General features: G+C 39.8%; 4 protein-coding genes and 2 pseudogenes across 4 annotated transcripts; 4 read left to right on the top strand and 2 right to left on the bottom strand.

Moving 5' to 3' along the window:
• Nucleotides 1-7,317: 7,317 nt before the first annotated feature.
• LOC130860809 (ubiquilin-3-like) lies at nucleotides 7,318-8,877 on the top strand. The gene has a single exon (XM_057749374.1). It carries the CDS (start codon nucleotides 7,318-7,320, stop codon nucleotides 8,875-8,877), a length of 1,560 nt encoding a protein of 519 aa, XP_057605357.1.
• Nucleotides 8,878-14,090: 5,213 nt separating this feature from the next.
• On the bottom strand, nucleotides 14,091-15,047 carry LOC130861510 (olfactory receptor 52D1). Its single transcript, XM_057750448.1, has one exon. It carries the CDS (start codon nucleotides 15,045-15,047, stop codon nucleotides 14,091-14,093), a length of 957 nt encoding a protein of 318 aa, XP_057606431.1.
• Nucleotides 15,048-21,848: 6,801 nt separating this feature from the next.
• Nucleotides 21,849-28,512, bottom strand: LOC130860810 (olfactory receptor 52D1-like). The gene is made up of 3 exons (XM_057749375.1): nucleotides 28,436-28,512; nucleotides 25,370-25,443; nucleotides 21,849-22,768 (listed from the first exon to the last, which is right to left on the bottom strand). Exons 1-3 carry the CDS (start codon nucleotides 28,510-28,512, stop codon nucleotides 21,849-21,851), a joined length of 1,071 nt encoding a protein of 356 aa, XP_057605358.1.
• A 2,233-nt stretch (nucleotides 28,513-30,745) lies between these two features.
• LOC130860811 (olfactory receptor 51I2-like) lies at nucleotides 30,746-31,691 on the top strand (annotated as a pseudogene).
• Nucleotides 31,692-39,963: 8,272 nt separating this feature from the next.
• Nucleotides 39,964-40,908, top strand: LOC130861571 (olfactory receptor 51I2-like). Its single transcript, XM_057750585.1, has one exon. It carries the CDS (start codon nucleotides 39,964-39,966, stop codon nucleotides 40,906-40,908), a length of 945 nt encoding a protein of 314 aa, XP_057606568.1.
• An 11,419-nt stretch (nucleotides 40,909-52,327) lies between these two features.
• Nucleotides 52,328-53,108, top strand: LOC130860813 (olfactory receptor 51I2-like; annotated as a pseudogene).
• Nucleotides 53,109-58,353: the final 5,245 nt, after the last annotated feature.

The following is a 58,353-nucleotide window of genomic DNA, read 5'->3' on the forward strand; positions in this document are numbered from 1 at the left end:
GAGAAAAATGCTTATAAAGCGCAACCCACAGTACCTGGCACAGAGCCAATACTTGTTAGATATTGAGTATTACATCTTTTGGTTTGGGACTTCAAAGGGGAGGAAGACAATTCACATGGAGATGGAAAGACAAATGTATGGTAAGTGTTTTCTTGACAGTGCTGAGACAATGTGACATGGGGTTTTGATCAAATAGGACTTGCTAAGTTTCCCCCAGTTCACCACACTTAGTTCACACTATACTTTAGTTATTTATGCTGATAGTTCTTCTTCCTGGAACAGGCCATTTATCTAAATTATTTTGGGCAATTGAGGAGGAGGTAGCAAGGAAAACTTCCTGAATCTTATGTCTCTTAAAAATAATTAGCCTAAACTCCTCCTCATGTTAAAGAGACATATTTTGGCGTGGCAAATTTTGTTCTCCTATAGGATGAACCTGGAGCTGGCATGGATTAGAATCCTTTGTTGTCATGATAAGGGGAAAAATACACAACAACAGAAGAACTCGACTTTCTCTCCGCAAACCTGTTTCTCCCCATCTCCCCTGTATTAACTAACCTTTCAACCAAGACAGTTAATGTCAGAACAGAATCTCAAACCTGACATTTCCTCAAGTTCTATTTGCTCTTCGAATAAAATTATCATTCATCCGAACACAGGAATCACCCTCAGTTCCTCTCTTTTTACATCTAAGTTATCCGCCAGTACTATGGGCTTTTTCTTCGAAGTATATACTGAATCTGATCACCTCAATACTTTCAATACTGCAAGAGCCTTCTTGCTGGTTTCCCTACTTCTTTTCTTGGTCCATTTTTCACTAATTCCCACAGTAGTGTTTTGGGCTGTTTTCAATCTATCCATCACTAATGTTGTGGCTGGACCTGGCCTGTGGTTCTTATTATGATTGCAAGACACCCTCAGCGATAACCATCAGGGAATTTTGAAAGAGACAAGGTATCTTATCTACAAGTCCTGGAAGTCAATGGCACACTTGGGGCCACAGGTAGAGGGAGAGCAAATAGGGCTGGGGCTTTTCTTTTATCAGGGTCAAGGGTGCACACCTAGGAGTTCAAGGGTGCACACCTAGGAATTCACGGGTTCACTCTTTATTGGTGGATTTAAAACTTAAAAACAGAAATTTAAATTGTGGGAAGGGAAAAAAATAAATGTCTCAAACAGTCAGTTATGGAAATCAGCCATGACCTCTAAAACAAAGGAAATATCAGAGGGGGTGCATCCTGGCTGTTTATGTAGTCCTGTGGCTAGCAATGTGTTTTTTGGGAGATAGCCATCTTTGAAGTGGATGTCTCTTTGATTTGGATGCCTGGGCAATCAAAGCCCAACTCAAGCACTTACATTACAAAAAAAAAAAGAAAAAAGGAAAAAACAACTCTCAGGGCTTAGACTACTAGTAGCCAATGTGATCTTTTAAAAATATAAATCGATTAACCTTACCTCTTTACCTAAAGCCATCAAAGATTTTCCTATTATACTTGAATTAAACCTAAATGCCTTCCCAAGACTAAAATGCCCTAATAATTTGGCCCATGACTGTCTCCCTGAACCCCATCCCTTGAGCACCCTGCTCCAGTCACAGCAGCCCTCTTGTATTCCTGCCCCTGTCTGCTTTTAAATTGATGTCCCCATTTCCAGGGAACTCTTGCTTTGGCTAACTCACATCTCTTCTTAAATCCTCTCTTGAGTGATGGTCTCCCTGTTTAGACCCCAAAACTGTTCACTGTCAATTTTCCTCTTTAGCCTGTGTTTCTTCTTTGCTTTTCCCTTTGCTTGAAATTATACTGATTACTCTGTTGGCTTCGTGAAGGCAGGGCTTTGTGGTCTAGAACATCTCCTATCTCTGGGACATAGGACAGGACCTGGCATAGAGAGGATGTTCAATTAAGATTAACTGAGTAAATAAATGAATCCTCAATTCCTCCCATTTGTTAACCTTGCACAACCCATCTTATCAGAAAGTTTTATAAGTTCAATCTCCAAAACATGTTTTCAGTTGTCCACTTCTTGTCATCTGCCCTAGTAGCGAACCCTAGTCTAAGACAACACAGTCTCTCACCTGAATCACTGCAGGGGTCTTTTCCTTGACTCAGCTGCCACCCCAGCCATCCTCTCATTCATGCTCCACTCAGATGAGAATAAAATCCACACTTGCAACAAAGCCCTGTTGAATCTTGCACTCACCTCTCTTTCCCACATCACCTTGGGAGATTCAATGTCTTATACAGTTCAGCATTAGGGTCTGAAAGCCAGGAACCTGTATTTATCCAAAGGTCCTTTCTATAAATCTTCTTAAAGAGGAAGCATTTTTGCAAAGGCATCAGAGTGAAACCATAACTGTCTATAATAATGAAAGACTTAGGAAGGCACGTTTAAATCTGATTACAATGCAACTGACAAAGTAACTTGGTTATTGCTGTGACATACAACACTTTTAGATAATAACTAGAATTATGACATAATATTTTATCAGGACATATCAAATTTTAGGAACTCCATATAATCTCTAGAATACCTGTCTCATTTGCCATATAATATAACCTAAGAAGATTTATTACTTATTTGACAATACTTCCCATGTAATTCAACATACCAAGTGAAACTGATTAGTTAATATCTCTCTTGGGGGTGTTTTAGGGGCCCCTTGAAGCATCCCAAAGTTAGCTAGAGGTCAAAGGAACTTCTTTATAACTTGATTTGGGAAGTTTTGTCAAAAAACCAAAAGTGTTTGGAACAGTCAGGTAGGATCACAGGTCGCTGTGAATCAATAGTTATTCACTTAGCCGAGGTAACAATAAAAGATTTTGAAGGCAACTAAAGAACAGATCACTTAAAAAGGTAAAGAACCTTGAAGTCTGTTATCAAAGGCAGTTCAAAATCTTAAGAAGCCTTGTCTTCTTAACAGAGAGAAAAGACAAACTCAAGTTTTGCACCAGCTTACTTTTAAAATAAGTAAAAGTATTCACTCAAACTTATTTTAAACTTACTCAATTAAACTTATTTTAAATTTAGTCAATCCTGACCATGTACAAAACTCTTGTTTTTGGTGCCCATAAACCTTCCATCATTTAACTTATTTTAGCACAATTCTAACTTTCGAATATCTGGAGAGATTAATTTTAGACAGACATTCCTTGGGACTTCCCGGGTGGGACAGTGGTTAAGAATCTGCCTGCCAGTGATGGGGACAAGGGTTTGATCCCTGGCCCAGGAAGATCCCACATGCTGTGGCGCAACTAAGGCTGTGAGCCACAACTACTGAGCCCACGTGCCACAACTACTGAAGCCTGTGCGCCTAGAGCCCATGCTCTGCAACAAGAGAAGCCACCACAATGAGAAGCCTGAGCACCACACGAAGAGTAGCCCCCACTTGCCACACCTAGAGAAAGCCCGCATGAAGCACAAAGACCCAATGCAGCCAAATAACTAACTATATAAATCTTAAAAAAAAATTTAGACAGACATTCCTAAAATATAATTATTTTTTAAAAGTTCACCTAAAGCTTTTATCTCCTTTGCATTTTCTTTCTTTAAAAGTTTTGTCACATCAAGTTACTTTTCTTGCTGACAAATCTGCAACAGATATAACAAGATTTTATTTAGCTTATATTAAACCTAGACACAATAAAAACATTATACCTAATGTTGATGGTTCTTAAGACGTCTATATTAATTAGATCAACAAACATACCAGGTATTAATTTAACACTGAATATTTCCCAGTTCACATGAATCTGAAACTCATTTAGCTCAATTTCTCCTGTATTTAGAATTATTTGGTTTGTAAGCACTTACTTTCCTTTAAGCCAATTAAATAGAGCTCATTCACAAATCAACCCAGCAATGTTATCCAAAGACAAAGACACATACAAGGACATGAACAAACAGAGAGACATCATAGTTCTCATTTCAAAATTTCAACCTTGAGTCTGGAACAGCAATGTAAAACTCAACAGTTTACAAAAAGAGGTCAGATTAAAATTAGGTTTCTGGCAGATGGAACAAATCAAGCTCACTTGTCTAGATGGCTGAATTTTTACAGAAAAGACACTTAGTTTTATTTTTATTTATCCTTGACAAGTCAATTTCTAAATTACTTTACCTTCTTTTCAAAGTTTGCATTTTAAAAAGATGGTAGAGATGAGGATTCCTGAGAAGACTAGATAGGACATTTGCATCTCAAAGACACAGGCAAGTTTTTCATAGGATGACTTTGTTTCCCCTTAGTTTAATATTTACAAGCCTCTTAAGATAAACAGGGAAGGTTTTGCGAATAATATCTATTAGAAAGTCAATCAACTTGTTCCCCACTGTCAAAGTTACCTGGGGCTCCTGTGTGGAGTGCCTTGGCCTCTTACAGGATGTTGGTTCAAAGGAAATTGCCCTGCTGCAGAAGTGGCTCCAGGTCCAAATTGAGTGCCCTGTCTGCTCTTAGATGGTGATACTAAAGCAGGCTCCTGTGCTCCAGGGGTTAACATAGAAACTTCTATTTGATCCCCATGGGTAGGGTAAACGGGAGGCAATGACTACGGTGGGGGGCGGGGAGGCAGATGGAACAGCTGCCAGTGCGAACTCTTCTTTTGCAAAATACTTCTAACTGGGAGATTGTATAATAATTGAGTGAGCCATTCAGGGGCCATCCTCTTCTGATCTTAAATATTGGGTCCACACCCTATTACAATAGTACATCACGTCTTTCTTAGTCATAGGCTCACGGCGATGTTTCGCCCATTTATCTAATATACTCCCCAAAGGGCTCTCCTTCTGGATAGATGGAGTATTTGCCATTTTTATAAGTTTGATAAGACCAAAACATAGAAGACTCAGGCAAATTCCAACACAAAAAGCCCAAATTCTAGCATTGATGCACACAAAAGCAAAACAAGGCCAAGGCCAAAACCAATGAACTAGTTCCTGAATCAGGTAGACTTACCCTAGAAAACCAGAGAACTAGTTTCCAAATTGGGTAGACTTACCCTACAAAACAGACCAACTAGTTCCCAACGAACCAGCTCCAAATCAGGTAGAATCCAACAACAATTCCCCTCCTCCACCAGGGTACCCCAATCAAACAAGTTGGCTTATTCTGTAAAGAAAAAGTCCAAATTGAGAGGGGAATAGTTCCTGGCATGCATGCCAACGCTACTTACCCTACAAAATTGAGTCTGTAGACTCGCAACACAAAAGGATATGTTACCAAGTCCAAGCTCGCTCTGCTTGCCGCACAAAAGGCCAATGAATCGGAGACGAGGTGTTGAGGCAAGCAATATGACTTTATTCAGAAATCCGGCAGACCAAGAAGATGACAGACTAGTGTCTATCAAAAACCCATCTTGCCTGAGTTGGAATTCAGGCTTCTTTCATACTAAAAAGGGAAGGAGGTGTTGTTAGTTGTTGCAGACTTCTTGGTGCCAGAATCCTTTGTTCTTGCAACTGTCCATGTAGGTCAGGTCACGATGCTCCTGCAATCCTTCAACAAGGCAAATGTTATTCTCTGTTCTGCAACTCTATATGAATGGAAAAGTGTTACACCCTCAGAGGTCAGAGGCTCAAGAATGGGCTATCCTGTAGATTTCAGTCTATAAAGCAATATTCTAAATTTGTAGCAAAAAGCAATAGAATATACAGGTTAATGTAAAACAAACAGATCTAACATGGAGTCTGATTCAGCTCTTCCCTGTTACAGATACACAAAACCAAAGCAAGATCAAGACCAAAACAAACGAACAGGTTACCGAATTGGGTAGATGTATCCTACAAAATCGACTCACAGAAGTTGGTCAATTCCTTCCCTCAGCTGCCAAGCACTGGGGTAGCTGGAGCTGCTGCAGGGAAATTTTGAAGGGAAGATCCTCAGGACAGATGGTCCTGGCAGCTGCTAGGACCTTGCCCCAATGTTCCCTGTCAGGGGCTAGCAGCAAGGCTCCTGACGGGCTAAACCAAATTTATTACCAAGTTCAAGCTCAATCTGCTTGCCTCACGTCAGGCCAGTGAATCGGGAGATGAGGTGTTGAGGCAAGGAATATGACTTTATTCAGAAAGCCGGCAGACCAAGAAGATGGCAAACTAGTGTCTCCGAGGAATCATCTTATTGGGGTTTGAATTCTAGTTTCTTTTATAGCACAGAGAGGGGGAGGAGTTGAGGAAATAAAGGAAAAAGGCCATACGTTTTGCAAATATCTCCTGGAAGGGCCAGCCTTGGGGAGGGCGGGGATGTGTTGATTTCTTCTTTCTTGCAGCCATCCACAGGTAGACAGGGTCAGGATGTTGCCCTGAACAAAGGCACTTTGGTTTAACATTCAGGTGGAAGGGCATGGTTCCCCTAGGCAGGCCATTATATATAGACAGTACCCTTTCAGTGAACAAAAGCAATGGGAAACAAAGGTTAAAGTAAAAGTAACAGATCCAGTATGTCAGATTTGGCTCTTCCCTGTTACACTTTTACAGCTGAAATACGTTGCCTTCCAGGTGACAATTCTCCTCCTCAAATATACCTTAAAACAAATAATCGTTAAGTTGAAAAGATGTAAAATCAAACTATTACTTTCTCATTACTTTCTCTTGTCTTAGGTCTGACCCTCTGGGAGTTAAGATCATAATTTCTCTCTCTAGGAGCAACTTTGTTTCCAAGTTCTCAGAAAGCATGATGCTGTCTTCCTTAGAACCACGTAGATGGGTTACCCAGTCTGGTGAGCCTCAAAGAGGTAAGCTGCCTCAAGACCCCAGTGAGGTTGGTGGACTAATTATACATATCTTGATTCCATTCATATAGAAACAGCAACTTGAGGCCTGACTGGGCCATGGGTGTTATAAAGTAATTTAGTACAAGATAGGTGACTAGAATTAGCACTTCCTAAGCTGGTTCTTAGACTAGTACCTTTTCTGCTGAGCTATAATCATCTATTGAATTCAAGTGGTATGATTTTCAACTGTGAAATAGCTTGGTGCAAAACATGCTTTTAGACAGGAACATTAAAAATCTTTTTTTCTTCTGTTATTTAAATCAAATCTTAAAGAATGCCAACTTCAGGCAGAGAGCGCTGCCCTTCCCCCATTCAGATCTACCATTCAACTATGAGCTCATCACTGACATCATCTCCCCTAAGGCTGGCTCTGGAGAAGGGCAGCTGCCACCCCATGGGAGCCAGGTGGCTGAGGGCTACACTGGGAGGTGGTGTCCATAGGACTTGGGTGAGAGGAAATCAGGGGACACCTACTGGTCCCTGCACCCAGGTGTGCTAAGTGCTACATCTAGCCTTCCTCAGGTCCTCTGGGGGCCCTGAAGTCTGCTCTTGAGGAAATATGGCACAGGCTAGGGAAGAAGCAGGGGACAGTCGGCTGGTGTCTGGTCGGGAGCCACCATCACGCATCATCAGAGTGTCTGTCAGGACCCCGCAAGACTGCCAGGAATTTCTGCTGGCAGAAAATAGCAGCATCCACCACTTTAAGAAACAGATCTCCAAACGTCTTCACTGTAACACTGACAGACTGGTGCTCATCTTCTCTGGAAAGATCCTTCGGGATCAAGACATACTGAGACAGCGCGGCATCCTTGATGGCACTACAGTCCACCTGGTGGTGAGGACCCATGTGAAAGGAACTCCCCCCGGTCCCAGCACTCTGCCAGGCCCCACCAGCCACTGCGCTCATTGTTCTGAACCATTCATCTCGGAGAGTGCTAGGATGCTAGCCAGGCTGGGCCGGCTGGCCCGGAGCTTTCCTGAACTAGCTGACTTCCTTGGCCAATTGGCTCAACTCCTGATGGCTGTGCCGGAGTCCGTGGGGCAGCTCTTAGAAGACCCTGTGGTTCAAGGTCTGGCAAGTGAGAAACCAGCAAATGCCAGCCATGTTCCTGAATCCTCAAGGCCAGTACAGAAACCCGAGCCAGCTCTTAAGGTTCTGGAAACCTTGCAGAACCCTGCCCAGCAACAGGAGCTCCTGCAGGCAGACAAGCGGGAGCTGGAGGCCTTGAAGGTAGTGCTAGGTGGTGACGATGCTATGCGACCGGTCTGCTCTGATATCCAGCACCTCATGCTCTCCACTCTGGCCCCTTTGGTTGCCTCTAAAGGCCACAGTCCAGGTTCAGAGTCTTGCAGAGGAGTGGCTAATCCTCACAGCAGGGCTAACACCACCACCACAGTGCCCACAACCCTCTCACCTGCCAGGCCATTGGCACAGGAAGTCAGTGCAGGAGTAATTGCCCAGTCCAGAGGCGTGGTTTCAAACCAGGCCAATTCAGGGTGCAGGACTGGACTGTCAGACTTAAACGCAGGCCAGGATCTTTCCTCCCAGGAGAGTCAGCAGCCCATAGGCAAAGCCACTCCAGCCAGTCAGCTGAGACCGTCACCCTCTGCCTTGCGTAGAGCCTTACATGTCCTGCAGCAGAATCCATCTCTGCGACACCAGCTGGCAACAGGCAGCCCCCTGCGACATCATATACCACTCCTTCCCATACTCACCAACCCACAGGCACTGCAGGCATTGATACAGATAGGAAAGGGCCTGCAGATACTGTCCAGGGAGGTGCCTGGGTTGGGACCTTGTCTTTGGGGTCCAGATAGACCACATGGGGCTAGAAGAGCTTCTGAAGCTAGGGGTGGAGGACAGGGTCACAGAGCAGACCCTGTGCAAACTATCTTGGCCGTTCTTCAGCTCCTCCATGCTCTGGCCAATGCCTGCTCCCAGTCTACGCAGTCCTCAGTGTCCTCATCCCTCCTCACTGAAGGCCAATACCAGCAAGAACTGGAGCATCTGAAGGCCATGGGGTTTGCTAATCACGATGCCAATCTTCAGGCCCTCGTGGCCACAGGTGGAGACATCCATGCCGCTGTTGAGAGGCTGCTGGGAATCCCGGAGGCCTAGGTGCCTCCAGCAGATGCCGCAATGCACCACTCCATGGAGTGGAGGGAGGCAAAGGAAGGAGAAGGGGAAGGAGAGGAGGAGCTTATTTTGGGAATTCCTCCTGCTCAGATCATGTGCACACTTGTAGAGCCTCTCCTCACTGCCCAAGTCTGTTCTACACTAAAAAAGATTGCTTGGATCTTACTTGTGGTGTCAATTTGGGGGCACGTGGGCAAAGAGAATGTTGTTTGGGGGAGAGACTGATCATTATTTTATGGTCTTGGGTCTGGGCTTCACCTATTCTCTGAATGCTAATCTCAGAGTATTTTCCAAATTTGAACATGAGATAGGGAAATGCTGAATTCTTTTCAGTATCTCTACTCCTGCTTAATGGACAACCCAGTTTCCCACCAATACTACTATCATCACCACAAGCCATCCGATTACAGCTCCAGGGTGACTGAAGAAATCCTGGCTTTTGCTCACCCAGGAACCCATGAGTTTCTTCGCGGCCTCTGAAAGCCATCCACTCTTTAACCATCTTTCTCTGTCTTGAGGTCTAATCTCATGATGTTGCAGAAAAGATGCTTAACTTCCCTTTCAGTTAGGGCTTGTCCTTTGCTATCTGTCTATACCAGGATCCTGCTTTTAGGAGGTCAACCTTTGCTACTTCTGAAGCTCCATCCTCTCCTCCTATGCAGGCTTCTTTACATTGCAAAATGTTTGACTCTGCTGCCTTATCTGCTACAGAACCTTATCTTTCCTTTTGTCTCTGAATTTCTTCACAGTGTCTCCCTTTCCAGTGGTCATGTTTCACCATCCTATGCAGTCAGAGGCTTGTCCCCAGTACAGAGTGGAAGCTTTCTCAAAAGAGCTGCTCATTCTTAATCTCCCTAATTTTTTCTACAGAATTTGATGTATTGACCCTTCTTTAAGTTGCTTCTTTTAATATATTTTCTTATCCATTCTCTTATAAAGTGGTGCTTCCTAAGAGTATGTAATGCCAATTCTTTCTCTATTCATCCTTCAGAGAGTTTGGGCATTTTCTTGGCTCTGGCTCTTACTTCTGTGCTCGTGGTTCCTAAATCTCTGAGTCTATTTGTACTTTCCACAATCTTCTAGACTTCTGGCCAGGTGTCCCAAAGGAAGCTCTGCTTTAGCATGTCCAAGTATAGCACAGCATCTTCCCCTTCACCTCCATTCCTACTATAAATTCTGCGGATCCTATGTCTTGGTGAAAGTCATTAATACATTCTTAATCCACCCATTCTTTTCTGTAAACCTCTAATTCAGTGAGGTGACTCATAGTGTAAGTGGATGGAACATGCCCCAGAGGACCAGTGGCTATAAGTAACAATACAGCAGGATAAAAGCTATTAAGAGAGGGGGGCTACTATTTGAAGAGTTACTTTAGGGGAAACCAGGGATTAAAATTCAGAGCCAGCTTCAGGGGTCAATTGAGCCTGGCCTGAGAAATAACTGAATTTCATGCTTGCTGGGGGCTGGGGAGGATTGATGCCTCTGAGACAGACACTGTGACTTAACTGTGTTGTGATGCCCCATGAGCCTGAGACATGAAGGTTGTGGAGGTGAGGGACTGTGGATAACACATTTTTGGGACCTCACTTCCCAGCAGTGAGCCTGGTACACAGTTTACTCTTCATTTTCCTGTGGCCACCAGGGTGTTGGTCTGTATTTCTGAGATTCGTGATGCAAGTTTGGTCTCACAGCTGAGTGAGATTCCTGGGGAAGGAATGGGGGTGATGGGCAGGGCAGTATTCTGGGATCCCAGAGGAATGCTTCACCTTTCTCCATCACGCAGGCTCCAGTGGCCAGACACCTCAGTGGAGTAATAGACCTTAACAATAATGTTAGTAGTCTTCTTGGGAGCCAGACCCTACTACCTTCAGTCTGATAGCAGCTACTGGTTTCTACAAATTACTTTCCCCCTCTAGGAACTATTGTATTCTAGCTTTAGAATGATGAGGGTAAAAAAAAAAAAAAAAATTCCTAAGGAGTAGAGTTTGCAGCCAGGGCTGCAGAATCCTCCATCTATCTGTTATCTGTGGTATGTGCAAGTTGAACTTTGGTTAGCAACAGGAAACCCTGGAGAACAATCCTGTGCTATATCTACAGGACATCAGCCCAGAGTATTGGCTGTAGCTAGATCCCTGTGCCAAGTTATTAGAAACTGTGTGGTTCCTGCATCTCATATTATCTCTGTAGGCAGGACAAAGGGAGGTGAGATGCTCCTGGAAAAGCCAAAATTGAAGAAGAGAGTTAGGTGAGGGGTTTCTGCTAAAACAATTCCTTTCTGTAATACCAGTGTTGGAGTGGAATTAAAGGTTTAGGGAAGGAGGAAGGATGCTGGGCAGAATGGGTGTACTGAAACCCACAATGCTCACATGCACGTACATCAATCCGCAGAATAATACAGAAAGAAAAATGTGGTCACTGACACATATAGTAGAAGCATAAACTAAAGTTAGGCTAGATCACATGGAGGCTATCACACAGTCTTACCGTTATAATACTGTAGAAAATAAGCTTGATAGCCCTATGCATAAATTTTCAGTCAGACATAACGAAAGTTAGAGACACAGAGATAAATGATCTGTACTCCGCAGCAGCTATTGATTGGCTGTCTGCCAGTTGTAGATGTGTATCATGAAATCATACACAATTTCAATCACAGGCATACAGCCAGCACACAGACATCTATTCACACACAGAAATGTAAAGAGAAATGAAAATCACAAATTATGATAAAATGACGCTTCAGTTTTTCTTGTAGGAAATGAAACAAATTCTTGATTGTTTTGCTCAATATAATAAAGTGTTAGCTTTCACTGGGAGTAAAAATAAAATGAGAAATTCAGAAGTTATTCAATCCTAGGGTACTTGATAGAAACCCAGGGAGGTGGGAGAATAATACCAAAGCTAGCAACCATTCTGTAAGCATGAGGAGTCATTTACTTTTGAGCAAGTGTAGCTATTCTTTCGAAATTCCTGAAAGATATGGAATCTTATTTTCATTTTACACTAGAGAAACAGGCACCAAAGGGTTAAGTGACTTACCACACATGTGTGGTTGAAATTCTAAGCTGGTCTTCCTGATTCGAGTGTCCTCATTCTGTGCACTGCACAGAGGTTCAGATGAGAGTGTGGGATTCAGAGTGACTGTTAAGGGAACAAGATCTGGTCAGATTGGAAAGACTTGAATTTATTTTAATTTATTTTTTAAATTAATGAATTTTAATTTAATTTTTATTTTATATGGGAATATAGGTGATTTACAATGTTGTGTTAGCTTCAGGTGTACAGCAAAGTGATTCAATTATACATATACATATATCCATTCTTTTTCAGATTCTTTTCCCATATAGGTAATTACAGAATATTGAAATTCTGTAGAGTTCCCTGTGCTATACAGTAGATCCTTGTTGATTACCTATTTATATAAAGTAGTGTATATACATTAAACCAAACTCCTAATTTATTCCTCCCCTCAATGCTTCCCCTTTGGCAATGGTACGTTTGTTTTCAAAGTCTGTGAGTCTCTTTCCGTTTTGTAAATAAGTTCATTTGTATCATTTTTTGTTTTTCTAGATTCCACATGTAAGTGATATCATATGGTATTTGTCTTTCCCTGTCTGATTTTCTTCACTTAGTATGATAATCCCTAGGTCCATCAAGAAAGGCATGAATTTAAATCAGGGTGATGGAAAGGCTTAAAGGCCTACCCAGAGTGGGCTCTCAGGGAGGGTGGGATCAATGGATCAGAGTTGTGGTTTGTAGAAGTTACTTCTGAGTAACTCCTTCAGAAGGGGCACTGGGAATGAGACTAAGAGTTGAACAAAGAAGGACAGATATGCCAAAGTGATGATGCAGAAGGCTAGAATTGGTCAGCTACATGAGGCAGCAAAGGAACAAGAAATAAATATATGTTGAACTCATTTAAAAGTATGCAGATATAGAAGAGAAAGAGTATAATCCAAGAATAAATGTGTAGTGACTGAAGGATTAAGATGTGTCCATCTCCCTGATGTCTTCTTCTGTCTGCCCTACGTGGAGAATAATGTCTAGTCAGGTATCTTCCAACTTTTCTCTTTATATGTTAAAATAGCATATAGAGGCTATGCAACACTGGATGAGAGAAGTGGGCAGTGATGAATCCCAAGATCACTGTCACTGGAGAAGACATAATTTATACAATTCATTCAATTTCTTGGGTTGGAGTGAAGTCAAAAGCATCCAGTTCCCCTTCCTCTGGGCTGATGATTTTGGAGAAAATACAGTTTTAATGAGCACTGTTCATATCCCAAGCACTGTCTAAACATTTTAAAGCTGTTATATAATATACTTATCACAATAGGCCTGTGAAGTGATATAAACAGTCTTAAGTATGTTTCAACTAGGCTAACAATGTTTAGAGAGACTGCATAACTTTCTCATATTTATTTAGTGATCATTTTACGTTAGGTACTGTCTTAACTTTTCTACATTATTCACCACATTTACTTGTTCCTCACCAAAGCACTGAGTTAGATACTAACATTATCCTCCATTTAATTGGCTAAACTGAGACATTTAGTAATGTGCTCAAAGGCCACAGAAGTAGTAAAGGAGGAACCAGGATTCAAACCCAGGTACTCTATTTCTTTTTTTATTTTATTTTTCTGTGTGGACATGCATTTTTTTTATTGAAGTATGGTTGATATACAATAGTTCAAGTGTGCAGCAAAGTGATTTGCACATGAAGTTTTCTTCAGGTTCAAAGAATTTTTAATTTTTAATTTTAATTTTAATATTTTTCCATTCTTTTCCAATTCTTTTCTCACTTAGATTACTAGAGAATAATGGGCAAGGTTGCCTGTGCTATGTAGTAGATCCTTGTTGGTTATCTATTTTAAATATAGCAGTGTGTACATGTCAATCCCAAACTCCCTGTCTATTGCTCCCCTCTCCCCAGCCCTTAACCCCGGATAACCGTAAGTTCATTCTCTAAGTCTGTGAGTCTGTTTCTGTTTTGCAGATGAGATCATTGGTAGCATTTTTTTAGATTCCACATATAAGTGATATCATATGATATTTGTCTCTGTCTGACTTACTTCACTTCCAGAGTTTCCTCTCATGTAAGCACATCCCTCTCATGTCAGAGGTCTCTGTCCATGAAAATGCATCCCGATTTGCTATCATACGTATTTTTCTCATTTCCAACCTCTGCTTAGAATTCATATTGAAATTTTCCCCAAGTAAAGTAGTCTTGGAAGTCGACTCCGAATCTCCTTAGTCCTAGCCCCATAGATGATCGGGTTGAGCACAGGAGGCACCAGAACATAGAGATTAGCCAGAAAGATGTGCACGTGCTTGGGGACTCGGTGTTGGCCAAAACGGTGGGTGAGGAAGGAGAAGAAGGCAGGAATGTAGAAGACCAGGATTACCCCGAGGTGGGAGCCACAGGTATTCAGTGCCTTGTGCTGGGCATCACGGGATGGAAGACTAAAGACAGCATGGAGGATAAAGCCATAGGAAATGGCAATGAGAATAGAATCCAGACCCATGGCCAGAAGGGCCACAGTCAGCCCATAGACAACATTGACGGTGATGTTGGCACAGGCCAGTCGAGCAACGCCCATGTGCTCACAGTAAGTGTGTGTCATGACACGGTGCTGACAGTAGGGCAGCCGCCTCAGCAAGAAGATGAAGGGGGAGACAATGGCCACACTACGCAGTATCCCAATGAGGCCGATTCTGCCTATGACAGTGTGGTTGAGGATGGTTGTGTATCTCAGTGGGTTGCAGATAGCCATGTATCGATCAAAGGCCATGGCAACAAGAACTGAGGACTCTAGGGCGTAGATAGAATGGACACAAAACATCTGGGTCAGGCATCCCCCAAAGGAAATCTCACCAGCTTGGAACCACAAGATGGCCAAAGTCTTGGGCACAGTGGTGGAGCTGAGAGCCAGGTCGGTGAGTGAGAGGAGGCAAAGGAAGAGGTACATGGGTGCATGAAGGGCACTGTCTGTCACTATGACCAGGATGAGGGTGGCATTCCCAGCCAGTGCTACCAGATACATGACACAAAAGGGGATGGCGATCCAGATGTGGGCCCGCTCCAGCCCTGGAATCCCCGTCAGAAGGAGAGTGACTGGGAGACTGTCATCGCTGATGTTGGAAGCTGGCATTCTGCTTGTCAAATGAAGGGCTCTGTCCAAGGGGTGATGGTCCACCTGTCCTGTAACATGAGAGATTTGGATCATTTACATAAAATGATGACCTTTCTGTCAAATCATCCTTTTTAGGCTGAGAAAAATATTTGTTGTTATTTACTTAAGACTCTTAAAATACTCTACCACATAGAATCTGCTTTTCCCCCTTCTGCTGATTCCTATGCTCGTCCATCATGTTTTGAGTTCTACATCCCAAGAACCAAGCTCAGTATTCAAGCATCTGTCCCATCTGATGCTTCGAGAGGTATCTCCTACACATTCTGCACATCATTTATTAACCTTTAGTTGACCCACATGCTGGGATGTTCCTCGCCTTTCTTTCATTCAAGCCTTTTCCCATGCCTATGGAGCCTTCTTTCTTTATTTTCCCCCTCTTTAATTTTTAAGCTTCAGTGAAAGTTTTTATTTCTCCTTGAAGCCTTCCCATTTTTTAGATCCATAGTGATCTTTTATATCTTCCATTCTTCCACTGCTTTACAAAATCTCATTGGCTGAGACTATGTCTTTGCAATTGCACCCTCCCCACTGACCATGACTGCATCTGTACCTAGTCATTTTGATCAACGTTCATTAAAGACTCAATTCTGATAATTTTAGCAGTATATCATTGCTTTTTTAACAATGATATAACAATGTATCTTTATTCATTTATTTTGTGTGTGTGTGCCTGTAATGTAAGTTCCCAGATATAGAGCAAAAAACTTCTTTGTATATATTCATTGAAACACCTAGAAAAAATGTAGGCAATGTGAATATGCTTACATATCTCATGAATGAATATGTACAGTGATTTGAGTATTTAAGAGGATATAATAGAAGAAAGCAAAAGCAAAAGTTACTGCTGTACAATACATAAAATGCATAAACATGCTAGCTGGGTCGACAGCACTGCCTACTATGGCAAAGCCAGCCAAAGTCCTGTAGGCCCATGGGTGTGATGGCTGGATGTTACGGCCAGATCAGAATGCCAAGTGCTGATAGAGGCAGATTAAGGAATAAAATCTAGTGTCCCAAGGTTGCTAAGAGTGAAGATACCCTGGAAAGAGAATCTGTTTTTGCTGTTGAAGGCTAGTTAGGATTTACTGATATTTTCCTTGGTAGCATACAGTTGACCCTTGAACAATGAGGGTGTTAGGGATGCCAACCAGCTGTGCAGCTGAAAATCCTCATGTAATTTATAACCTGCCATTCACATCAGTGGTTCCTTTTATAAGTGGCTCCTTAAATCCACGAATCTGCATTCACAGATTCATTCAACCACAGGTCAGTAGTACTATCGTATTTACTTTTAGAAAAAATCCACTTATAAGTGGATCTGAACAGTTTAAACACCTGCTGTTCAAGAGGCAGCTGTATTGTGTACTTAAATTTGTGTAGGATTCCAAGAAGCTTGAATTTTAATCCTGCTTCTGTAACAAAGTTAATGTGTGACTTGGAACAACACTCTAACTTCCCCATGTGGTCTTAATTTGGAAAGAGCAATGGCTCTGCAGTCATTCTCTCTTTTTGTATCTGCTCATTATGCAGCTTTGGAGAAATCTCACAACCTTTTTTATCCCCCCTTTGGTTACATTGGTTTATAACATTATAAAAATTTCATGTGCATAACATGACATTTCAACTTCTGGATACGTGTGCTCACAAGTGTACACATCACCACCATACCAGGTACTAAGGAAAACAGTATGGAGACTCCTCAGAAAAATAGGAAGAGAACTCCGTATGATCCAGCTCTTCCAATTCTGGATATTTATCTAGAGATTACAAAGACACTAACTCAATAAAATACATGTATCCATATGCTCACTGCAGAATTACCTACAGTAGCCAAGATACAGAAAAAACCCAAGTGCCCATTGATGAAGAAGGGGTGAACAAGACATGGTCCTTATATAGACAATGAAATACCACTCTACAAACTTTTGGTGCCATTGTTTTTTACATCTCTAGATTGGAAACAGCATCACCTGGTCTACTAGTTTCACAGGGTTTTGTATTGAGCTAAAAATAATATTCATGTGATTAAAAATTTAGACTTCCCAAATAATCTCCTTTTTTCCTTTCCTTTTCTTTTTCAAACAAGCTCTTTATCTTCTAACAACCTTTTGAAGAAAATAGACTATAATTTTCATTTGCACCCCTAACCAGTGCGAAAATAAAGTCCAAAGAAATGAATGTATGTATTCATGATTGCAAAGCATCTTAATTGCAGAAGTGAAATTAGATTTTGTGTGTCCTGATTCAGAGTTGCATGTTTTTCCTTCACCCAAATTTCCATTAATATGACCAATATCTGAATTCCTATGTCTTTTGAACAAGGAGTTTTGTCAATAATTCAAAATGCTGCAGTCACTTTATTATCTGAATCCGGAAGTGTAAAGAGAATTAGGGAGCCCCTCCTATGTGCATAGAGACTTCCACTGATGACACCAACTGCTCTTGGGCTCAGCCTTGACACAGGCCTGAGACATGGGGGAGAGAAGCTTGAATAGTGGAGGGCAGAGAGCTTGAATCACTACCATCTTCCCTCCCCCTCTCTTCCCAGCTTATTCATGCTCCCTAAGGAAGATTTCAAATGATTATTATAAGATAGCTACTACTCTTTGACCATCTGAGACCATCTGTGAGGACAAAAAAGACTGGGATAAAAATCCAGCTGGAGTTTTCCTCCCTGGGAAACAACGGGATAAGGATATTGAGCTGGAGCTTCATTCCGGTCCACAATGGGGGCATCCTCCCCAAATTGTCCCAGGACCTTGTTCTTCTAGGCCCCTCTCTGTGATTAGACCTTAATAACTTAACCCATGTGTTTCCACTGAACACAGCCACTGGGCAATGTGATTTCAAGAACGTACCTGTGTGGTAGGCGTGCATTTGTAGGTGGACCAGGCTGAGGTTGGAATGCTATGAACGTGTGTACTGTGTGAGTGTGAGGCTGTATGGAGAGAGTGTGGTGGTAGCCCAGATTGTGCAGGAGGTGTGTACTGAATGCAAGGTGTTATTTAAAGAGGTGAAAGTTGTGTTCTGTGCAGGTCCAGGTGGGTGTGGTATGGGGGAGCAGAGGGCTCTGAATGTGTAATCTGGGCTGAGATGTCTGATCTTTTATCTGATCTCAGTTTTCCAGGCTCAGTAAATGTCTTCAGCTCAGCTCTGTGTTCCAGCCTCCTCTGGTCCAGGGCTCCCTAAGAGAGGTTATTTATTGATGCTCTCCCTGATGCTCAGGTGTGAAAACCAAAGTGGCCTCCTCTAGGGATTTGATCTGTAGCGCACATTTTGAAAGAGAGAAAGAGAAGGAACATTGATAAAATGAGGGAGAAATAAAGAAGGGAAATTCTCCTTCATGACTTTTTGAAGAAAGTGGAAATTAAACATCTAGTGTATAATGGTTTATGTTTTATCCTCCCTTCTCATTTCTTACTTTCTCCCCCTTACCCTGTCATTCTGTCCTCTTCTCTTTATTTCTGTGTGTCTCCTTGAACCCCCCCTCATTGCGGGTACAGCCGAATTCTGTGCTCTTAAGTTGTGGTGAAACACTTATGTGAATGGGGCAGCAAGTAATGACAGTGGACCTGTGTGTACATCATTGCACTATCAGATTTTACTTGCAAAACACATATTCAACAATGAAATTATCAAGAATTTCATGGTGATGACAGCAGAGTGTTAAAGAAAGCAAGAGGCCCTTCTGAGCATGGCCACTGTGCATTAACACATGTGGTATGCCCATGAAGCCTGTCCTGGTAGCGAATGACATCAGTGCTATAGGTAGATCTCCTAAGATCCCTTGACATCAACCATCCATCAAGTCCTTGCACCAAAGATTCCTTCTATCAAAGCCCCTTCCAGGATTAATGAATTTCTCCTCCATGACTTCAGAATACTGTACTCTCTTTCCTTGTAATAGACCTCTCTCAAATTACTTCAAACTAGTGGTCTTCAGAAATTTTACATAGGAGTTTTCTAAAAGAATTTTCAAACATTATCTGTCCCTTCAAAACTTTCAGTTGACATCTAAAAATTATCATTCAAAGTTTAAAGTTAGAAATGGATGTAATTTTCACTATATTGTGAATATTGACATTTGAAACTCCCATATGACCATTTAACATGTGTCCTATGGAGACTTCAAGCCCTAGAAATTTTTAACTTACCATTATTGATTTAAAAGTAAATAAACAAGCATTTCTTAACTGTCAGAAATTTATTAGTGCTTTGTCTCCTTGAATTCACTCCATTTCCCCGCATATATTTTTGTTTGAATATTTCCTTATAATAATTCTTTTATCTTTGAAATAATAATATTTATGTATATTGGAATTATCTTATTTCCTATAACATTAGATTCAAATATTAAAGTTTTATTAATTGTTTAAAAAATTGAGGTGTCATTGATTTATAGCACTCTATGTTTCATGTGTATAACATCATATTTCAACTACAGGATACAGTACAGCATGCTCACCACCGACAGTTTAGTTTCCATCCATCAACCTACGGTTGACCCCCATTACCCATTTACCCTCTCCCAGCCCCCTTCCCTTCTGGTAACCACTACTCTCTTCTCTGTATCTGTGTGTTTGTTTCTGTTTGGTTTGGTTTGTTCATTTTTTAATTATTTTTTTTATTTCACATATGAGTGAAATCATATAGTATTATCTATCTCCATTTGACTTATTTCACTTAGCATGATACCCTCAAGGTCCATTCATGTTGTCGCAATTGGCAAGAATTCATGTTTTTTTATGGCTTAGTAGTATTGCATTGTACATACACACTACATCTTTATCCATTCATCCATGATGGGCACTTAGGTTGTTTCCATATCTTGGCTACTGTAAATAATGCTGCAGTGAACATAGGGGTCCATATATCTTTTCAAAGTAGTGTTTTTGTATTCTTTGATAAATACCCAAAGTTGAATAGCTGGATCATATGGTCCTTTCTATTCTTAAATTTTTGAAAAATCTCCATACTGTTCTCCATAGTGGCTACACCAACTTATATTCCTACCAACAGTGTACCAGGGTTCCCTCTTTCTGCACATCTTCACCAACATTTGTTATATCTTGTCTTTTTTTGTTTTAAGCTTTAACTATTTGTCCCTTTATTCAGCCTGAAACTTTTTAATAAAGGTAAAGAATAATGTTAAGGATAAATATCATCATTTTATTTGAGCTCTTTTGATTTTCTGTGAGCCTTGGGAAAACAGGATCAGTGGTTTGTTTTTTTTTTAATTTTTATCGAGTACAGTTGATTTACGTTGTGTTAATTTCAAGCATACAACAAAGTGAATCTGTTATACATACACATATATGCACTCTTTTTAAGATTCTTTTCCCATATAGACCATTAGAGAGTCTTGAGTAGAGTTCCCTGTGCTATACAGTTGGTCCTTATTAATTATCTTCTTTAATTAATTAATTAATTGGCTGTGTTGGGTCTTCGTTGCTGCACATGGGCTTTCTCTAGTTGCAGCAAGCAGGGGCTACTATTCATTGCAATGTGAGGGCTTCTCATTTTGGCGGCTTCTCTTGTTGCGGAGCACAGGCTCTAGATGGGCGGGCTTCAGTAGTTGCAGCACATGGGCTCAATAGTTGTGGCTCATGGGCTCTAGAGTGCAGGGGCAATAGTTGCGGTGCACGGTCTTAGTTGCTCCGCTGGCATGTGGGATCTTCCTAAAGTAGGGATCAAACCAGTGTCTTCTGCATTGGCAGGCAGATTCTTAACCAGTGCGCCACCTAGGGAGTCACCTATCTACTTTATATATGGAAGTGTCTTGTCTTTTTTATATCAGTCATTCTAACAAGTGTGAGGTGATATCTCATTGTGGTTCTAATTTTCATTTCCGTGACAATTAATGACATTGAACATCTTTTCATGTTTCTGTTGGCCATCTGAATCTCTTCTTTGGAAAAATGCCTATTCAGAATCTCTGCCCATTTTTTAATATGGTTGTTTGTTTTTTTTATTGTTTAGTTGCATGAGTTATTTACATATTTTGGATATTAACCTCTTGTTGGATATATGATTTGCAAATATCTTCTCTTTGGGTAGGTTGGTTTTTCGTTTTGTTGATGGTTTCCTTTGCTGTTCAAAAGCTTTTTAGAGAAGTTATGTAATTTTTAATCTTTATTTATTGAGCATTTTACATTTCAGGCACTGTTTTAAGTTTTCTACATACATTCAGTAATTTATTTAATCTTTACCATAACCTCAAGAGTTAGTTTTAATCATTGTCCCTATTTTAGAGTTTACCAAAATAGACATAGAAAGGTTTAGTAACATGCTCAAAACACAAAACCAATAAGCAAACAAGTGAGCATCCAAACGGAGGCACTCTGATTTTAGATCTTATGCCCTTAACCACTGCCTAAAGTTTTGGAGTTTAGATTCAAATTCACTCCAGATGTTCCATTTTTGCTTTTCTTGTTTTTCACTTGACTTCCCAGTAGAATAACCCACCATGAGAAGCAATGCCCACTCCAGAACATGACTGTCTAACTTTTTGGAAAGCTAAAGCCCCTTCTGAGATGACAGAGAAAGTGTTACCGTGTTCTGAGCAATTCAGAATTGTTCAAGGAGCATATTCAATCTAATCCTCAAAGTGTCCAATTTATCTGAACATTCTTCTTTATTAAAGTGCTTCCTCCCATGTCACTGTTTCTCTCACATTATAGGCTTTTATCTATGTAAATTTATCTAGATAATTATCCTTCCCATTTATCTTTCTTTCTCAGCTCTGTCTGCTGCAAGAACTCATGCTGAGACATTCCACAAGGGAGGCAGTCTTAGAAGTCGACTCCGAATCTCCTTGGTCCTAGCCCCATAGATGATCGGGTTGAGCACAGGAGGCACCAGAACATAGAGATTAGCCAGAAAGATGTGCACGTGCTTGGGGACTCGGTGTTGGCCAAAACGGTGGGTGAGGAAGGAGAAGAAGGCAGGAATGTAAAAGACCAGGATGACTCCAAGGTGGGAGCCGCATGTACTCAGAGCCTTGTGCCTGGCATCTTGAGATGGAAGGCAGAAGACAGCATGGAGGATAAAGCCATAGGAAATAGCAATGAGGATGGAATCCAGACCCACAGCCAGAAGGGCCACAGTCAGCCCATAGACAACATTGACAGTGATGTTGGCACAGGCCAGTCGAGCAATGCCCATGTGCTCACAGTATGTGTGTGCCAAGACATAGTGACCACAATATGGGAGCCGCCTCAGCAAGAAGATGAGAGGGGAGACAACGGCTATGCTCCTGAATATACCCACAAGGCCGATTCTGCCTATGACAGTGTGGTTGAGGATGGTTGTGTATCTCAGTGGGTTGCAGATAGCCATGTATCGATCAAAGGCCATGGCAACAAGAACTGAGGACTCTAGGGCGTAGATAGAATGGACACAAAACATCTGGGTCAGGCATCCCCCAAAGGAAATCTCACCAGCTTGGAACCACAAGATGGCCAAAGTCTTGGGCACAGTGGTGGAGCTGAGAGCCAGGTCGGTGAGTGAGAGGAGGCAAAGGAAGAGGTACATGGGTGCATGAAGGGTACTGTCTGTCACTATGACCAGGATGAGGGTGGCATTCCCAGCCAGTGCTACCAGATACATGACACAAAAGGGGATGGCGATCCAGATGTGGGCCCACTCCAGCCCCGGGACCCCTGTCAGGAGGAGAGTGGCTGGGAGACTGTCATCGCTGATGTTGGAAGCTGGCATTCTGCTTGTCAAATGAAGGGCTCTGTCCAAGGCGTGATGGTCCACCTGTCCTGTAACATGTGAGAGCTGGTTCATTCACATAAAATGATGACCTTTCTGTGAAATCGTCTTTTTTAGGCTAAGAAAAATATTGTTATTAACCTGTTTAAGAATCTTAAAACGTTCTATCACACATAATCCAATTTATGCTAATTCCTATACTCATTAATCACTTTTTGAGTTCTTAGCTCCAAGCTAAGAATTTAAGCATTTGCCCTTCTAACCCTTCCAAACTTATCTCCCACCACATTCTGGACATCATTTACTTGTCTTTTGTTCATACACATCTAGGGAAATTTTGGGCCTCCTTTTTTCAGTTTATAGTATTCTCTTTGCCCAAGGAGCCATTTTTCCTTTGTTTTCTTTCTCTCTAGTTTCTAAACTTCTGGGAAAATGTCTCTGCCTTCCAGAAGACTTTCCTCTCTAACCTAGTTCTTAGTTGTCTTTCTATTTTTCATTCATCCACTACTTTCCAAAATCCTATTGTGATAAGACTGTGTCTTCATACAATTGCCATCTCCACACAACTGTGCCTGCATTCACTAAAAGACTCAATCCTGAGAACTCTTAGTAACATAGCATTGACTTCTTACCTTAATGCCATAATGTTTTGTTTACTTAATCTATGTTTGTAAGGTAACTGCCCAAATATACACCAAATGGCTTATTTTTATGTCTCACCTGAAGTGCTTATAATGAGGCTAGGCAACCTAACTATACTCAAATAGCCCATAATTGAATATCTACAGTATTTTGAGTGCACATGTGGATACAATGGAAGAAAGCAAGAGATGCAATAGACATGCTAGCTGGGGAGACAGCACTCCTAACTATGGCAAAACCAGCTTGAAATCCTACATTCCCACCTGTATAATGGCTGCATGTAATGGGCAGATCAGAATGTCTAGGGCTGATAGAGGCAGATTGAAGGAGGGACTGGAGTGTCCTAGAGTTTACCAACAGTAGACATCCTGGAAGAGTGAATACATTTTTGTTGTAGAATGCTAGTATTATATACATCTTCCCTCATAACATTGTATAACTGAAAGAATCCTTTGTAGGATGACTATAATCCTGAACTTCAGTGCTGAGTCTGTCACAAGAGTGCTACCTGACCTTGAGAAAATCCTTTCCCTTCTATGGGAAGTCTCAATTTATAAAAGCAACAATTCTGGAATCCTCCTCTCAGCTTTCTACCTATTCACAATTGAGCTTTGAATAAGTCCCACAACCTTTTTGAGACTCAACTTTCTTCCTTATGAATTGGAAATGGAAACACCTGGCTTAATTTGTTTGTGGGTGAGAAAGAGTAAAATATATGGTATTAATAAGTTTGGATATCAAAAATAATGTTCTTCCCATTTTTAGAAGCTCTTGGTCCCATAGCCACATATTGGAGTGATACAGAGTAGAGTAATTACTATACCTCTGCCTTAGCAAAATGAAATCCAAGTTCAGAGAAGTGAACTGATACAACCCAGATCACAAAGCATGTTCCTATCAGAACCGAAATTAAATCTCAGGTCTCCTGATTCAAAGTTTGGTGTTTTCCTCTCTCTTAACTGTCCATTTATATAGCCAATTCTTTAATTCCTATCTCTTTCTTTCAAGGCATTCTAATATTAGTATCGATTGCTACAATAATTATTCATTATCTGGACTCCAAAGAGACAGATAAAAGTGTAAAGGCCCTCTTATTTGCTTGGAGACTTTCACAGATGGCCCCAGCCACTACAGGAAAAAACCTTGTGTACCACACAAAAGAGCTAGAGTCACTACCTCTTCTCTTTCTCTCTTTACCCAGCCTATTCTTGTCCCCACAGGAAGGTTTCAAAGGGTTATTGTAAGGAAGCTACTACTCTGTGAGCATCTGTGGATGTAAGGACCAGAAAGATTAGGTATAAGCAAAATTGCTTTCCAGGGAAAATCATAGAAAAAAAGACATTGTGCTGGAGGACCACTGGGTGGAATTGGGGAATTGTCCCATATTTGTCCCATTCTCCCTTGTTTCTCAGTCACTACAATGGCTAAGCTTCTGAAGTCTCCTTCTAAGACCTAGACTTCAATCATTGAACTCTGAGTTCTTTCTCTGAACATAGTATTTTCAATTTCAAGGACATACCTGTATGATTGACATGCATTCACAAGCGGATGGCATTGAGGTGGCAGCTCTGTGATGGATACCATATATGAGTGTGAGGCTATGTGGGAGGGTGTGTGGGAGGTTTGTGCAGGTGCTGTGTACCTAAATATAATTTTTTAAGAGATATGAAAGTCGTGATTTCGTGCAGATTGTCTGTGTGTGACTTACAGGATGATAGGGTCTGAGTGTGTAATCTGAAATATTTGATCTGTTCTCAGTTTTATGTGCTCAGTGAGTGTCCTCATCTTAGCTCTGGGTTCCAGCCTCCTCAGGTCAATGGGCTTGGTAAGTGCAGTTATTTATTGACTCTCTGTGACTCTCAGGTATGAAAACCCAAGGGGTTTGCTCCAGGGATTTGATAGAAACAGGAATAATTGGATACTCACATGCAAAAGACTGAAATTAGACCCCTCTCTCAAACTATATACAAAAATTAACTCAAAATGGATAAAACATCTAAACATAAGACAAATCTACAACATCTTTAGAAAAAACTTAGGTGTAAGTCTTTGTGTGCCTGTATTAGACAATGGTTTTATGATATAACACACGAAAAGCACAAGTGACCAAGGGAAAAATAGGTAAATTGGACTTTACAAAAAATAAACATTTTGCATTTCTAAGGACAGTGTCAAGAAAGTTAAAAGACAACCCACAGAATGGGGGAAAATTTTTGCAAATCATATATCTGATAAGAATTTTATATCCAAAACATACGAAGAACTCTTACAGCTCAATAACAAAAAGACAAATCAGTTAAAAATGGATAAGTGATTTGAACAGAAGTTTCTGCAAAAAGAGATATATAAACAGCGAATAAGCACAAAAAAAGATGTTCAACTTCATTAATCATTTAGGAAATACAAATCAAAACCACTATGAGATATCACTCCACATATTAGAAGGGCTATACACAAAAACAAAATAAAAAACAAAAAGAAAATAACAAGACTTAGCAAAAGATGTGGAAAAATTGGATTCTTCCTACATTGCTGGTGGAAATGTAAATTGGTGAAGCCACTTTGGACAACAGTTTGGCTTTTCTTCAAACAGTTATATGTAGAGTTACCAGTGACTCAGCAATTTTACTACCAGGTATATAATCTAAGAACTGAAAACCTATTTTCACACAAAAGCTTGTATACAAATATTTAAAGAAGCATTATTTCTAATAGTCAAAAGATGAGAACAGTACAAATAGCCATCAACTGATTAATAAACAAACAAAATAAAGTGTGTATATATACATATGTATATATATATATAAAGGAATATTGTATCAGGAATGAAGTGCTGATATATAATGAACCTTGAAAACATTATGCTAAGTGAAATACACCAGACACAAAAAGCCACATATTTTATTATTACATTTAAATGAAATTTTCAGCATAGGCAAGTCCACAAAAACAGAACATAAATTAGTTCTTGCCAGGGTCTGGGGTAGATAAGAATTGGGAGTGACTGCTAATGGTAATGGAGTTTCATTTTAGAGTGATAAAAATGTTCTGGAATTAGATATTGGTTACAGTTGCATAACTTTGCAAATATACTAAAAAGCATTGAATTGAACACTTAAAACTGAATTTTATGGTTTGTGAACTGTATGTTAATAATAAAATTAAAAAATAAATCATAGAATTGTATAATCACTGAAACTTAAAAGTTCAATGGCTTGGGACCCATTTGTCTATGTGACACTACAGATAAAGCAAGCCCCGCATCTGGGTGGGGGGTACAGAGGAAGGGGCCATTTTTGTATCCTAGATCTTAGCTGGTGGCCTTGTGGGAATGCCAGAAATTTACTGTTATGAGGCTGAGAGAGATGGATTCAGCTTCTTCCATTCTTTTCCTTTTTAGTTTTCTCTATTTTTGAGGGGGGTTGCAGAGAGAGGCAAAAGCAGAGAGAAAATCAATTCATAGGAAAGAAAGAATAAGCAGGAAAAAATATAGAGATGATGAAACAAATAAAAATATAGAGATGAAACTTGCTCCAGGGGCTTGGCTAGAAAAAAATTCTCATTAGGTTTTCTGAAACTATTAAGTGAATAAATGAGTGATCTATGTTTGAATGTAGCTCTGCTACTCGGTGGTATTATAAGTTTGAACCTAATTTGACCTCCTAGGCAACTTATTTTTCTCACCAGTAGAATGGGAAGATAATATTTCTCCCCAAACTTGGTTGTGAGGCTTGAAAATAACAATGCTCATAAACTTCCTGATGGAGTCCAAGGAACACCGTAAACACTGAGTATCACTGGTAATTATTGTATTTCTATCACTTACGACTCTAGCCAACTCTACTTTCGGGTTTCTGAAGGTTCCCTAAGAAGAGAACCCTGGAGTGAGGACTTGGCTTGGAGAAGAGAAATCCTAGAGCCGAAGGTCAAGAGGAATGAGTTATATCCTTGACAATCACACTCTTCATTCTGCCATGGCACCCATCCTTGAGAGGATCTGAGCCATGAGGACATGGTGTGGGGGCTGGTAAGTCCTACTCAGCTGGGAGGAGAGGTGTTACTGAACCAAACTTGGGTCCACTTGCCCACAGGTAGTAAAGCAAATCCACTGGTATCTAGTGACACCAGGTGTGGTGGAGGAAAGTGCAGGGTTTAATGTAAGGTGCCAGACAAGGAGTCTGGGGCAGCTAGTGCTCAAAAACCTGAACTTCCCAATGGGTTTCAGGAAAGCATTTTTCAAGGCAAGCTGAGGGAGGGGAGTTTCAGGGTCTGTGATGAGTTCGTGCACAAATCTTTGATTGGTTGATGGTGAGGTAACAGGATGGTATCATAGGGATTAACATTATCAATCCTAGGGTTCCAGCCAGTCTGGGGGCTACGTGCTCCTGGTTATCCAGTAGTTAACTTCTTCCAGTTGATGGGGGTTTTCTCATCTGTAAAACAACTCAGGAAATGTGCATCAAATATAATTATCTATGTATTTCAAGGAGGAACTAAAGATTCTGTGGCTGCTGTATAGCTGATTTACTGTTTAAATCGTTACCACTTCTCCTGGCCCAACTGCTACTTTTGTCACTACACATTCACATCCTTTCAAAAATTAATTCTTGAGCCAGAATTTTGTGACTCAGGAGAGGCCTGGGATACTACAGCTTTTTTACAAAAAAAAAAGAAGCAGGCAAAGGATATGGGGGAGGGGTCTGCCCCAGGAAGGCCCCATAGCGTCCTGCTCAGTTACAATTGTGTTGCCTTGCCTTTCCAGACAGGTCTGAAACACCCATGGGGACAGACAGCAGGAGGTATCCACTAGGATCCCACTGCAAGGAGGCTCTTCCCCACAGGGTTTAGCTGGGAGATATTGTGGCTTTACCATAGCTCTTCTACCGCTCAGAGCCTGAGAGTCATCTCCTGTGAAATGTGATGTGTGCAGGGTTTTCTACAGCCTTGCCCTTGCTTGGAGGAAACACAGCCTGATCCTCCTGAAGCACCTGGGTCTGGCCAGGGCAGTTCTCTGCAGCTGTTCTTCTGCCTTCTTATTTATCTTCTCTTCCTTCTCCCTCTCCATGTTTAATGTTCCAGCCACTGTCTCCCTAAAATCCCTTCTCTGGTCTTGCATTCCCTTTCTCTCACCTGACCTTCCCCATTTCCATGCTACTTCCTCTATATTTTCCCCTTTTCTCTCTCTCTTCCTCACTCTCTGCCTCTCCCGCTGCCCTTCAGTATCTCTGACTCTTTATCACTTCTCTCTCCATCCTCTGCCCTCACATTTTGCTTGACATGAACGTTGAGAAAAAATATTAAGGAACAGCGAGGAACACTCAGCTGAACTCAATATCTCTAATTAGGACAGAAAAGAGGTACTACAACTGGCCCTATTCTGCAGTGGAAGGTTTTTAGAGACAATTTTAGACTTTCTTTGGAACTCAAGGGTGGGGTGCTCAAGAAGTGAGTGACCCATGCATATCTTTAGGACCGTCGCCTCTAAAATCCTCAAGTGTCAGTTTCTTTATATGGTACTAATGGGAGCTCATTACATTGTACATGTTTCCCAGGGCTAATCTGGCTCATCCTCCCTACCTCTTCAAACCCAATGCTGCTACTCAGCATTCCTATCCTTCAGCAGTAGTTCCCTGAAAACTTTGTCCCAGACACTTATCTTTATGGTAGAGAATTTCTTTCTGATTTCTAATCTGATTGCCCATTGATATACGAGGGTGAGTCAAAAATTATCCGCACTCTCGTTATATTAAAACTTCTGTAAATTTTACAGCCAGAGTTTGGATAATTTTTGACTCACCCTAGTAATAGTGAGCTTCTTGAAGAGAAAATAGCAAATTTTCCTCCAAGGGTCACATAAAACCATAAAGCACTGAATGGTGGGTAATTCCACTTAAGTGTTAGGAATTATCCATGAGAGGCAGAGGGAATCTAACAAATTCCAAAACTAGTAGGCAGTCACTTATCACAGTGATGAAAAGGTTTTGGACATGCCATAGAAATACTATGAAATATTCCTAAATGTATCTTCTTCCTCAAATGATTGTTTCTGAAACTCCTCAGTGCAAGAGACCAAAGGGAAAGATGCAAAATGCATTGATTACTCTTTTATCACCCCTTCTCACAACCTCATTTGGTCTGGTGTAAAGGTAGCATTTCTCATCATCTCCTCTTGTTGAAGTTTGAAAGTCTGTGAGAGGAAAAATAGTGGTCTGTTATGGAAATTAAAGAATGCTGTTTTTTAACCACTCATAGGAAAAATAAAGTAATGGATAAAATGTTTTCAATGTTATAATTTTTTTCTCTCTTAATTTCTCTTAAGCTTTTGCAATTTATTTTTTGCTTGTCTGTACCATAATCTATCATTAATAATATACAGTTTCAAATACATATTTAAGTTTAATATAAATATATTCCAAGACTTTTGTCAAAGAAAGCACAATATGTAATTTATTTTCCATATAAACATGTTTTAAATAATAATGACAGCACTACTTCTATAATGCTTACTATGGATGGGACCTCTTCCAAGTTCAAGTTTTCTTTCTCTCACTCTCCCTCTCTGTTTTCCTCTCTCTTCCTCTATCTTACACATGCATGTATGTGTATCTATAGGGCAACTGTATCTTACCTCTATCTTAAAAGTAAAGAAACTGAAGAAGAGAGTTTAAGACATTTCCCTAATGTCACACAGCTATAGAGCGGAAGCACTAGAAATGAAACTCAGGATGTTCTGAACTCCATGCTCTTTACTGGTATACTATGATGCCGTTCGGGTCATGTTGATTTTCCAGGCTTCCTTCACGTACTCTTCCAGTGTGAAATGTGGGACTCTGGATCACAAAGTCACCTCAGGATGGGGATTGGATTACTAAGTTATAGTTTCAACCATGTAACTGCTTCCAAAGAAAACTTGGAGTAATTCCCTTTCTTTTTTTGGACCCTTGGTTCCTCATCTGTCAGGCTGGATATAAGTGTGAACACCTGTTGAGAATTAGCTAAGACCATGGCTATGAAATTTGGAGCATTTGATAATGAAGGCTACGGGTGAGACTTAAAGAGCTAGTCAACTACCCTGAAGCCTAATTGACTCTTAAGAAAGAACTCTTTTTCTCAGCTACTAGCATTTCATGGCCTCCTGGTCATCTTCCCAGTGTATTTTAAGAATAGAATCTATGCATAATTACAATTTCTGAACCTAAGTGTTGTTTTCCTCCCTTAGGAACAGTAGTCGTCTTGGATGCTTGATGTAATTTCTCCAAAATGTCACTCTAGCTGATGACAAATGTCCTCAGCCTCTCATGGGCAACTTCAAGATCAATGACTCTGATGCTCCCACCTTTATCCTGATGGGCTTCCCAGGAATGCAGGCCATGGAGCCCTGGCTAGCTTTCCCTCTCCTTCTGCTCTGTGCCATCTCCATTGTGGGAAACACCCTGATCCTCCTGATTGTTGAGCAAGAGCAGCGTTTGCACCAGCCCATGTACTACTTCTTGTCCCTACTCTCAGTCAGCGACTTGGGGTGTCCTTTTCCACATTGCCGGCTGTGTTGGCAGCTCTCTGCTTCCGTGCCCAGGTGATGGCCTTTAATACCTGCTTGGCCCAAATGTTTTTCATCCACTTCTTCTCTTGGACAGAATGTGGCATCCTTTTGGCTATGAGCTTCAATCGCTATGTAGCCATCTGCAAGCCACTGCGCTATGCCACAGTGCTCACTAATGCCCGCATTGTAGCGATGGGCTTGTGTACTGTCCTCCGAAGCTTTGCTCTCATCCTGGTCTTCCCACTGCTGCTACACAGACTGCCCTTCTGCCACTCTCAGGACATCCTCTCCCATGCCTACTGCCTTCACGTGGATATGATCAAGCTGGCATGCACTGATGTCTCCCTCAACAGCCATATGGACTGTCCATTGTGCTATTCACCTTTGGCCTGAACTCTGCAGGCATTCTTATCTCCTATGTACTTATCTTTCGATCAGTGCTAGCCATCGCCTCCCGAGGGGAGCGCCTCAAGATGCTCAACACATGTGTGTCCCATAGCCTAGCTGTGCTCATCTTCTATGTGCCTATGGTGAGTGTGTCTATTGTGCATCGTTTTGGTGCTGGCCTGCCCCATGCTGTCCATATCCTCATGTCTATTATCTACCTCTTTGTACCTCCCATGCTCAATCCTATCATCTATTCCATTCAGACAAAGGAGATTCAACGCAGGCTTCTCAAAATGCTCTTCAGGGTCGGGTTTTGACTCTAGTAGATCTAGAAGACCTAGAGGATTTGGGATTGGGGGCAGAGCCATCTAGACACCAGAGGAGGAGAAGATCAACCTGGAAGATGCTAGTGCTGCACTTTACATAATAGGCTCAAACATGTAGTATATTGGGCCAACACCTGCCTGGACCATATTGGCTTTTATCCAGAAATCAACTATGTCAATGTTCTCTAGAGACATAAAAATGGTCTCTTTTCAAGAAAAACCCAGAGAATGACATACACTACTGCAGGGTGGGAGGTTTTTTCCAGGAGGACCAGGGAAATCACTTGGTGACACTTGGTGACATGGCTGGGACTTCTGGTTATGGGCCTTCACAATTCTGAAGGAGACAGAGGCACAGATGGAGTGATGATGGGTTGGGTATCATATCATTACCAGTATGCAAATTCAGCTTGGGTGATTGATTTTCAGCGTTGTCAGGAGCCGGAGCCCTTCTTACCATGCTGTTTGAAAAATTAAGTTTTAGAGTCTGACAGCTGTGATGGTTAATTTTATGTATCAACTTGACTGGGCCTCAAGATGTCTAGCTATTTGGTTGAACATTATTTCTGGGTGTATTAATGAGGGTATTTCTGGATGAGATTAACATTTGAATTGGTAAACTGATAAAGCATTCTGCCCTTCCCACTGTGTGTGGGCCTCATCCAATCCACTGAATTCCTGAATAGAATGAAAAGCTGAGTACATAAGAAAGAAATCTCTGTCTGATTGTCTTTGGGTTGGGACATCAGTCTTTTCCTGCCTTTGATCTCAGATTTGGACTGAAGCTTACACCATTGCCTCTCCTGGTTCTCAAGTCTTCAAACTTGGACAGGAACTATGCCATTGACTTTCCTGGGTCTGGACTTCTTGATCTCTGTGATTGTGAGAGCCAATTCTTTAATAAATTTAAGAAATTTCTTTACACAATATCCTATTGGTTTTGTTTATCTGGATCACCCTGACTAATACAATAGTTACAATATTTAAGTAGTCAGAATTAGACTTTAGGATTCCTGGCATGTTCTTGTCACATGGGAAATCCTGAAATATATAGGTACTTGGCCCTGCCAGCGTCCATTGAACTCAACAACCCTTTGCTTATATCTCTCCTGAGACTTTCTCCCACCCTTTTATATGTCTGCTTTCCCCTCATGAAATCTGAGCTCCATAAAGCAGCAACCTTGTTAATCCCTTTGTCCATCCACACTGGACCTACTATACGCCCTTCATTCAGATTGTCTGATAATGTGAGAGCAATATGAAAGAACCATGAAAAAAATGGATGAATAAAAAGTAATGAATGAATAAGAGAAAGAAATCATGTGGCAAAACATTAATAGATGAACATATGAACTAATAATGAATTTAATAAATCATAATCTCATATTAGGAAACATTTCCTTCCCCTCTGTGCTTCATAATTCCCTCTACAGAGAGAAATGCAAATAAAAGGTGATATATTTCTTCTTATTCTTTTATTTCCCCAGCTTTATTGAGATGTAATTGACATACAAACTTGTGTAAGTTTAAAGTGTACAATATGATGATTTGCTACACATGTATATTGTGAAACGATTACATGGTAAGCTTACTTAACCCATCCAAAGAGGTGACTTCTTAAGTAAATGGACTAAGATCAGTCTTAATTTCCGCATCTCTGAAATGGGATCTCTGATTCACCTATCTCACATGTTTATTTTAAAGAGTAAATGAAATGAACAGTTCTAAAAATTATATAATAACACACACTGCTTATTTATTCTGTTTTTAATTCGGCAAGAATCAATGTAAAATTCAATGTTTAGCTTCAAAAATCATGTTTATCAGCCATAATATAAGGAAATATTTTGTCTAAGATTTTCTTGAGCCCCAAGTGGAACTGTTCCCTATCTGCTTTATGTCTCCACTGTACTTGGACTGTACTTTAATCATATCAGTTATTTTGGGCAGTTTGTCTCCTCTACTAGATTGAAAGGAACGCATGGGCAGGGACCCTGTCATATTCATCTTTGTATCCTTCAGTCTCTAACATAGGGCTTGAAATATACAAGATGTACAAAGTGGTTGAGGAATGAGTTAGTAAATGATTATATCTGCATACCAACCATCTGTTTATACTTCAAGAATTACCACAGGCTAAAATGTTTTACCCTAAAATAGATTACAATTTAATTAAAGAATAATTTTACAAGAAGATTGCATACTGTTTATTTAAATACCATATACATTATGGATCTGACCAGAGTGAATACAAAATAAATTGTACTTGAAATTTTTAAACATGCCATAAATGTACCTTCTATTTTTATATTGCTCAGACTTTACATACTATAGAGAATATACCCATAGCAATTTAAATAGAGTTCTCATACTGTGACTGACCTTTAATAGATGCTTATTTAAATATTTTTTGAAAGAATGTTGCTGTTTAATGACTTTGGAAAAAAATGATTTTTGCTCTGTTACAAATATCACGTATAATGAAGTTACTGCCATAATAAGTGGACGATATGCTTTCAGTGTCAGTATTTTTTCTTGCTTCTTTAAATCTGAAGGACTTGGAAGCAAAAATTTGGCTCATTTACATACCTGTGAATAGCTGTCTGGGAACTTTCGAGTTAACATTTTCCACATCACATTCTATAAATTAAATGTTTGGTATCCTTCTCTGGACCTTTGAAATCTGCCTGCTCTGGAAGGGGATCAGCAGATGATTCCTCTCGACAGTCTTCTTCTATTCAGCCCATTAAATAGGAAGTTCATGGCTCTGCCTGGATCTTGCCAGTAACTTGCCAGTATGGAGAAAAAACTCTGACTCTGTCCCAAGTTCACTAATGAGAACTGCGATTACAGCGACACACTCACCATCACTGGGCTCTGGTCATCCTGGTCATCAGATACATCTGATGTTAGCTCTTGGCTTCTTTAACCTCTTCCTATGATTCAACTTCATGTAGTCTTATTGGTTTTATATTCCATTCTTTTAGAAGTATCAGATGAATTACACCTAGTCTCTTTAAGCAAGATTAGGGTCACCCATCTTTTACGGGTTGGAAGCGGATCCATGGTCCATTCAGTCTGTGTGTCTGTTTGAGCTGCTGAAAGCAAATGGCAGGATATTTACTTTATTGAACAGAAGGAGAAGACATTTTCTGCACTGGTGCTCATGCTTAGAGAGCCTCCGGGACCCCCAAGATTGGAGGAGTATAGGGTGTAGGGGTTATTACTGAATTGGATCTGGGTCCTGTGTGGGGTTATTTGATCTTTTGCCCTTTTGTATACATAGCTACACAACTTTACACCTGTTTTATACCCATTCTCCTCCAGTGTTTCCTTATAATCACTCATACCTGTGCTCATATTTTCACACCTGCCAGAAATGACCCCTCTTTGTTCTTTCCTTGTCCTCTCCCTTCTGCCTGAGGCTCACTGTATCCGTTTTCTATTGCTCCTATAACAAATTATCACAAATTTAGCAACTTAAAAGAACAAAAATCTCCTATCTCATATTTCCGTAGATCAGAAATCTTGAAAACCTACATGTTTAAGGTCTCTGAAGGCTGAATTCAAGGTCATGGAAAGGCTGCATTTCTTATTTAAGGCTCTTGGGAAGAATGTGCTTTGAAGGCCATTTAAGTTGTTGGTTGAATTTAGTTCCTTATGAATATAGGACTGAAGTTTCATTTTCCTTGCTGACTAATAGCTGGACGGGGTGGTGAGGAGGGGGCTGAATTTGCTCCTGAAGGTTGTCCACATTATTTCTCATCCTTTTGATTTGGTTCCCTCCACTAATTGTGAGTTGAGTATTTCTCATGCTCTGAATCTCTCTGACTTCTCCTGCTGCGTATTTCTGATTCCAGCCTGAGAAAGTTCTGTGTTTCTAAGGGCTTATGAGAATAAATTGAGTCTACCTAGATAACCCAAAGGGAAAAAAAATCTTTAAGACCTATAATTTTAATTACATCTTCAAAGTCCCTTTTGCCATGAAATGCACATATTTATAGGTTCCAAACATGGACATCTTTGTGGGGGGGCATTCTTTCAACTGCATTCATTTCACTAATATTTGCTCATTCTTTGAGAATCTGGAGAGAGCTTACATGCACCCAGAACTCTCCCCTGACTGCCAGAGAATATTGCAAATTCCCCTCCTTTTTTTCTGCCCTAAAATCCTCCTTGTATCTATTATCATTGCATCCACTGAGCTATTATAAATGTTTCCTCACGAGTCTCCCAAACGAGACTGTGGATTCTTATACTTATTCATCTACACGTTCACATGAATACATGTATGTCTAATGCTCCGTGAATGACTTGATTTATAGTTGCTTTTGTAAACATACACCTTACACCCTATCTGTTTAGGGTAGGGATTGTGATTTGTCATACATGAAAAGATAATATCTTTTTTCATTTGAGAAAATTGAAAAATACACTTATAGAAAAGGAACAATAGACAGAGAATTCAGATAAATCCATGCCTGTTGATCAGGGCTTGGGTGATTTCCTGACCTTTTCCCGTGACAATTAGTGTGAGTATGAGACGATCTAGGAGTATATTAGGTGATGCACTAAGTCTTTTGGTTTGACTTATGTATGAGTGGGATTCTCAAAAAGCTACTGCGTTTTGAGCTACTGGTTAGTCTCAGACAAAGATTAGATGTCTGAGGGATTCTTTCTAACCCCAACTTCTTTACTGCCCTCCCTATCTGGTCCAAGTGTGCATCTCCTATTACTAATCACTATTCCTTCCAGCTATATCTGCTAGTATTTTCCTAAAACTGAGTTGTTTAAGCTATTCAAGAGCTTATTCTTATTGTGTTGTACACTTAGGTTACTATCCACTCCCAACTCTTTTATTTTCAGGTCCTAAATATTTGGGATTTAAACATAACCATTGCTATCTATTAAGTGCTATATGGCAACCAATAGGCTAAACACCTTTGCCTGTCTTCTATTGCTATTGCTCATCCCAATCATTCTATGATTTAAGTATAATTACAATCTATTTTAAAGGTAGAGAAATGAGGCTGTATGTGGATTAGAACCTGTCTCAAGGCAAGTGGACTCAAGCTCAGGTCCATCAGCTCAAAACCTTATCAGCTAATCCTCATTACCTATGTTGTCTCCCTAGTAGGTCTTCAATAAACATTTGTGAAGAAAGCACCAATGTACAGTAATACTTTCTTAATCAGGGGAAATACTTCTTATAATTTGACCTATGATTATGCTATGTGTGTAGTCAGCCACAGTGTACCAGTTCTTATCGTGCTTGGGGTCAATATCAAGTGTAATCCAGGTGAGAATTTCACATATTCTAATAGATTCAAGTGCTTAACTTATATGGGCCTTAAGAAGACTTTATAGGACACAGCATTTCTTGTGGATATTGATCATAGTTATACAGAGGAAAGGCTATAAACTAAGCTGAAAACCTAGGTTTAAATATTCTGCCACTAACAAGCTGTATAAAATTGAGATGGCTCTTTTACTTTTCTAGGCTCTAATGACCTCTTCTAAAAAATGAGGGGCTAGATACAGTATTCTTGAACGTCTTTTCCAGTTTTCTGCTCATTCCTACTCCCACATAACTCCATGAGCGGTGAACTACTAAGTGAGAGAGGGCGGAACGCTTTAGATGCTCCATATTCCCAGCTGTCTGTGAGCCCCTGAGCTGCTAAATACTCAGGGGACTTCTGCATGCAGCCTTATATTGCTCAGGCTAGGGAGCTGGCAGAGGTAAGTGAGGGTATGGGCAGGGCATGCTGGGCCCCCCTCCTGCTCTTCCTCTCTCTGCACCTTCCGTGTGTAGAGCTCTCTCAGGTAGGTGAGATGGAGTGTCAGACACTCCAAACTCAGGCCCTAAGACACTCTGACCCAGCTTAGAAACCTTGACTAATTGGAGTCAGTATTTTTTTGTTTTGTTCTGTTTTTGGGTTTTGTATTTTTTTTTTTTTTTTGATTTGTTTGTTTGTTTTTTTCCTGCATGTTTTCACCTCTATCACCTTCTTGGTTCTATGTTTTCTATTTGTTACTCTTGTTCTCTGAAATCCTACCATGCTTTTTGTTTCAGACATTTTTTTCTCAACAGGGATACTCTATCAGGCTGTAGTTTGGATGTAGATGTCTTGGTATTAAAAAGCACCCCCACACTTTTCTCAGCATAAACTGATATGGGGGGGCGGTGTCTATAAAAAGATACTGGCTGCTTTGCAAGCCATTTGGCAATATCCTATTTAGTGCTAAAAATAACTCCAAGTAAAAGGTGTCTGCATATTGCACACAATGGCAAACACAATTGTTTAGGAAGAGCTTGCAGATAGGGAAAACAAAGAGATTCTATGAATATAGAATAAAGAAAAAAATGCACCCTGAGAAGAAAGGATAGAGGAGTCCTAATGCAGATAGAGGAACAAAGGCAGAAGAAAGGCTGGAGGTGAGGGTTTAGAGCATGTTTAGAACTCAAAGTTGTGAAGTATTTGCTCTTAAGAGTTTTCACAACAGTTTACTTTTGGATTTTCACAACCTCATTAGCAAAGTTCCTTAGCCTCTCCAATTTACAACAAAGAGAATCAAAGCCCAGAAGGGATCAGTGACCTCCTGAGTGTATCTCCTGTGCTAGGCATTGCACTGAGCACAGTAGGGACTGAAACAATGAATAGGAGCCGGAGTTGAGTTCTTGGAGCTGGTAAGTCAGGAGGGAAGATAAGATTCATAATTCAATAGGAATTGCTATAGCTCCATAATAGGAAGCTATAATGCAGGACAAGCAGAGAAAGGGGCACAAAAGGATATGCAAACCTATAGCTATGAGAGTGATGGAGAGTGGGAAGAAGTTACTGCCACTGGCGATGACCAGTCAAATTTTCATGGAGGAGAGAGGACATCATTGATCCTGGGCTCCGGAAGATGGACTAATGGGTGTGTTCACACATTCTGGGCAACTCTGGGAGCTGGGGAGCTGTAGTTCATGTTTGAATAACAGCAAATAGACCAATCTGGGTATTTGAGGTACAAGTAAGGAAATTTTAAGAATTGAGACCAGAAATATTGATTTAGTACTGACCACAGAGGGCCTTTAATTCTATACTAAAGAGTTTGGATTTGACTCTTTAGTAATGAGGGGACATTCAAGGTTTCTAATCAGATCAGTGCCCTTTTCAGATTTGCTCTTTGAATATATTAGTCCTATTCCAGATTAGAGAATGAAATAGAGGTATGAGATTCATTGGAGGCATTATTATGGTATAAAAATGGGACTTCTTGGATCTGAAGTGTGAGAATATAAGTGGAAGGAAACAGAAAAAGATGCTGGCAGAGGCACTTAGTGGTCAGTATTTACATTGGCTATTGCCACTTTCATGTAGTAGGTAAAGGAAAGAAAGAGTCAATGTGATGTTTGGATTTTGAGTCTCAATCTCAGGCATATTGATAGTATTATTCAAAGAGATGGAGAACACAGATAAGAGCCAATTCCACAGTATTGATTGTTATTAATAATAATTATTGATTATTATGATTATTAATCCTGTGGTTTCAGGAGCTAGATGCTATTCAGTTCTGAAATTATGAAGAAAAGACTTTCAGTAAATTAAGCTATTCATGGACAAAAGTAATGTCATAAGGTAAATGGATAGAAGAATGAAAAGATGAGCAGAAATATTGTGGTCTAGTGCAACTTGATGACTGTCTGGAAGGTTATCTCTGTGGATGGATATCTTTCTGTGCGTCTATCTTCTGTCTGGATGAATGGAAAGAAGAACCGGGGAACTATATAGGAGTGAGAAAGCCGGGGAGTCATGATAAGGTAGCAAATGTTCAGTAGAGTGAGAGAGTGGAAAGAGGAAAAGTTTATGGTTTGACAAATAACTGGAATGCTCAGGAAGAGGGCAGAAAAGCCCAAGAAGTAGTCATCAGGGTAATTTTGCCTTAGGTCGTGAAGAAAGTGATGCCTGTAGATTGATAACCAGTTAATAGCTGTGAATGTGAGAAAGAGTGCCATGGACATAGGCACAGGCACAGAGGAAGGCAATGTGACCTGTTTCGCCAGCTGGATAAACTGAAAAAACTCACAATTCCAGAAATCATGGTGACAATGAGAGGCAAGGATGGATGATTTGGTGAACCAAATTAATTAATGCTATAAAGTGAAAGGCTGGATGGTATAGGAGAGTCTTAAAATATTAGGTGTAGGTCATAAATAAACTGCCTGTCTGTCTTCTCTACAGGACAGTGGTCCTACAGTCTAAGCATTTGTCCCAGCATGGGAGGCAACCCCCACAACAGCTCAGAGTTGCCAACTTTCACCCTGACAGGGCTCCCAGGGCTGGAGACTTCCCAGCACTGGATGTTTTTGCTCCTCGGGGCCCTCTACATTGTCTCCATTGTGGGCAACGCCCTTATCCTTTTCATAGTCAAGGAGGAGCAACGCTTGCATCAGCCTATGTACTACTTCCTGTCCCTGCTCTCAGTTAACGATCTAGGTGTGTCTTTCTCCACACTGCCCACTGTGCTAGCCACATTTTGCTTTCACTTAAGGAAGGTCAGCTTTGATTCTTGCATGGCTCAAATGTTCCTCATCCACCTCTTCTCTTTCATGGAGTCTGGGATCCTGCTGGTTATGAGCTTTGACCGCTATGTGGCCATCTGTAACCCACTGCGCTATACCATCCTGCTCACAGATGCCCGTGTTGTCTGCATGGGCTTGTCTGTCATCATCCGCAGCTTCTGCATGGTCTTCCCACTGCCTCTCCTTCTGAAGAGGTTGCCCTTCTGCAAGGCCAATGTACTGTCCCATGCCTACTGCCTGCATCCAGATCTGATCCACCTTCCCTGTGGTGACATTACCATCAATAATATTTTTGGTCTCTTCATTGTCATCTCTACCTTTGGCCTGGACTCTGCACTCATTCTCCTGTCCTATGTGCTCATACTGCGCTCTGTAGTCGCCATTGCATCCCGGGAGGAACGGTTAAAGACACTCAACACGTGTGTGTCACACATGTGTGCTGTGCTCATCTTCTATGTGCCCATGGTTGGTGTGTCCCTGGCTGCTCGCTATGGGAGGCATACCCCACAGTATGTGCACACACTCCTGTCCCTCATTTATCTTTTTGTGCCTCCAATGCTCAACCCTGTCATCTATTCCATCAAAACCAAAGAGATTCGATGGAGGCTTGGCAGAATGCTAGTGGGAACAAAGTTTTAAGCCTGAGGAATATGGAAAGACCAAAACTCAAAGGATATTTACTGTTACTCCACAAATTGGAGTTTTCAAGACCTGTTTTGAAAGACTTTTTAAAATTCCTTTTGGGCATGAATCTACTGTTAGGATTTCCACCACCAGATGTTTGATGATATCCTGGCCCTAGTTAAGACCCAAGCCAACAGGTTTTGGCAAGGTACACTGGGTAGTAATTTAGCAAAAAAACACAAAAAAATTGTTCTGTTTTCTTTTTTAATCCAAAAATGTACATCCTTAAAATCAGTCCCTCATTTTGTCACACTGTGTTTCTATTATTCCTGTTTTGAGTAAATCATCACAAAATAAATTGCTTATTACCATAGGAACACTGTCACAATGGTTTACTGATTCTTCCCCAAGGCTATGACGTAGATAGTTCTATTCTTAATTCTTAGTGGAATCTCCATATTGTTTTCCATAGCAATTGGACTATTTTACATTTCCAACAACAGTATACAAGAATCTGATATCCTCAACACTTATCTTTTGTTGTTGTTATTTTTTTTAATTGTCATCTTGACATATTTAATTATGGTTTCAATATGCATTTTCATGATGATTAGTGACACTGAACATTTTTTTCATATACCTGTTGGCCATTTGTATATCTTCTTTGGAGAAACTTCCATTAAACTCCTTATGGCATAGTAAAATGAGGTTATCAGATGTGTTTTCGTTTTTGTTTTTTGCTACTGTAGGAGTTCCTTACATGTTTTGGAGGTGAACCCAAAAACAGATACTTACTTAGATGCTTAGAAGTAAACTTGAATGAATGGACACAAAAGCATGTGCCTTGGTGGAAAGATTAAACAAATATTGAAGGTGTCATTTTTTTCCCCAATTCAATTGACTTAATTCTAAATAATCTGGGAAATACAACATGATTTGAAAATTAATTTAGAATTCTTCTACAATTGAGATTACTCTCTCTCTCAAAATTTCTAAAAAAAAAAAAAAAAGAAATGGAACAAGACAAAAGTAGACCTCCCAAATGTTGAAACATGAAGGAAAAAACAAAATAGCTATACCAATCAAAAAAGGAGATATGGTTGCAAGAACAGTTTTCTAGGATAGGATAGCTTAGAAGAATGTATGAATCACAGTAAAGTAGTACTTCAAATAAAACATTTTATGAAAAGTATTTATTGTATACTGTTTTTCTTGGTAAAAACTCTAAGATATAATATTATTGTCAAACATTCATACATTTGCATAGAAAAAGTATTTGGAAGAAGTAACAAAAAGGTGTTAGTTGTTTCTGGTTAGTGAGACTTGGGAAGGTTTATTATCTATTTATCTGTGTTTTCTACTTTTCTATAAAATATATACATTATATTTTAGTAAAATGAGAGCGAGGGTGTGTGTGTGTATGTGTGAGAGAGAAGCAAAGAAAAATAATCTGAGAGTTGGAGAAGATCAGCCTCGTGAGGGAGAAGTCTAAGTATTTCTGCCCCTGCTGGCTCCCTGCCAAGGTGCTTTCCAAATGCTTCTCTCTGCTCATCTCAAGGGATAAGTGGTTCTTTTCCTAGGAGAGCCATTCCCTTCCAGATGTGACTATGGGCTGTGGAGGGTCCACGTCACTATCCATGGGGGCCTGATTCTGGGCCCCAAGAGACTCATCTTCCCAGGTGCGTATTGGAAACACATCAAATGTTCACTCCCTGTATCCCAATTCACCAGAAGCCTATGCTAGCCAGAATGCTCACTCTGTAGTCAAAGGATAATTAGTTTAAAACAAATGACAGACTATTTACCTATGGCAGGTCTGATCTCTTTATTCAACTGGACTAACTACACTAGTCATTTAAATTCGCCGATGCTCATTTTACCAGCTGCAAAGTAATACTAAGGATAACATTTCTTGATAGCTTATTACATGATACTCAAGGTTCAAAGGTTATTTTATTATGTATTTTATTATTAAAAAAATCATTAGGTCCTATCAGCAAGCCTATGATGTGGATAAAATTATTATTCTTGTTTTAAAGGTGAAGACTGAGACAGAATAGGTTAATCATCTAAGATCACATAGTTAATAAGTGGAGGGGCAGGAGGTGAACTCAGGCAGTCTAACTTCTGAATCCAAGTTACTATGATTTTGAATCAGTGACACTGCTTTGAAAAATGTTGCAAATCTTCTTTATGTGTATTGCCTTCTACAGTGAAACATATTTAACACCGATGGTCTTAGTTTGGGCTGGAGATCTGGGAGATTCCAAATGACAAAGGAGGCTCCTCTGTGGCTATCTACTGAGCACTCACGATGTGCCAGGACTCATGTTAGTACAGAAGGGATCCACGGAGAGTAAAGCAGAGAGGGACTTACCCTGTGAACTCACAGTGTGGCCATACAGCATAATGGTTCAGAGGGCCTAGATTCTAATGCTAGTCCTGCCACTTATATTTTTTGTGATTTTGAAAAAGTTATTTAATTCACTGTGCTTCCGTTTCCTTATGTGCAAAATACACGAGGGTGAGTCAAAAAGTATCCGCACTCTGGTTATATTAAAACTTCTATGAATTCTACAGCCAGGGTGGATAATTTTTGACTCACCCTCATAGATAATAATAATATCTGCTTAATAAGGCTGTTGTGAGGTTTAAAGGAATTAATGAAGTTGACCAACACATAAAATGCTCAATAAGTAAACGTAAATGTTATAATTCAGTGAGAAGAGTTGCGATCCTGGGAGATAAGATACATGATTACTGTTTGGAGTACCTCAGAAAAGGGACATCTAACACAGCCTTTAGATTTCTCTAGTATACATTAGTTTGGATTAATTAAGGTAGAAAACTGAATCAGATACTTTACAAAGATTCTATCCAGGAATGAAAAGAGGGTTTAGATTGTGAACAGTTTTGTTTAAAAAAAGATGAAGTAATGGCCCAGCTGTGGGCCTTTCTGCAGTTCAGTACTGTGGGACTGATACATATCTAGATATATTGACACAAAAGCAGAGTTTGCACAGGTGTGTGCATGTCATATGTTCTTGAACATGTGATTCACTAAGCAGTATGGTGATATATTTTGCAGAAACTATGGAAAGAAGGCTGATAGTGTTATGCTGATGATGCAGTTATGGTAAAGATATTAGTTGTATGTTCACTATTTGCTAAGCATTGTGCTGGGTGTTTTGAGTATATTAAAAAAATAAGAAGGCACAGACTGTTTCATCGAATTTATGTATTAAGGTAGGAAAGAGGCATGGAATAAATAATTTATTTTTTATATTAAATTACTTAATCACAACTTTGCAAGGAACTAGAAAAGATCAATGGAGAATGTAACATAAGCATTTCTTAGGCTAGGAGGTTAGGGGAATCTTTCACAGGGCAATTTAAGCTAGGAGATGGTGGATCCAGCTATCGGAAGGGAAGCTGAGTAGGGAAAAGCTTCTAAGACTTGAGAAACAGCATTTGTGAAGGCCACATGGAAGGAGTAAACTTTGCATATTCAAGAAACTGGAAGATCATTTTGGTTGCAACAGAAAAAAAATAAAGGGAAAATGACTCAAAGTTTGGAAGAAAGACAGTTATATCACATAGGGTCATATAAAAGGTTGGACTTGATTATAAGGGAATGGAAATAATATGATGGAATTATGCTTAATATTTCTGCAATTTGGAAAGTGAATTGGAAAAGGGCTTAATACTATAAGGGAATCAGTTAAGACTGTTCTAATTATCTAGGATTGACATTGATATTCTGACTAGGGAGTAACTGGGAATGGAAATACGTCAATCAAATAGATATTTAGGAGGTAAAATTGAAAGCGCATCATATTTCCGCAGGTAGAGTTCACAAGGTTCGGTACATTTATTGAGCTCTCTTCTATCTTCCCCTGAACATCTCTAATTCACCCTTTAGGACTCAGTCTGAACTAATCTTCCTAATGGTTCCAATTCATAGCACTCTAAACTTCTTTTCTGAAGATGATTAACATGAAATTATTTGTTTAGACTCTTGTCCTGATCACCGTGAGAGCAGAGAGGAGGCTTATCCTCTTCTGTTATATCTCAGAATCCCCTCGGTGTAGTTCTGCCTCATAGGAACTCCCACTAACCAAGGCAATGACATATGCATGATGCTGTCAATTAACAATGAGATAGAGTTATTACACAGGCAGAAATTATCTTCTCAACCTGACTAGCGCATCCTACCTGGTGGGAGACATCACAATTACATTTGAGACGGACAAAGAATAAGGGGCATAATCATAAAATTCAAAAGTTTTCTATCTTAAATTCTGACGGGCAAATAAACTTCTCCAAAAGCTCCAGCATTAACCCCTTATTCCCTGGAACTTAGTGGGTCAGTCATGTCATCTTATAACTGCTTGCTTGAAGCTGTCCTTTAATTCCCTGTGTTCTTGGCTTTAATCTTCTCTACCAGTTGGTGATTGTGCTTGCAGGCATGTATGTGTGTGAGTATATTTCTTTATAATTGTGGTTTTTCATCCAGATTGGAATCTTGGCTTCTCCAACAACTGTATTTTTTTTAAAGAACTTTTATTGAGACACAGTTAACATACATAAACTTCATATATTTAGAGTATACAATTTGATATCCCAATCTCCCCATTTATTCCCCCCCAACCTTCCCTGCTTTCCCCACTTGGTGTCCATATGTTTGTTCTCTACATCTGTGTCTCTATTTCTGCCTTGCAAACAGGTTGATTTGTACCATATTTCTATATTCCACACATATGTGTTAATATACAATATTTGTTTTTCTCTTTCTGACTCATTTCACTCTCTATGACAGTCTCTAGGTCCATCCATGTCTCTACAAATGTCCCAGTTTCATTGATTTTTACAGCCGAGTAATATTCCATTGTATATATGTACCACATCTTCTTTATCCATTCATTTGTCAATGGACATTTAGGTTGCTTCCATGTTCTGGCTATTGTAAATAGTGCTGCCATGAACATTGGGATGCATGTGTCTTTCTGAATTATGGTATTCTCTGGGTATATGCCCAGCAGTGGGATTGCTGGGTCATATGGTAACTCTATTTTTAGTTTTTCAAGGAACCTCTAAACTGTTCTCCATAGTGGCTGTATCAATTTACATTCCCACCAACAGTGCGAGAGCATTCCCTTTTCTCCACACCCTCTCCAGCATTTACTGTTTGTAGATTTTCTGATGATGCCCATTCTGACTGGTGTGAGATGATACCTCATTGGAGTTTTGATTTGCATTTCTCTAATAATTAGAGATATTGAGCAGCTTTTCATGTGCCTCTTGGCCGTCTGTTTGTCTTCTTTGGAGAAATGCCTATTTAGGTCTTCTGCCCATTTTTTGATTGCGTTGTTTGTTTTTTTGATATTGAGCTGAATGAACTGTTTATATATTTTGGAGATTAATCCTTTGTCTTTCGTTTGCAAGTATTTTCTCCCATTCTGAGGGTTGTCTTCTTGTCTTGCTTATAGTTTCCTTTGCTGTGCAGAAGCTTTGAAGTTTCATTAGGTCCCACTTATTTATTTTTGTTTTTATTTCCATTACTCTAGGGGGTAGATCAAAAAAGATCTTGCTGTGATTTATGTCAAAGAGTGTTCTTCCTATGTTTTCCTCTAGGAGTTTTATAGTTTCTGGCCTTATATTTAGGTGTTTAATCCATTTTGAGTTTATTTTTGTGTATGGTGTTAAGGAGTGTTCTAATTTCATTCTTTTACATGTAGCTGTCCAGTTTTCCCAGCACCGCTTATTGAAGAGGCTACCTTTTCTCCATTGTATATCCTTGCCCCCTTTGTCATAGATTAGTTGACCATAGTTTATCTCCAGACTTTCTATCCTGTTCCACTGATATATGTTTCTGTTTTTGTGCCAGTATCATACTGGCTTGATCACTGTAGCCTTGTAGTATAGCCTGAAGTCAGGAAGCTTGATTCCACCAACTCCGTCTTTCCTTCTCAAGATTGCATTGGCTATTTGGGGTCTTTTGTGTTTCTATACAAATCATAAAATTTCTTGTTCTAGTTCTGTGAAAAATGCCATTGGTAATTTGATAGGGATTGCATTGAATCTGTAAATTGCTTTGGGTTGTATAGTCATTTTCATAATGTTGGTTCTTCCAATCCAAAAACATGATATGTCCCTCCATCTGTTTGTGTCATCTTTGATTTCTTTCATGAGTGTCTTATAGTTTTCTGAGTACAGGTCTTTTACCTCCTTGGTGAGGTTTATTCCTAGGTATTTTATTCTTTTTGTTGCAATGGTGAATGGGATTGTTTCCTTAATTTCCCTTTCTGATCTTCCATTGTTAGTGTATAGAAATGCAAGAGATTTCTGTGTGTTGATTTTGTATCCTGCAACTTTACCAAATTCATTGATTAGCTCAAGTAGTTTTCTGGTGACATCTTTAGTATTTTCTATGTATAGTATCATGTCACCTGTGAACAGTGACAGATTGACTTCTTGTTTCCGATTTGGATTTCTTTTATTTCTTTTTCTTCTCTGATTGCTGTGGCAAAGACTTCCAAAACTATGTTGACTAGTAGTGGTGAGAGTGGACATCCTTGTCTGGTTCCTGACCTTAGAGGGAATGCTTTGAGTTTTCCACCATTGAGAATGATGTTTGTTGTGGTTTTGTCATATATGGCCTTTATTACGTTGAGGTAGTTTCCTTCTATGCCCACTTTCTGGAGAGTTTTTATCATAAATAGGTGTTGAATTTTGTCAAAAGCTTTTTCTGCATCTGTTCTCCTTTGTCTCTGGATGTGGGGTGTCTTTTTTCCAGTGCCTTTCTGTCAATGATTGTTCAGCAGTTAGTTGTAATTCTGGTGCCCTTGCAAGAGGGAGTGAGTGCACGTCCTCCTACTCTGCCATCTTGATTCCTTTCCCTCCAATAACTTTCTGATCTTGGCAAGTGTCATGAACTCCCTGAATCTTGGATATCTCATTTATAAAAAGAAGACAATAATATAACTGACAAGGATTCTGTGAATATTAAATAATTATTATAACTTTATATTAATAATAATTAAATGATGTACGCAAAGATTCTAATAAGTTTATGGCATGTAGTATAAGGTCAATCAATGTTAACTGCAATATTTTTCATAGCCTATGTTTTTAATTAGGTTAAGCTGGTCAAATGTTAAATCTCTGGTAATCATTATTGTTTATAAAGGTATCATCTTTTTATTTCTTGTGGCTATTTACTGATTGATTATAAAAAGACAGATCTATGTTTCTCATTTCTAAAAAATTAGAGATACTTTTCTTTGCCTGCTCTTTCTCCATTCTCACACACACATTTGCACACACTGTCACACAAGTGCATGCACAAATACAGACACTACAAGCAGACACTAACAAAGACCTTCAGAGACCCTAAGTGCTGAAGAGTTTTGGTGTTCTTCTATATAAATTTTAAAATAATTGAAAAATGAAACCCTAAAATGTTTACTAAAGTCCTATACATTTCCGGTTTCTTATAAGCAAGACATTGATGGTTTGATGTTTTAAAAATTTGTTTATATATAGAATACATAGATTTTTAGTGTTTTATTTCTCTATGGCCCTACTTCTTCGTGTTTTTTTTTTTTTTCTGCCTACTGAAAAATCCAGTACTGATTTTAGGCATTATAAAAGGTATCTGAAGTAAGTCAGAAAGAGAAAGACAAATATTGTATGCTAACTCATATATACGGAATCTAAAAATGGTACTGATGAACTCAGTGCCAAGACAAGAGCAAGGATGCAGATACAGAGAATGGACTGGAGAACTCGAGGTTTGGGGGGGGGGGTGAAGGGGAAGCTGAGACGAAGTGAGAGAGTAGCATAGACATATATATACTACCAACTGTAAAATAGATAGCCAGTGGGAAGTTGCTGTATAACAAAGGGAGTTCAACTCGAGGATGGATGGTGCCTTAGAGGACTGGTACGGGGAGGGTGGAGGGGAGTCGAGAGAGGGAGGGAATATGGGGATATGTGTATAAATACAGATGATTGAACTTTGTGTACCTCAAAAAAAATTAATTAATTAAAAAAAATAAAGCTAAGAGGAAACACTTAAAAAAAAAAAAAGGTATCCATCAGGTTTTCTCCAATGATTAAATGAGCTAGTCTAGGCATTTATGCTCCAATTTTACAAATGAGAAATTTGGAACTTGAACAAACCAAATAATTTTCTTAAGGACACTCACTTAGACAGGGAAGGTGGTCGTTTTGAACCTAGATCTGCACAAAGGGTAAAAAACTGAGTTTGCAGCTACAGAAGGGTTTTCCCCAGTGCAGGATCTTCAGTACTAAATCCAGTACAGTTCCAGGCAAACCAGGATGGTCACTATTTGCTGACTATAACTAGTTAAACTCTTGGTGGTTACGTTATTCTGTTTCTTGAAATGTATTTGGGTTGTGACATAATTAGTAAAATGATTCCTAATTTGGAAATCAGTAAGACTTAGAGGGTCTTGGATTCACTTCAGCTCTTTTTGACTAACTGAATGGGTTCTTTCAGTTCCTCTTCTATAAAATGAAGGACAACACAGTCATAACTCAATTTCTTTGAAGCCTGTAAGGGGGAGAAAAGCCAGGGCACAGAGCAGCCATCACTCAAGATTTTTTACACTCCCTGCTGCCCCAGCCTCCTCTCTAAGCCCCAGGACTTACCAGGCCCAAGGGACCCTGAAGAGGCAGCTTTATAGCTCAGGGGAGGGAGGCTGGCTGGGAGGTTGTGTACAGAAGAGTCCTCCATGTTCCTTACTAGGAGACACTTCACTTCTCCTCTCATTACTAGAGCTGCCCTGGGGAGGTAAGTTGGGACTTCAGCCCTCCCCTCACAGAGAGGTCGGTAGAAACCACATTCATGGCTTCAAAATCCTAAAGTGATTAAGGTATACATATCTGAAGGAGAGTTTGTTTGTGATCTCAGTGTAGAGATTTTCTCTGTACTCCACTTCTGCCCCAGACCACTACTCTTCACCTTTAGCCTTGGGTGCCTGAAATCCCAAAGTTTTTGTTTGGTGGGAATGTTTCAGTGTAATTAGCTCACACTCCAGCATTCTCACTGGGAAGTGATGCCCAGCCAATGCGAAAGGAGAGAGGCTTTGGTTGGGAAACTGAAGGTGGTAAGGCAGTATGGAAAGAATAACAAGGAATCTCAGCCCCTAAATATCCCTCTTTATTCCCCCTTTCTTGGTTGATATTTATTTAGTACATATCTTGCACAAGAGTCCTGAATATAAATTTTATATGTTTTACTCTGCATCTTTACTATACTACAGCTGTAAAAATAAAGTATAAAGAGGTAAACGAAATTCATAGCTGGTATGTGCTAAAGATGAGATAAAAACTCACTAATCAGATGTTAGGAGAGTTATTTTAACTTTATCTAAATTTATTTTACACTTAATGAGGGTCATAATACATTCTTCCTAAGATAGTTTATTTATCTATTTAATCAATATTTATTAATTAGAACTAGAACTGGTAATCTCTGAATTCTCTTCCAGGACTCTACATCCAGTGACGTGGTTAAGCATTGAGGATAAAATGAGAAGAAAAAGAAATAACTATGGGAGGTTATAATTCATTGCGGGACAAAGATACTAATCAAATGACCAAACAGATATATAATCATTCACCGTAACCCTAAAGTGTGTTAAGGGTCATGAAGAAAAGTACGTGTGAGGATAAATAACAGGGACATACAACCATGAGCAGAGAAATAATGAATGATTAGAATAATTGGAAGATAACAAGTTCCCAGGTACTGCATATGCTGCTGTATGCCGTGGTAAGACTGTTTAAATTCTTACTTGAATCTTTATCTTAAGAACAAAGGGAAACCATTGGGAGGTTTTCTGTAGGAGTGTAACATCATTTGATTTGTATTATCAACAAATAATTTGGCTGCTTTGTGAAAAATGGATGAGAGAGGGTCATGGCACTGAGCTGGGTGATCAGCAAGAAAGGTCCTGCAGATAGCCTGATGAAAAATGCTGAGGGATAGATTAGTATGATAGATTGGGTAGATGGATTAGCTGGAAGTGAGACAGATAGGAGCACCAGTGTTAAGTATATTTTGGAAAAGTAGTAATAGATTAATTAGATTTGTAAATGGGAGAGGGTGAGAGATTCCGCCTAAGTCTTTCTGGCTTTAGGGAATGGATAGATGCTGATGACATTTATGAGAGGAAAATATTGCAGAGGACCAAGTATGGTGATTAACAAAAGCTCAGATTTGCACATGTTATGTTTGAGAGGCAGATGAGTTATTACAATTGATAACCCAATAGGAAGCTGGAAGTTTGACTGTATAGCTAGAAGAGACATCTGAGCTAGAGACATAAATTTGGGATGATTGACATACAGAGAAGAGATAAGAAGGACATTATGAGTAGAAAATAATTTTGAACATATGAAAGAGAGCAGAGAAATGAGTGATTACTAGAAGAATATGTGGGAGCAATAAAGAGGGTTTTTTGTTGTTCTTGCTGTTGTTTGTTTGTTTTCTTTGATTGTATATCCTGAAATTGATCCTCAATAAGAAAGAAGTTGGTGTTGGATGTGAAGCAAGTAGGCATGACCTAAATCCCTGATTTTCAAACTTGGTTGCCTATTGGAATTGCCTGGGTAGTTTTAAAAAATATATTGATTCTTGAGTCCAAGTGCTAGAGATTTTGATTTAATCCATATGAGTGGGGCCCAGACAAAGGAGTTTGTTATTTTAAGCTCCTCAATTGAATCTAGCATACAGCACAGTTTGAGAAATCTTAATTTAAACAGCGGGAAAGCACATGAATATGCAAGAAAGAAAAACCAAGAGCAATCAGGAGAGGAGGGGCATGAGATTCTGGACCCTTGGTGGATAAGTGGGGAACTCACACAACAAAGAAAGGATGAGGGGCTGGAGTGAGATGCTCCAGTGCAGGCAGGAGAGAAGACACAGCTTAGAGTACAGACAAAAATGTCATCACTTGCACACATGGGGATGCATTAGCAAGTGGAGAGTATTAAGGAAGGCCCTTGTGGAGGGCATACTGTACTTCACTTCTGGAAGAAGGTCATGGCTAGAACTGGTAGAAAGAAAGGACAAAATCATTTTTTGCTATTGGGGACAGATTTGAATATTCCTGAAAAGAATACAGAGACAGGAAGAATAAGATATAGTGTCCAAAAAAAGAGTCAAATGACTTTTGTGGAGAAAGAATTGGAGCCCATGACCCAACTGTAGACATGATCAGAATGCAGAAAGCCTGAGATGTAACCAATGACCCTTAGCTTGCTCCTTCCTCATCTTTCAGGATCTTTGGTGTGCAATCTGAGTAGTCTCATCCCTTCCATCCTGGACAGTGACCACTCCTTCCACTGTCTAATCTCACTTCACTCTGGTTGTATTTCCTCAAAAAGATACTCAGCGACCCTCATGGGAAGTTTTGGGACTAACATCTCAAGCATGAGCAGCTTCACACTAACTGGCTTCTCAGAGATGGAGGAATTGGAGTACTGGTTAGCTGTCCTCCTCTTGCTGCTTTATGCTGTTTCCATCCTGGGCAACATCCTCATTCTCTTCATCATAAAGGAGGAGCAGAGCTTGCACCAGCCAATGTACTACTTCCTGTCTCTGCTGTCTGTCAATGACCTGGGTGTGTCCTTTTCTACGTTGCCTACTGTACTGGCTACCTTGTGCTTTCATGCACCAGAGACTGCCTTTGATGCCTGCCTGACCCAAATGTTCTTCATCCACTTTTTCTCCTGGACAGAGTCTGGGATCTTGCTGGCCATGAGTTTTGACCGCTATGTGGCCATCTGTAACCCCTTGCATTATTCCACAGTGGTCACTGATACCTGGGTGTCTCACATAGGCATATCCATCATCATCCGCAGCTTCTGCATGGTCTTCCCACTTCCATTTCTTCTGAAGAGGTTGCCCTTCTGTAAAGACAACATACTGACCCATTCCTACTGCTTGCACCCGGACCTGATTCACCTGGCCTGTGGAGATACCACTATCAACAGCATGTATGGATGGCCTGTTCATTGTCATCTCTGCCTTTAGTGTAGACTCGGTGCTCATCCTCCTCTCCTATGTGCTCATACTAAACATGATAGACGTTTCTTTGTTACAGAAAGATTCACTTTCCAGCTCTTGGTTGGATAACGGCCACTGGGACACGTGCACACACACACACACAACCTGCTTATAGTGATGATAGATTATAGAGACATTTGTTGAGGAGGCATAAAATTAAAAGCTCATATTTTCTTAGTAAGGAAAAAAATCCATCATATATATGTACGTATATATGTATGTATGTATATGTTTTACTCCTGCCTAATAAATGTTGACCAATTCCCTAACTAACAGACTTGTGGGAAAAAAGGTTTTTTGTCTGGGATAAATTGCATTTGTTCAAACTATTCAAATAAGTAAGTAGAGTACTGATACCTAAATAAATTATAAATTATGAATCTGTTTATAATATTTTTGTGTGAACTAAATGTTAAAAGGGTTCTATAAGAAATTATAATGAAAACATAGCAGAAAGAGTTTAAAAATAAAGACCAGTTGTCCAGTTTATACCTGAGTTGTGTCTTATAAATCTGTTTTCCCCTCATAACCAAAATCTGGTTTTTCTACATTATTTGTAAAAATGTTCTTGCAGTTATTTGGTTTCCAAATGTTGAATGATATTTCCTATTGAATGTAGCCATTAATCTCTATATTTAGCTGAGTAATTGACATGAGAAATATTTCAAGTCTACTGTCTATAACCAAATTATATAAAGTTTTGAATATATCCATTTAGTAGGAATTTCTTTGTTTTTGAGTTTCAGGTTTATTTTACTTATCTCTTCTACATTTAGTCAATATTTGTTTATTAAATTGCTTACTCTCAGATTTTTGAGTTAATATCTACAATAGGTTTTGTTTTCGCACAATGTCATATCAAATATAGAAAAAGTCACTTAACACTCTATCAAATCTAAACTGTTTAATATTTACAAAAGAATTTGTCTCAGTCAGGGATATTAGGCTTGACCCTGGAGGCTAATAATTAAACTTGACTCTAATCCATTGTTTCCTAGAATCTGTCTTTCACATAAACACACAAGTTGTCACCCAGGAAGCTTGTCTCTCCCAGCTGCTAGTATGGGATATTTGCCTTAGATAAATACATTGCCTTGGTCCAGTTCACATGAACGCTGACCACATTTTCACCAGTAACACTCTTCCCTCACACTGGTGCCATTCAAACCTGGTGAGCTTTGTAGGGTGTATTTAAAAGGAGTATGCAGTTAGTAAACGTATCCCAGGAGACTTTGACATCCTCCTTCCATCTCTCTCCAGGTAGGTTTCTCTCACAAATTCTAATGACGAAATCATGTAATCCCTGAGCCCTCAAAATTAACACGTTTGCCACATTTTTAGGTTTCAACAAATACTGTTGACCAATTAAAGAAATGAATGAGCTATTATGTTTATTTTGAGCAAAATAACAAAAGGTAGAGCCTGTAAGAAAAATAGTTTGCCACCAGAATTATATTCATCTGCCCCTCCTACCCCCCCCCACCCCCCGCCAAGTCGCCACAGCTTTTTAGACCTGAGGATAAGCAAAGGACAGTGACTAAATATCTCTCCTAGGAGGAATGAAAATTGAGATTCACTTTAGGGAGAAATTCTCCTGAGTAATGTGACTGGCAGTCAATGATGGACAATCAAGATTGTCCAATAAATAGCTCTGGGTTTTTTTGGCATTTCTATTAGTTGAGATTTATTTGTCATCTAAACTTTTAATGGAGTCTGCTACACATCAATGCTTTGGGTTATTGATACATGACTCCAGAAATTTATAGAAAGTTTTGGCTGGTGTTATCCTTTCCACTTGCAGATGTTGGAGACTTCTAAATTTCAGTGATATATGTAATACTTAGGTAATGGCAGTCGACTTCTGAGTTGTTTTTCTTTTTTAATTTATATTATTTTTAATTTTTTTGGCTGCATCGGGTCTTAATTACAGCACGCGCGATCTTTCGTTGCGGCGTGCGGGCTTCTATCTAGTTGTGGCATGTGGGCTTTTTCTCTTTTCTACTTGTGGTGCTCAGGCTCCAGGGTGCTCTGTAGTTGGGCACATGGGCCCCCTAGCTGAGGCGCGGGCTCAGTAGTTGCGGCCCGTGGGCTTAGTTGCCCCGCAGGCACGTGTGATCTTAGTTCCCTGACCAGGGATTGAACCCACGTCCCCTGAATTGCAGGATGGATTCTTTACCACTGGACCACCAGGGAAGTCTCTTTTGAGTTATTTATATTCAAAACAAACACATAAATTAAATAATCATTTAATTTATCAATTTTCTTACAAATGTTTGTTCAACAAGTTTTCCATGGGTAATAGAAGAACAGAAAAAGAAAAACAACATTTTGTTATGAATATGAACATGAACCACATATACTTACTTCTAGTATGAGAAATTCATGAAATCAAATCTTAGTTTCTGACATTCATGTAGAGTTACTGCCTGCTTAGCAGTCCTCCTCTTCCCCTGTAGAGGGTAAGTCCTTGGCAGTGACTCCTGACTAATTGCTTGACATCAGGAAGATGATAATTCACAAAGTAATTGCTGACTCCATAAGCCATTTGCTGTTTCTATGAAACCTGAAAGGTTTTAGGAGCACATAGCCTACTCAGCTGTCTGGAGGGCAACTGGGTGCCTGTGTTCAAATGTACAACCACCACCAAATATATCCCTTGTTATTGGAAAATCAAACACAACAATAGTGAATTCTGAGCCCATACTGCATCAGCACAGTTGGAAAATATATCCAGTTGATAATGGAATATTCGATAGTCTTCTGATGAGGAAATGCCCTTATAGAAAATCCTAACTAGGAAGATAGACTCTCTGTACCCTTGCTCTTATTTATTATTTTGTAAAACAGCTTCTGAGGGGAGAGCACTTCTCATCTAACTGAATTGTAATTGTGCCACAAAGTAGTCTGTCCTAGCAGAGCAGAGTGGAGAAGGCTTTGATGAGGTCAGGCAGGACCTCTCTGTGGTACCCAGAAAATGAGGCTGATGGTGAAACATGCCCAGGGGCCCATCCATCGCCCTCTTCACCACACTCTCGTTTCTGAAGGTTCTCCTGTTTCCTGGGCTCACATAGAAATTAATTCCATACAAGTCCACACAATTTGTTTTTTTTCAGTTCCATAGGACATTCTAGTCATGTTAAGTTTTCTATGAGACTCTATGAGGTAGAGAGGTCAAGGATTCTAACCTTCCGTTACTCTTATTCTAGTTTCTTCTCTCTCTTTCTCTCTTCATAGACCACCCAACACCGCTCTGGAGGAAGAGATATGCACACATGACAGGACAAGACAAAAGTATGACCTCTATTACTCAGAGAAGTTTATCCACCAAGCTCAAAATAGCCCCTCACCAGCTTAGCTGAGTCATGTTCAGTATTTAATTTTCTTAATTAGAGGCAGATCTAACAAGCCCCAAATAAAATGAGTATGAGAATTTATTTTCTCCTTTTTATTAGGCTGGAATTAAAATATTTTATCACTTCAATAGCAAAAAGAGTTGAGTCTGAAGAAAATCTTGTTAAATAAAAAGAGGTAAAAGGAAATTTCTACATAAGGGCAAACTATAGGGTTGATCATAGGCCTTCTTAGGACAGAAGCTGGGGTTGTGGCCATAAGCTACTTTTAAGGCACCTGCCTCATAAGAGGAGAAGAAACTTAAAAGTGCTTGTTCCCTCATTCCCTGCAGACAAGACCATTTCTAATTGATAATGAAGAACAGAGGAGGGAACAGAGTGGAGAGGAGCCCTAGGCTCTCCCAGGAGGCTCACATTCCCTACTCCTTACCCTTTCCCCTGGTCCACCAGTGGGTTTCAAAGTTAGGCCTGTGGTTAAAGAATGTCTTCCTCTCTCTCCCTGGGGTGAGAATCAGTGAATGTTTACCTCATTTTCAGGTAGAGCAGCTTCTCCAAGCCTTGCCTGTGCATCTATATAATCATTTACAATGAAACTCTCAAGGCATCATGGATTACTATTATTCTTATTACTTGATGTTGAAATAAAGAACTTTTTGTATGAGTCAGAAAGGTCATTATTTAAATTGACTGAGGACCATTGTCTAACTGTGGACCACTCAATATCCCAAGTGTTTTCCATTTTAAATCATGCTAAGTTATATTATTCAATCATGCCCCTAAAATACTTTATTTAGTGGAAAAGGGCACATGTATTATGTCTCTTATTGTACTTATGGACATTGTTGGAAACATGGATTTTAAATATTACATTCTCTCCATTCAGAAATAATTTCCTCCCTCTGGTACCTAATGCACTTCACCTCTAAAGATGTGTACAGAGGAAAAAAAAAACTTGAATAACTGTATGCAATGCTTACAATGCTGGAGTGAGGTCTCCAGTCCAGTTTCCTTGGTGAGCACATTAGCTTCCGTAGGGCATCCCCTTTAATATAATATAGATGTATGTCCAACTTAGTCTATAAGCACTGAAATGAGGCTAAGAAATATTCTATTATATCTTACCTCCCTGTATCAAGGAAAGAATATGCAAAAAATCTATATAAGAGAAGTTCCAAAATTTTTTTTCTTGTGTGTAAATCATAAAAACTCTATTCTGCCTATGCCAGGCTTTTTGGAGCTGGAAATTCTAGAAGAAATAATTTCTGATGTCTCTCATCATGTCACCGTGTGGAAGAAAATTAAAATCCTCAAAAGGCAAATGAAAAGATGCTCAACATCACTAGTCATCAGAGAAATGCATATCAAAACCACAATGAGACGTCACCACACACCTGCCAGAATGTCTATCATTGAAAAGCCCACAAATAGCAAATGTTGGTGTGGCTGTGGAGGAAAGGAAGCCCTTGTACACTGTTAGTGGGAATGTCAATTGGTGCAGCCAGTGTGGAAAAAGATATGGAGATTTCTCAAAAAACTAAAAATAGCATGACCATATGGCCAGCAATTCCACTTCTGGATATAAATCTGAAGAAAGCAAAACATTAATTTGAAAAGATATATGCATCCCAACATTCGTAGCAGCATTACTTATAATAGTCAAGATGTGGAAGCAACCTAAGTGTCCATCACCAGATGAATGAATAAAGAATATATGAGATATATATATCTCAATATATATATGTGTATATATATATATATATGTATCAACATATAATGGAACACTATTCAGCTATAAAAAGAATGAATTTCTGCCATTTGCAACAACATGGATAGACTTGTAGGGTATTATGCTTAGTGAAATAAGTTGGGCAGAAAAAAAAGTGCTATATGATATCACTTATATATGGAATCCAAAGGATAAAACAAACCAGTGAATATAACAAAAAAGAAACAGACTCACTGACATAGAGAACAAACTAATGGTTACCAGTGTGGAGAGGGAAGAAGGGA

The sequence above is a fragment of the Hippopotamus amphibius genome, chromosome 9 (genome assembly GCF_030028045.1).
Source record: "Hippopotamus amphibius kiboko isolate mHipAmp2 chromosome 9, mHipAmp2.hap2, whole genome shotgun sequence".
Lineage (NCBI taxonomy): Eukaryota > Metazoa > Chordata > Mammalia > Artiodactyla > Hippopotamidae > Hippopotamus > Hippopotamus amphibius.

What these genes read in the sequence shown, in the direction of transcription:
- LOC130860809 (XM_057749374.1), top strand. Translation starts at nt 7,318, where the DNA reads ATGGCACAGGCTAGGGAAGAAGCAGGGGACAGTCGGCTGGTGTCTGGT.
- LOC130861510 (XM_057750448.1), bottom strand. Translation starts at nt 15,047, where the DNA reads ATGCCAGCTTCCAACATCAGCGATGACAGTCTCCCAGTCACTCTCCTT.
- LOC130860810 (XM_057749375.1), bottom strand. Translation starts at nt 28,512, where the DNA reads ATGGAGAGGGAGAAGGAAGAGAAGATAAATAAGAAGGCAGAAGAACAG. An exon ending in ACTGCCCTGGCCAGACCCAG is followed by an intron (nt 25,444 to 28,435) that starts GTGCTTCAGGAG and finishes TCTTATGTTTAG; the next exon opens with ATGTTTTATCCATTTTGAGT. An exon ending in TTTCAGTCTTTTGCATGTGA is followed by an intron (nt 22,769 to 25,369) that starts GTATCCAATTAT and finishes ACAGTCTCCCAG; the next exon opens with CCACTCTCCTCCTGACAGGG.
- LOC130861571 (XM_057750585.1), top strand. Translation starts at nt 39,964, where the DNA reads ATGGGAGGCAACCCCCACAACAGCTCAGAGTTGCCAACTTTCACCCTG.